The sequence below is a fragment of the Balaenoptera acutorostrata genome, chromosome 9, assembly GCF_949987535.1.
Source record: "Balaenoptera acutorostrata chromosome 9, mBalAcu1.1, whole genome shotgun sequence".
NCBI lineage: Eukaryota > Metazoa > Chordata > Mammalia > Artiodactyla > Balaenopteridae > Balaenoptera > Balaenoptera acutorostrata.
This window is the reverse complement of record NC_080072.1, coordinates 3,348,737-3,409,684: the sequence shown is the minus strand read 5'-3', so window position 1 is coordinate 3,409,684 and position 60,948 is coordinate 3,348,737. Positions and strand designations below refer to the sequence as shown.

General features: G+C 55.1%; 2 protein-coding genes across 8 annotated transcripts in view; one reads left to right on the top strand and one right to left on the bottom strand.

Annotated features, from left to right (window-relative positions):
- Nucleotides 1-880: 880 nt before the first annotated feature.
- On the top strand, nt 881-35,023 carry CTTN (cortactin). 3 transcript variants are annotated; one of them, XM_007171134.2, is made up of 18 exons: nt 881-1,040; nt 4,880-4,976; nt 7,300-7,386; nt 7,524-7,597; nt 9,634-9,763; nt 13,406-13,516; nt 14,540-14,594; nt 15,551-15,661; nt 18,242-18,352; nt 18,899-19,009; nt 19,768-19,878; nt 21,134-21,189; nt 24,956-25,025; nt 27,105-27,244; nt 29,922-30,011; nt 31,896-32,037; nt 32,836-32,907; nt 33,742-35,023. In XM_007171134.2, the coding sequence occupies exons 3-18, from the start codon at nt 7,300-7,302 to the stop codon at nt 33,876-33,878; spliced, it is 1,608 nt and encodes a 535-aa protein (XP_007171196.2). In that variant the 5' UTR covers nt 881-1,040; nt 4,880-4,976; the 3' UTR covers nt 33,879-35,023. The 3 variants fall into 3 exon arrangements, with proteins under 3 accessions (XP_007171196.2, XP_057408487.1, XP_057408486.1); XM_057552503.1 differs by lacking the exon at nt 881-1,040 and adding an exon at nt 1,072-1,218; XM_057552504.1 differs by lacking the exon at nt 19,768-19,878.
- Nucleotides 35,024-52,417: 17,394 nt separating this feature from the next.
- SHANK2 (SH3 and multiple ankyrin repeat domains 2) overlaps nt 52,418-60,948 on the bottom strand; it is a 473,760-nt gene continuing 465,229 nt past the window's right edge. For all 5 annotated transcript variants that reach the window (XM_057553698.1, XM_057553701.1, XM_057553700.1 and 2 more), the window contains one exon: nt 52,418-56,531. In XM_057553698.1, the coding sequence (XP_057409681.1) occupies nt 55,961-56,531 (571 nt within the window). In that variant the 3' untranslated portion in view covers nt 52,418-55,960. The remainder of the gene's footprint in view (nt 56,532-60,948) is intronic.

Here is a 60,948-nt window from a genome sequence, read left to right as displayed (position 1 = left end):
CCCTGCTTCATCACCACACTTCTGCTGCACTGAACTTCCTTCAGTTCCCATGTGGCAAGACCTTTCCTGCCTCAGGGCCTTTGCACAGGCTCTTTCCTTGCCTGAGAAAAATTTTCCCTTCTTACGTTGTTTACTTCTGTTTGGCCTTCAGATCTTAGCACAAATGTTAATTGCTCACAGAAACCTGCGATCTCCTGGATGAGCTCGGGTCCCATCTTCTCCCCAATATAATGTCATGACCTTTGACTTCTTCTATAGCATTTACCTTGTTTCCTAAGTATATACCTATTCGATTAATGCCTGACCCCTCTTCTAGGCTGAAAGGTCCCTCGGGGCAAGGACCACATTTATTCTGCTGACACATTTATTCCTGACACATATCTGGCCTTCTCTGGATGGACAGGTGGATGGATGGGTGGGTGGATGGAGAAGATGGATGGATAGATGATGTACGTATGGGTAATGGATGGTCGGATGGATGCATGAGGAGGGCGCTATTCCTCCCAGGTGACTGGCCGTCAGTTACCTCCTGTGTCCTCAGGGCTCAGAGCACTTGGTGTTGTCCCCTTAACGGGCTCATTTTCCCTTTGTTCCCTCGGGCGGTGCTATGAATTCAGTATGACCACCTTGGACTGTGTGCACCTGAGCACAGTCTGGCCCGCGCACGGTGGGCCTAAATATACTCTGTACAGTCATCTAACTTTTAAGCATGCTTTGCAGGCTGGCACCTGGGCGGAGCTCGCGCCTGCGCCAGCGGGGGGCGCTTCCGGCGCCACGTGGACGAGGGAGGCGGCAGGGACCGCGGGCCGGTCAGCCGGGGTTGGACCACGGCTCCCACCCCGCCGTCTCAGCAAGGCCGGCCGTAAGCCTCTGACCGGGCGGGGGCGGGGCCTCGGGGACCCGGATGCGGCCCCGCCCCCCCGCGGAACCGGAAGTGGAGAGGGGAGCCTAGGAGAGGCCGGAGCGGCGGGAGCTGCGGGAGTTGGGGGCGCGGCGGAGACAGGGCGGAGCCGGGACGGACCGGACCGACTCCAGCGGTGGTGAGCGAGCGCGCCTTCCGCCAGGCGGGGAGGGCCAGTTCCTCAGCTGCGGTCCCGGGGCGCCGCCGGGTCCTGAAACGGGAAGGAAGCGGCGGCCGCGGCGGTCTCGCCGCATTTCCGCTCGCGGTTTCGGGCGCGGGGGGAGCGCGGGCGAGGCTTCTCGGGGCCGGGGGCTGAGGTCGGAGAGAAGGGGATGGGCTGGCTGGGGGCTGAGGGAGGGGCTGGGCCGGAGGGAAGGGCTGAGGTCTGAGAAAAGGGGGCGGGTTGGGGGAAGGGGAAGGGGTCGGGGCCTGAGGGGTAAGGGCACGCGGTTCTGAGCGGCCGGGGGCGATGGAGGGGGAGGGGCCCGGGGCTGCGGGCAGGAAGGCGGAAGAGAGGGACCAGAGGCGGAGGGGTCCGGGGTATGAGGGGAGGGTGCCCGGGTCCCTAGGAGGAAGGGGCCAGAGGGCCGAGGGGGTCTAGGGTAGGGGAGGGGCCCTCCAGGAGGGGGTGCAGGGCCCGCAAGGTCGGGGGAAGGGGCAGAGAGAGGGCTTAGGGGAAGAGGTCGGGCCCCGAGGATTTAGGGGAAGGGGGCAGAGGGCCGAGGGGAACTAGGAGGAGAGGGGCCCTACGGGGAGGGGATCCAGGACCTGGAGAGTTAGGAGACGGTGGCAGAGAGCCGAGAGGGAGGGGCCGGGGCGGAGGGCTGAGGGGCACTAGGGTAGGAGAGGAGCCCTACAGGAAGGGGCTCGGGACCCGGGGGGTCAGGGGCGGAGGGGCGGAGGGGCTGGGGTCTCCCGGCGACCGGGCGGGGCAGTTCCCACCCCGCTCCCGGGCCCGGGCCCGCACCTAGCGGGAGGTGTTGCAATCAGGTCAGTGGAAATGCAGCGACCGGCGCAGCTGCAGAGTTGAGAGGCTGTAGGTTGGGAACAGCCCCTCCTCTGGGTGTGCTGGAAATCAGCTGGAAGGGGCTCTTGGGGAGGATTCCGACGCGAGCTGGATGGCCCCGCCGGAGGGTCTCGGGTGGAGGGGGACAGGGCTTCCTCCCCCTGGGATCTGGCCGCGTCGGGCCCCGGGGCGAGGAATCCTCCTCCCGCTGGACGCAGCTCCGGAGGCGTCCCGGGCGAGCGCTCCCCGCTGGCGCTCCGCGGTGACTTGGCCCCGCGGAGCTTGGTCGGGGCTTAAGCCGCCGGGGCCCGACCGCGTGATTCGGCCCGGCGGCCCCGCAGGCCGGCGCTGGGCCGGGCCGGGCCTGACGGCAGGGTGAGTCACCGCGCCGGTGCCGCAGGCGGGCCCGCGCCTCTCCTGGATGGAAGGTACTCCCGGAGCCCAAGGAGCAAGGAAGGGTCCTAAAGGCCCCTCCGGACACAAGAGTGAAGAGCCGGGGATGCAGGGTTGTCTTTGATGCCCTGCCCCTCCCCCCCGTAACTGGCAGGTTGCCCCCACTACCTGTGACTTTTAGTTGAAACATTTTGCGGGGCGTATCTATAAAACACTTAAATTGGATGAACGGCATTGGTGATGCATATCTTTGGTCCGTGGCACGCAGTAGGGGCTGCGGAGGCACATGGTTGAGGGAGAGAATGGTGGTGAGCCCCGGGGACTGCCTTGTGTTGCAGTGGCCCACGTCCTGGGGTGCCGCGTTGTCCACCAGGGGTCTCGTCTTTCACTGGGCAGGCGGTGCTTTGAGTCACCTTGCAGGAGGCCCAGGTGGGAGGGGGGTCCTCTGAGCAGTTGTGGTGCAGAGAGTGGGCCTTGTGATGTCTGTTTTGGCTGCTCAGATGCCCTTCTGTTCCCTTTGGCTTCCTGCTGCCCTGGAGAGGGCTAGGTTAATGGAAAGCTAATTGTGCATGGGTGGTTTCATCACCTCACAAAGAAACCCTGTCCCCCTCCCCCAGCCCCCCAACACTAAGCCACCGCCAATCTACTTTTGGTCTCTGTAGATTTGCCAGATCTGGCCATTCATATAAATGGGACTGTATAATATATGGTCTTTTGTGTCTGGCTTCTTTCACTTAGCATAATGTTTTCAAGAGTCATGCATGTTGTAGCCTGTGTCAGTACTTCACTCCTTTTATTGCCAAATAATATTCCATTGTATGCATAGACTACCTGCTATGTATCTATTACATAACATGGACATTTGGGTTATTTTCACTCTGGGGCTGTTAGGAGTAATGCTGCTATGAGCATTCCTTTACAGGTTTTCTGTGGAAGTTTTCATTTCTCTGGGTATATACCTAGGAGTGGAATTGCTGGGACATACGGTGCCTCTGTGTTTAACCTTTTGAGGAACTGCCAGACTTTTTCATTTTACTTTCCCACCAGCAACATAAGAGGTTTCTGATTTCTCCACACCCTTAGCAAACTTATTATTGTTTGTTTTTTGGATAGTAGCCATTCTAGAATGTGTGGAGTGTTATCTCATTGGTTTTGATTTGCATTTCCTTGATGGTTAATGATACTGTCTTTTCTTGAGCTTATCATCCATTTCTGTATCTTTGGAGAAATGTCTGTTCAGGTCCTTTCCCCATTTAAAAATACAGTTAATTGTCCTTTTTATTACTGAATTGTAAGAGTTCTTTATATATTCTCGATATATGATTTGAAAATATATGTGTCTCTCATTCTGTGAATTATTTTCACTTTCTTGATAGGTGTCCTTTGAAGCACAAAGTTTAAAACTTTATCCAATTTATTTTTTTCTCTTTTCACTTGTGCTTTTGGTGTCATATCTAAGAATTATTGCCAAATTCAAGGTTTTAAAAATTATGCTTTTTTTTTTTTCCTAAGAGTTTAATAGTTTTAGTTCAGACATTTAGGTCTTTGATCCATTTTTCAGTTAGTTTTTGTGTATGGTGTGAGGTAGGGGTCCAGAGGCATTACCTCTGGATCCAAAAAAACCCAGGCTTTTAATTTTTCAAACAGCTGTTTCCATGATTTTTCAAAAGCTTAACGTATTGAGAGGGTAATAAATTATTGTAGATTTGAGCCTATCACTAGCTGCCCTTGGGTAGACTTTTATAGATGCTGGCTGATAACTGCGGTACCCAGAATGTACTAAGCAACCTACAGAAGTTAGGGTTTCCAAAGGGGAAATTGAGCGTGAGGAGGGCCAGCAGAACATCGCCCCTCTAGTTCCTGAAGCGTGGCAAGCCGTGTGCCGATACAAATGGTTTGTACCTGTGACTGGTTTGTTCCTGGAGAACAAGGGGATTGGATTCATCTGTAATGTCTGGCAGTGCAGTGTCCAGTCAAGAGGTGCTGAGCTGGTGGCTTGGGGAATTGGAGTCTTGGTCCTGTGCAGTAACCGTACCCGTTGATTAGAGATGCACCCTTCTTCTCCTTTGCTCCCCGAGGCGCCCCTCTTCACGTTCCGATAGCCGTCGCCACGCTGGGTTTTATCCCGGCCACATCATGATCCCTTCCTTCAGGGAGTGCTTCTCTTATGTTATTTTTTTCTTAAAAACCCAGGGTAATAGAATTTTATGATTTTTAGTAGAGTCATAAATTAGGATGGACCAGAAATGGAAAGCTATCAGGATTCTAGCAAACAGGAAATGTATGTTAGCAATTGAGGGAATAGCTTCTGTTTGCATTAAGAAGAAACTTCAAACAGTTATAAATCTTTTGGAACTTCTTTATTTTCTGTAGTTTCTCACTGTGGCTGAAAATCCGTTGAGTTTTTTGGTTAGTAAAACGCAACTCTTCCCACCCTCCTTTCAGATTGCTTTGCAAAACCTCGTTACGTTTGGGAGGATTTCAGAGGTGTTCTAAAAGGATCTCCACACATAAAGATTTACCCTGGGTGCCCGTCAGCACATATCCTTCTGAGCTTTCTACTCTTAATCTTTTTACAGACAGGATCATTCACAAATGCCTGGAAATTCCTCGTTGGATTCCCGTGTTTTAAACAGAGTTTCGTGAGCATCTTTCATCTTTACTTGGAAAAGAAAGGTTTGTGCACTGTGAACGTTCTCCCGTGCTCTCCCGCGGGTGGGCAAGGTCGACCCCTTTGACAGGGGGCGCGAGGGGCGCGCTTTTGCTGGGTTTGCAGAGATTGGGATGATAACTCTCTGGGAGGAAATTTCCTTGTTGGAAAAATAAAGTCAATTTCCAGTGTTGCCTGTGGTCTAGGACGTGGAGGGGATTCCGCAGAATTCGAGTGCAGGACCTGGAGCATCTCTGTCCTGTCTGAGCAGCCGCCTGGCGCCTTCCTCCTGTCCCACGGTGGGCGGGGGAGGCCGCGGGCGCCCGGAAGTGCTCACCTGCGCACGGGTGAAGCCGGCTTCCAGAAAGACGGGTGAGAGTGGGCTCTGCTAGCGTTAGCCCCGTGAGTCTGGAAAAGTCTCAGGCCGGGACATCGGCTTTCACCTTTGCCTTCGGGGGGCAGTGAGCCTCGCTGGAGACCCCCGTCTTTTGTGTGACCGTCTCGTCAGTGGTTGGAACTCTGGGCAGCCAGAGTGCTGCAGGTGGGCAGCCCTTTCTCCAGGACAGCATGGTGTCCCGGGGCTCCCGTGGCCTGGGGAGTCAGAGGCTGAGGGCAAGCCGTTTAGCCTCAGGCAGCTGTTTCTCCATCTGTGAACGGGCGCGTCGGTTGTGCTGAGCCTGGTCCGTCGTCGGCTCTCCAGAATTGTGTCAAGCAGTTCACGTCTGGGAAATCCTTTTTTTTTTTTTTTTTTAAAGAAACTATTTCTTGGTTAAGTTCTATGTTTTACTTTAATCTCAAAAGAAACTGGTCTTTTTATTTATTTATTTATTTATTTATTTATCTATCTATCTTTGGCTGCGTTTGGTCTTCGTTGCTGCACGTGGGCTTTCTCTAGTTGTGGCAAGCGAGGGCTACTCTTCGTTGCGGTGCACGGGCTTCTCATTGCGGTGGCTTCTCTTGTTGCGGAGCACGGGGTCTAGGTGCATGGGTTTCAGTAGTTGTGGCACGTGGGCTCAGTAGTTGTGGCTCGCGGGCTCTAGAGCGCAGGCTCAGTAGTTGTGGCGCACGGGCTCAGTTGCTCCGTGGCATGTGGGATCTTCCCGGACAAGGGCTCGAACCCATGTCCCCTGCACTGGCAGACGGATTCTTAACCACTGAGCCACCAGGGAAGTCCACGTCTGGGAAATTGTTGCCATGCTTTGCCGTACCTGGTCAGAGGGTAACAAGGTTTGAAGTGGCCATGAAGGGACATTGCTGGTCCTGTCCCACCTGGTGGCACATGATTCCCTGCCCAGGTGACATGGCGGGAGTTGCATCTGGAAATCTGATAGCTCTGCACCCTGATTCGCCCCTGCCACCGCCTTGGACTTGTGACCCAGCGGAGCTGGTGGGGGGTGGTGGACCTGAACAGGGGAGTCTCAGGCTTGTGAAGGGTTCTCGTCCAGTCTGGATTCATACAGAAGCACAGTGACCCCACAAAGCGAGACTTGCTCGTCCTCAGTTCAGATGCTGGGATGGGGCTTCTGGCTGATTAGATGAAAATAAGCTTTCAATTGCTTCCTGGCCTATGTGAAATTTTATTAGTACTTTTGGGGAGAATGAATCCATTCTTCTCACACATAGTTTTCTTTTGAAACCCTTAATAGCTAGATTTTGCCTTTGCAGTTATGAAAAGAACGATCTGGTTCAGTTGTGAAGCTGCATCATTGTTCTGTCCACTAGACAAAACATACAGAATTTCAGGACTCTACTGAGGAAGCAAGGCGGCCAGTCTTCAGAGCTGCCTGGTAGAGGACAGGTTGGCATTTATGTGCTGTGAATTTCCCCAAGTAGATGGCAAAGCAACGCTTGAAATATTTATTGACTTGTCAGAGTCCGAGTTAAGAAAATCATTATTAGGTTTCCAGTAATTTCCAAATTTCCAATTTGAAGTCAAGATGGGTGCTTTTTAAAAAAATTGTGATAAAATACAACAAAATTTACCATTGGTGACATTCGGTGCATTCCCAATGTTGGACAGTATCGTTGTCATGAGACTTAGTGGGAGAGGAAGATATTCCCAATGAGTGAAGTAAGTGCACATGTGACTTTTTTATTTTCCAGAAAATTTCCTCACTTGAGTTGAAGCCAGGAGCATTTCTTATGTGTTTCTGATGCCGGTTGACAGCAGTATTAGAGCTAAAAAATGTTGGCGTTTCTTTTGTTCCTACGGGTGTCACTCAGGCACGGGGATTATGAGTGACCATTTGAGCTTGTAGCCCCCCAGCCTGCCCTGTGCCCTCTAGGGTTTTGGGGTCCCAGGCAAAGGTGTCTGCGTCAGTCTCTGTAACTGCGGCACTGCTCTTCCAGATGTGGAAAGCCTCGGCCGGCCACACCGTGTCCATCACCCAGGACGACGCGGGAGCCGACGACTGGGAAACCGACCCCGATTTCGTGGTACAAGTCACCAGTCTTGCCTGCCTTTCATGTCTCCCGGAGTGGATTTCCCCAGGGTTTGGGTTTGGGTGGGCGGGTGGTTGATTGTCTTACAATCCAGGCTGTGGGGTGCACTCGTCATTTATTTTTCTTTTCAGAATGATGTAAGTGAAAAAGAGCAGCGATGGGGGGCCAAAACCGTCCAGGGGTCTGGGCACCAGGAACACATCAAGTAAGAGACTTTCTCAGTATTTGTGTGACAATGATGTTCTGAAAGATGAAGAGATAAGGCAGGGATGAGATAAGGTCATGGCTTCATATGGTGGAATCGCTTTTGTTTTGTGACTCGATATTTATTTTATTTTATTTTTTATTTTTTGCAGCATTATTCTTTTTATGTATGTATGTATGTATGTATGTTTTGGCTGCGTTGGGTCTTCGTTGCTGCACGCTGTGACTCGATATTTATACAGTAGGTGAATGTAAGACCTGACGTATATATCTACATGTTTGTGTACGTGTACGTATACGGACGTGCTCAGTAACTTAAAAATTCCCATCGCAAATGACTTTCGTGCTTCTAATTCTAGAGTCTGTTTTTCAATCTTGTGGTTTTCATCGAGGAACACAGTTACCTAAGCTCTTCTGTCTGCTGATGGGAGGTTTCTAAAGCGTGGGATGTCTGAATACTTTAGACTATAAACACCCTTCTTTAATTTTTATTATTTTGTTATACTTTTATTATTTTACCGTCATCAGTTGGATGCCATGAGCTGAATTCTAAGCATTGTGTTCTCGTAAAAGCCTCAAATAGGAGAGCTGCTTGAAGCGTGTCATTGTCTGACTTGGCACTGTCGTAACTGGCCACCTCCGGGGCAGCTTGTTCCCCTCTCGGGAGGTGTAGATGAAGGGACCTTTTAGAATGTGCTCGGGCTGTGCCGGCTTCAGAGTGTGTGCTCCCGTGCCCTGATTGTGAAAGTGTCCTCACGGACTGGTGACCCGCTTTGGTCATTGGCAGAGAGCTGGTCTTGCTTGGCCCTAGGATCTTTGCAGTAAAATGAAGCTGTTCTTGGCTGAGAGAGACTCAGTAGATCATCCCAAAAAGGAGGTGAAGTCTGCAGCTCGGGCGTTTTAGACACCAGTGTTCCTCCCTCCCTGAGTCGCTGAGCCCCCCGCCCCCACCACCACCACAAGCCCCTGAAGAAGGGCCTGGGACCGGCCAGAGGAGATGGAGCCGGGGGCTGACTCGGGTCCCCCGCTGTGGGGTGAGGCTGCCTTCTGACTTGATGTCCTCTGGGCCTCTCACCTCTTCTGTTCCCCGTGGCTTCAGAACGTGCTGGGGAGGGCGGGTTGGAGAAGAACGGAACTCTCTCCCGTCAGGCAGCCTCCAGGTGGTTAGGGTTCAGAGAACACACAGGGTCGGGACGGCTGTTGGTCCTCATGTTCTTGGGAGGCTGGGCTTCCTCCTGCACTCGTCAGTGGGTCGGGAGGTGGCCAGGCCTGGTTGGTTTTGTAGCCGAACTTCTGGGATTGTTGTCCAGATGTTGAGGTGTGGACGTGTTGTCCCTTGGGCAGAGAGGCACCAGATCAGGTGGCCGTCGTGTGGCTGTGGGTCTCCCGACGGAGACAGCTGCAGAGGCTTCCTGGCCTGCCCGGTTTTGGCCACATCTTGTGATCTGTCCCACTGTTCCCAGTGTTTAAAGTAAAAATGGCGCTCACATTGTAAATTCTGCAAACCTCTCACTTCACCTTTGAATGAAAAGCTGGAGTACCCCAAGGAAAGAGCAACCGTCTAAGTGTTTTGCGTCTCTGGGCTTCTGACCTAGGGCTGCCTGGGGTGCGGGGCCGTTGACTCTGCTTTTCCCCCTCTGCCTCTGGGGACGTTTACAGAACTAGCTCTCCCAAGTCAGGTGCCTGATAAACCCTGAGGAGCTTTTCCCCTTGTGGGAGAAAGTCCACATTTCAGCACAGCTCTCTGGGGCGGGGGACGGGGTGGGGGGTGGTGGTTTGGGATGATTCACTGTGTGAGTTCAGATTAGTTTCTCTTTTCTGTGAACTTGCATCTGACTCTGAGAACTGCTGAAGTTGGGGGACCAGCTGGCGGAGCAGTAAAGCAGGCGCGAGGGAGACAGGGGCTGGGGAGCCACCGAGTAGTGAGACCTTGCAGATCTGCCGAGATGACACGTCCTGTCCTCGTCTGTCCTCCTGGAAAGCAAGGACGCACGTCTGTCTGACCGGTATCTTCCTGTTTGATCTCTTCCCCCCAAGCATACACAAGCTGAGAGAGAATGTGTTTCAAGAACACCAGACCCTCAAGGAGAAGGAGCTCGAAACGGGACCCAAAGCCTCGCATGGCTACGGAGGGAAGTTTGGTGTGGAGCAGGACAGAATGGACAAAGTAAGTGCCCGGCCACGTCATGTTGGGGTCCTGGCGTGCCTGACCTCACCGTGGTCGGCAGAGTGGTCACTCAGACCTCCCCCTTAGATGAAAAGTTGGGAGTCCACTTGTTGAGGACCGATTTGCCAGAAGCAATCCTCTCTCCATTGACCTTACCCGCGAAGGGCTCCCGTTTTTGGAAGGTCTTCTAAGATGCTGAGTTGCTGGGGAGTGGGTGGTGTGTCGGGAGCCCCGGAGCGGGAGATCAGGTTCTGCCAGAGGCCGCTCTGTGACCAGGACGGAGGCCTGGAAGCGGCCTGACCGCAGGTGTGGTCGTCACCGCGGCGGTTCAGCCTGCGGCCTGAACGCTACCCATCTGCAGACCGGAGCCGAGTCTGCGGGCCTTGTTTCCCGTCAAGGGTGGAAATTCAGCCACCAGGCATGCTGACGTCCTTCCCACATTTAGTGAACTTCAGAGAGGACCCTGGCCCCCGGCGTCATGCCCCTGCCCACCAGGCTGGGGGCAGGCAAGTCCAAGTAGGTGGAGACTGAAGCTGTTAGCAATGCAGCAGCCTTTGCTGGCACTCAGAGAAGGGATTGGATCAGCTGGCGGGGCTCGTGTCCGCCCTGCAGAGAGGATGGTAGACCGTAGCGCGTTTGCAGTGAAGCAGGTCTGCAGTCTTTAGACGTTCCCAGAGAGGTAGGTTTCCCAGGCTGGTAATGCGAGATGCCTGCCTTTATTCTGTGCAGAGGTATCAGCTGGGTCGGGTTCTGGGCTGTAATTCCACCCCTGTCCCCCTTGTGCCTGGATCGGACTCGGCATCTGAGCTGGGCCTGGAATGACACGGCTGTGTCACGGTGTGCCGTCTGGGCTCTGTCACCACAGAGTGGATACATGGGGACCTGTGGGCACCCCAAGCCAGGTCTGAAATGAGCCTGGAGACTGAGTCTATGAAGGGCAGGCTGCAGGAGAGAGACAGGGACGCCCCCAGGGACCCCGTCACTCCCAGAGACGTCTGGACAGCACACAGGGGAGTGGGGAGCGGAAACCATCTTTGGATCCTAGAAAGTCTGGTGGCTTTTAGGAGCACAAACGGGCAAAATCCCCATGTTTTTCGGGCAATGAAAGCATCATGTAGGTAGAAGCCTTTCCCACCCAACAGAGCCCAGGCTCTCAGGGTTAAGAGGAGTGAAAGCAAAGAGACGTTCAGTATAAACCTGGGTCCCCAGCTCTGGGTCGGAAAAACCTGTTGGGGAAAACGTTGCAGATGTATCCAGGAAGCTCTGAATAAGGACAACGGAACAGTTGCTTTGGCTGCTGCCGGCCTGCCCCGTGCCGGCTGAGCCCCATCACCCCCGGCACCTCCGGCCCTGGCCCCTCTGGTCCAGCAGGCCTCCCGCCGGCCCGCGGCTGCCTCCCCCCGTGCTTTGTCTGTGCTGCCCTCCGTCAGCGCCACTCCTGCATTGTGCTGTCCTTCCCGTCGAGGCCTGGACGAGGCCTGGACGAGCTGTGCTGTCCTCCCGTCGAGGCGCTCAGCGGACGGTGTGTGAGCACCTGCAGCCGTGTGTTACCGGCACCCGGACGGCTCAGGGAACCGAGCTCTCCCTCCAGCCGGGCGGTTCCCCTCAGGTGGATCCAGCGGGGGCACCGCGGTCGGCGGGCGCGTCCTCCCCCTGCGCCTCCCTGCACACCTGGCAGCTCACGTGAGCACCGCTGGACCAGCCTGTCGTCAGAAATCACTAAGGTTCCAAACCGAAACAAATAACCCTGAAGTTATTTGCAACTTGTCCTTTCCAGAAATTGAAAAAAAGCCCTGAGATCTGCGTGTTGAGACTGTGTGATAGAGACTTCCAGAAAAAAACACATCTTGGGCAGGCACCTACTTGTGAGAGGATTGTGGGCTGGGAAGGCGCAGCGGCCATCGGGATCCCATCTGCGCTGTGGTCTGAGCATCTCGCACGCCTCTTTCGGGGCTCAGAGGGGCCGTGGTCCACGGTGCAGGTTTTGTTCCTCGCCAGGCCCATCTCGGGACCAGTGTACATTCCTGCTTTTGGCAACGCTCTGCCCGCTGCTGACTGTTCAGTAATAAATACGGTCTTGTCAATATAAGATCAAGGGAAATTTGAGGGATAAATCTGTTTTGATCAAAAAGTTGGAAAAATTAATAAGCTGTCACTGGCCATATTTTTAGAGCAGTGTCCTTATAACTTCTTTGTGATGAAGAATCAAGTTGGGGAATCCTCTGCGTGCTGCTGCCTCCGTGTTACTCTGCCGACGTTCTCTGGGTGAGACCCTAGAAGCTGCGGGTGGGTGGTCTCTGCCGCAGAGGTTTTCTGAGGCTGCAGTGCCTTGGATCTGCTGTAAGCTACGGGCATCGGAACCAACCCGGAAAGGAGAGAAAGTAACAGCTCCGAACTTTAAAGTAGAACCTACTTTGCTGCCTGGGCTGTGGAAAGAATGCACACTGAGTGGCCTGCAGAGTTGTCAGTTGTGGCGGTGACTCTGCAGTGGTTGGATCCCAAACCCGGCTGCTGAAGTTCTAGATAAACAGGACGGGGGTCCACGGTGCGCTAGCGGGTCCCTCACCGTAGGAGGGGCCCTAGGCGGGGTGGCTCCCTGGCGTAAGAGTTAACCAGGGTTTGGATGTGCCTCCTCGCCCCGCGCTGGGTCCCGCGGCAGGCGCGCGTCCTGTGTCCTCGATGTCCGCCAAGGGGTCCGTGACCACTGTCCATTCTGCTGGGGGAGCCTGGGACCCTGGTGCCGAGCACGGAGGGTCAGGGGCCTGGGAGGCTGGAGCTGGACGGGGTCCGCTCAGAATTTGGGGAGTGTTTTCAGCCTCGCGGCCGCCACGGGGTCTCAGGCAGCTCCCGAGCTAGCTGCGTTGTCGAGACGCAGAGGCAGCCGTAGACGTTCTGTGAGTGCATAGAGGTGGTATGTTCCAAAAAGCTTTATTTACAAAAAGCCTCAGTGTCGGGCGTGGGCCCCGGGCCACTGTTTGCTGACCCCACCGTGGGAAACGCTGTGGAAACCCCGGGGTGGACTGCTTGTTCGGCACGTGACCTTGAGAGGATGTCACCAAACTCCCTTCCTGCCCGTCCGTGGGGCTGGTGCTGTGCTGACGGGCCCACTCCGCTCCGGACAGGCTGGGCGCACAGTGGCTTTTGACTGGATGCGAGGCGTGACTCCAGCGCACCTGTCTGTGTCTCGATTTGTTAGCAGATTGCATGTTGTGTCCTGATTCCTGGGTCCTGTGGTGCGAAAATGTCCCGTTTGAGTAGGGTGATCGTTGCCAGCAGTCTTCCCGGAGCTGGATCTCAGGAGTCATGTTGCCCGCTGCTGGCTCTGTGGTTTCCGGATGGGCCTGGCCTCCTGGTTCTGCATGCCCAGTCATGTCAAAAGCCCCCGTTGTGGCCGGGCTTCTTGGGCAGCTTCTGGGGAGGCCGATACGGAGAGAGTTAGGGCAACACCTGACCGGTGGCCATGGCTTGCGATGCCCCCCGGGAGGCAGCTCCCCCCAGGCTAACTTCCACGTTGAGTGGTTTCAATTAGGGTCACCCACGCTGACCACAGGTGCGGGCCGCCCCCTTAGACCCCGCATGGGGGGCGGGCAATGTGGCGATACCGGCGGGCGTCTGACACTTGATTTTTGCAACCTGTTCCAGTCAGCTGTCGGCCATGAGTATCAGTCGAAGCTTTCCAAGCACTGCTCGCAGGTCGACTCCGTCCGGGGGTTTGGAGGCAAGTTTGGTGTCCAGGTGGACAGAGTTGATCAGGTGAGTGAAGCATCGTGGGCAGCTGGGGCCCGGGGAGGGCAAGGGAACCAGTCCTCGTAGGTCAGAGCCCGCCGCCAGGTGTGTGTGCTGTGGGACTGCAGGGTGGGCGTCCTGACCACAGGGCTCACAGGGCTCACAGGGGCCCCCCTTTCCAGCTGCTTTGAGATGATTGGCTCTTTAAGAGGCGAGAACAGGGACTTCCCTGGCATTCCAGTGGTTAGGACTCCGTATCTCACTGCCAGGGGCCCGGGTTCGATCCCTGGTTGGGATCCCACAGGCCGTGTGGCCAAACAAACAGAACAGTCAAGTGTAAGGGGTTTTTTTACTGATTGCTGTAGAAACCCCCATGTTAGTATCTACTCAGGGGATGACCCCGGGACAGCCTTAGATTTGTCCAAGGATGCCAGCGGGGACTGTTTACACCCACTGTCCCTGCCTGGATGTCACCGTGACAGGGATCCCCCAAGGGTGTTCAGAGCGGACCGGCGGAGTGCCGCCCGCTTACCGCGCTGTGCCGAGCGTCGGGGTGCTGCTCCGCTGTTCTCGAGGCCCTGCCTCAGGGCCGTCAGCCCCTTTGTTTTATGTCGTAGCATGGAGAGCCTGGGCTTGGGGGTTAGGCCTGGCTGAGCGTGGCCACAGTCCCGCGTCTGCCCTTCCCCCGGGCTGCGTGCGTGGTGCCCACCTCGGAGCCGGGCCTTGTTCCTGCTGTTCGTGTGGCTCTTGCGGAGCCCATTTGAGAAGCGGGCTGATGGGAGTCAGCCCAGGTCGCTGTCCTGTGGCTGAGCTCGCCCCGCGGGGGTCGCCCACCGGGGGGAGGCCGCTTCGCTCGCTGCTTGGCCCGGGCAGCCCCCGGGCTTCTGTGAGTGTTTCACGGGGTACGAATTCAAAACAACAGGGCTTTGGGTGTTAATGGCTTAGGAAATCAAAGATCAAAAGATAACATGGTTCATGTTTTTTAAAGTGTCCTATGCATCGTGGATCCAGGTATTTAAAACTGCATTTCCCTTTTCTCTGTGACTGCAGTCTGCTGTGGGCTTTGAGTACCAGGGGAAAACTGAGAAACACGCCTCGCAGAAAGGTGAGATGTGAAAGATGCCGGTGACGGGAAGGCAGCTCCGCCTGCTTTTGAAGGGCAGGAGCGCGTTGTCACTCGAGGCTCTTCCTGGGGGCAGGGGTGTCGCCACGGGCAGTTCGCTGCTCTCGCCTTCAGGTGTCTGGTCTTCTGGGTGTGGTGTGACAGTGGGGTCCCCGCCACGCAGCCCACGAAACGCTGGCATCTCGTGTCCCTGTGCCACCTCCCGTGTGGCAGCAGAAGCTGCTTCCCCTCATCCGAGCAGCGTTGCCCCCGAACAGTTCCCTCTCTAACTTGGTTGGCAAAACTAACTTTCCCCTGAGGATGGAAACAGAGCCGTTAACTTAGCGACGTTTTCAGCGTGTACGTGCGTCTTTAACACGGCGTAGGCTAATCTTTATGAGGTAGTGCTCCCTGGTAAAGCCTTTTTGTAAATGAAAGCCTGTGGGAGCCTCGTTCCCCGACCAGGGATCAAACCTGTGCCGCCTGCAGTGGACGCCTGGAGTCTTAAACACTGGACCGCCAGGGAAGTCCCTTGAGGTGTTTTTTGCAAGCTTGTTTACTTCTGCCTCTTGCGGGTCATCCGATGACCCAGGGAAGTAGCTCGGCCTGGGAGTGCTCTAGGCCCCGCCGGTCCACCCAGCCCACCTGGCTCGATGTGTTGGAGGGGTCGGGTCTTTTCTAGAAAGACCCGTGCAGCTGCGTAGCTGTCTTTATACACTGACCTTTATTTGAACGGTGACTTCCCAAAGTGGGCCTGCAGCTCACCTCTGCCCTCCAGCAGTCGAAAGGGACCAGACTGCAGGGGCACATAGACGCGTCCAGCGTCACCCACATGTGACAGCGGGTAGCTTGTTGTACATTTTAAGATGTGTGCTTGACCTCCTGGTGAGTCTTGCTTCGTTTAACCAAGGTGGCACTTGGCCTGACACATTTTCCTGACCGCTGCCCTGTCTCCCCAGATTACTCGAGCGGTTTCGGTGGCAAGTACGGCGTGCAGTCTGACCGCGTGGACAAGAGCGCGGTGGGCTTCGACTACCAGAGCAAGACGGAGAAGCACGAGTCGCAGAGAGGTGGGCCGCAGCCACGCCCTGCTGACCATCAGGCACCCCGCGCCCCGTCGTTTCTCATGCATTCACCGACACACACCCAGGGAACTTCTCCCTGATGCAAATCGGTTTATGTTACATTTATATAATCTTTCTAACTTAAAGTGTTTGGATGTCCCTGTTACTTTCTGGACGGTGTAGGTGGTTTGTCGTAATTTTTTCTTTAAAGATTTATTTATTTATCCATTTTGTTTATTTTTGGATGCGTCAGGTCTTAGTTGTATCATGTGAGCTCTTCGTTGTGGCGCGCGGGCTTCTCTCCAGTTGTGGCGTGCGGGTTTTCTCGTCTCTAGATGTGGCGCGCAGGCTTCAGGGCTCTGTAGTTTGCGGCACGCAGACTCTCTAGTTGAGGCACGCGAGCTTAGTTGACCTGCGGCATGTGGGATCTTAGCTCCCTGACCAGGGATTGAACCCACGTCCTCTGCGTTGTAAGGCAGATTCTTTACCACTGGACCACCAAGGAAGTCGCGGTTTGTTGTAATTTTGATGACTGCTGAGTCCTGTGTTCCGTGGTCCACTTAACTGTTCCTCTCTGGAATGTGGAATTTAGGTTATTTCCAATTTTTGATGTTAAAAATTGCCTGCAGGGACTTCCCTGGTGAGGTGGTTAAGAATCTGCCTGCCAATGCAGGGGACAGGGGTTCGAGCCCTGTTCCGGGAAGATCCCACATGCCGCGGAGCAACTAAGCCTGTGCGCTACAACTACTGAGCCTGCGCTCTAGAGCCCACGATGCACAACTACTGAGCCCACGTGCCTAGAGCCCGAGCTCCGCAACAAGAGAAGCCACCGCAATGAGAAGCCCACGCACCGCAACGAAGAGTAGCCCCCGCTCGCCACAACTAGAGAAAGCCTGCACACAGCAACAATGACCCAACGCGGCCGAGAGTAAAATAAGTAAATTCATTAAAAGAAAAAAATATTGACTGCAGTGAATATTCTGTTATATACAGAAGTGATTATTTAAAAGAATAAATACCTAGCAATGGAGTTGCTGGGTCAAAAGACGTTGAATTTAAAATTTTGATAGAGCTTTCTAGATTGTCCTTAGAAGCCATCCTGACTTTCCCTTCGCTGTGATGTACCCTGTAAGTGATCAGTTACGGCCCTCTGCCCGCTGAGGTGTGTGTTTATGGAGCTTGACTTAAAGATTCAGCCCCCGCTGCAGAGCTCCTGATCCTGTTGGTGGTTCTGCATCATTTGTTTTGTTTGGCCTGCACATGTAAATTATTTGAATAATGGCCAGCATATAAACTGAGAGCTCACGTAGTTTTTAAAACCCCAGATTTTTTTTTTTTTTTTTTTTTAAGGATTTTCTTATTTATTTATTTTATTTTATTATTTATTTATTTTTGGCTGTGTTGGGTTTTCGGTTCCTGCGAGGGCTTTCTCCAGTTGCGGCAAGCGGGGGCCACTCTTCATCGCGGTGCGGGGACCGCTCTTCATCGCGGTGCGCGGGCCTTTCTCTATCGCGGCCCCTCCCGTCGCGGGGCACAGGCTCCAGACGCGCAGGCTCAGCAATTGTGGCTCACGGGCCCAGCTGCTCCGTGGCATGTGGGATCTTCCCAGACCAGGGCTCGAACCCGTGTCCCCTGCATTAGCAGGCAGATTCTCAACCACTGCGCCACCAGGGAAGCCCCCAGATTTTTTTTAAGAAACAAAAATGAAAGCCATCACTGGAAACCCCCGTGGCTTGGCGTTTCCCCAAGGGGATGGCCGTTGGGCCTGAGGGGCTCCTGTTTGCTGAGGGCATCGCTTCCTTACACCTGGCAGGGCCTGCCTGCCCTGCGGCCGCTGGGCCTGCTGCATGGGGTTCCTTTAAACTCTGCCTTCTCTCTCTGCTAGGCACACACCTGTACTCTTTTGCCCCGTATGCCCGCTGCCAGTCAGCACCTGCTGTTGGATCCTGTTCATTTTTACCAGATTTTCTCCCCAAGATGCCCTTGAAGAAGAATAAATACGCCTTTGGGCAGTCGGGGAGCAGAGGCCAAAGTGCCGGGAGAAGCCCTAGGCGTTCCTGGAAGGGGTTTGATCTCTGCGTGCATTGTACTCCGTTCATGTGCCCGTGATGGAGTCATGCCTTAGTGTAAAGATAGCTGTTTAGTATAATGATAACTCAGCTTTGAGTTGAACTGACATTTCTGGAAGGTAGTCCGTGTTTATCCTGCTCTTTTGGCGGTGCCCCCGGCACGGCTCCGCTAGCTTCGGTTAGGAGGTAGGGTGACCCTCCACTAGCTTGCTCCTGTGGCTCATCCTGAGTTCAGAAGCTTCATGTCAGCTGTTATCTCATGCTGTCTTTTGGGATGAAGGAGAGGTGCTACAATTGTTCGTCCGCTCTATTTGCTGCTCTTCGTAGTTCCATTATCGCGTACAAATAATATTTTCAAATGTTTCCTACATAAGTGATCTTAGAGTGAGCCTCAAAAGATTTTAGGTTTGTTTTTTTAAATTGAGTGACAAGAATACTTCCCTAAAGACTGCTAAAATCCACAGTGTGCTCGCTGATCATGTGACTGGTTTGTGAACAGTGCTGTCCTTGTTTGCAGATTACTCCAGAGGTTTTGGTGGCAAGTACGGTATCGACAAGGACAAGGTGGATAAGAGCGCGGTCGGCTTTGAGTATCGAGGCAGAACCGAGAAGCACGAGTCCCAGAAAGGTGGCTGCAGTGTTACCTTATCGTCCAGCTAGCAGCTGTTAAGTGATCGGTGGGAACCAGGACAGAAATGGAAAAACAGAACGTAACCGGGAACCCTTAGGGTGGATGTCTCTTTCTGTTAAACAGTGAACTTTAAAACAGAAAATCCAAAAACAGAGCTGTTAACTAAGAAATCCCGTCCTTAGACGTCTTTTAGCTTGAACACTGCAGCAGCGTGGCGTGTCACAGGGGCCACGTGTTGCACGTCTGTGTAAGTGGTGAGACCCAATGGTGCGTCAGTGCTGTGACACTGCATGCCTTGGGGGTTCCTGTAGGGGGGTCCCATCCGTGTTTATCTACGGTACCGAGATGGTAGATGAGGTTATTTTCCCGACACACTGCTGGGCGGTCCTCTTAATGAATGTCAGCTGAAGTTTCACCAAAGGTCAGGAAGAGAAAGGATGGTTTAGTGAATTGTGTATGTTGAACTTCGTGGAAAACCTGCTTTCTCCCTGTTACGCAGGCAGCCCATTAATACTCGATTATGGCCTTTTATTGTCCACGCAGACTACGTGAAAGGCTTTGGAGGGAAGTTCGGTGTGCAGACGGACAGACAGGACAAGTGTGCCCTTGGCTGGGATCACCAGGAGAAGCTGCATCTGCACGAATCCCAGAAAGGTACGTTCACGCTGGCTGCTCGTCCGCGAGGTCCTTTGGGAGGTTCATCTCTGTTTACAGGTCCACGTGTGCCTGGCCTCGCGGTCCTTGTGTCGCAGTGCTGTCCTGTCTTCAGTGGGGGAGGGGGTCCTCTGTCCCCACGGCTTTGGAAGGACCCCTCCGCCAGTAGTGATTCCCCCTTCCCCCTTGGGGGGCTGCGGTTGGGCGGGGCAGGGCGCCTGTGCTCGCCTGGGCCCTGAAGCCCCAGCTGCTGCGGCAGTGTTCTGAGGGGCTGCTGCCCGCCGCTCGGGGTGGCCACAGGGGCGGCACGGTGGTCCCAGCCCGAGAGGCGCCCCGTTCCCGGGAGCGTGGCCACCGGGGCCGCGGGCTCGCGGCCAGCACGGTGGGGAGCGGGGCTGCCGCGCTGTTGTGGGGTGGGCCGTGTGTGTAATGTGTCTCTTTCTTCAAGTGAGCAGAGACGCGTGCTCTTGTCTGCAGCGTGGGCGGGGCCCCGGAGAGACTCGCGGAGCACGGAGCAGCTTTTCCGAATCGGCTCAAATACAGTTGCTAACCTGCTTTCAGGCCTGGGCTGCGTGTTCAGACGCTGTTTGTCCTTTAACCTTTTGAGCCCTTTGTGACTGTTGGTGAGACTGGGAGCTGGCTCTGTCGTCCCCGAGCTCGGCGCAGCCCTTGTTTCTTCCAGGCGACGTGTTTGAGTCTAACCAAACTTGTGTTTCTTCTCTTGGTTGTTTTCTCTGCTGTCACCTCTGGATTTTCAGATTATAAGACTGGTTTCGGAGGCAGATTTGGTGTTCAGTCCGAGAGGCAGGACCCCTGTGCTGTGGGCTTTGATTACAAGGAGAGACTGGCCAAGCACGAGTCCCAGCAAGGCACAGTTGCTCCCCGGCTCCCCCCAGCCCCGCCCAGTGCCGCCACTTCTAGCACAGACTTCAGCGCTCAGCCTCCGAGTCACCCGCTGTCACCTGCAGGGGCACCTGGGCACTTCCAGCCCGGTGCCGTGCCGGAGCGGAATTCTCTCGCACCCTTTCTTCCCTGTTCACTTTTTTCTCCCCCGTAACCATTGGGGTGCGTGTCTGGTCAAAGGTGGTGCGAGGTGCAGGTCGCTCTAACCCCGTGACGTGCCTCGCTCCTGGAGGGGGCCGTCTCTGGTCTCCCGGCGGCCTTCTGCAGCAGCGCTTGCTGTTGCCGGGACTCCTGTGAGTGTTGAGTGGGCCGCCTCCCGGCCTCTGAGACCAGGAGAAACGTGTCCAGTTCAGCCCCGTGACTGGCCTTGGACCAGGGGCGTGGGGCAGGCGTGTCCACGTGGTTTCTGTGTCTCATTTGTGGTGGTGTTTTTTTGGTTTTTGCTAGTTTTTTTGATGACACCATCTACGTGTGACTCCTTCACACAGAACCAGACAGTACGTACACAAAGCTGGAACTCGACAGGAGGCTTCTGGGTGCATACGTTGCGAGTCCAGATGGCAGACGTGCTTTTGCTCAGAGCACTTATCTAACGTCTGTCAACATTCAGGCTCAGTCATTAGAACCGGGACACACAGTTGGCAAAGAGTCGTGTCCTCACTTTATGGGGCCGAGTTTAGGCGCTCAGCCCCAGTGTTCAGGGAGAGAATCCCCTCGGGCTGACCCGGCAGACCGCACGGACGTGGCGTTGATACCGCTCGGCAGTGTGACTGTCACGTAGACCTGTGTTGCTGCAACATGAGTCTTTGGCTGGTAGAAGTTCTGGGAAACTTTTTCTCTTTTAAAAAAGCAAGAGAAAAAAAATAAGTAAAAAAGCAAGAGAATCCCTGCCCTTGAGCCTCTTTCTAGCAGTGAGTAGAGCAGGAGTGCAGAGCAGAGACTGTGCTAGGAGGTGGCGTCCCGCCTGCCGCCCGCACCCCTGTCCCCCGGGAGCGCGCGGGGAGCATGCCACGCCTCCTTCCTGCCTCTCACCTGCTTGCTACCGAGCACCATGGCTAGAAGCCCAACTCGCCTTGCAAGCAAAGGCTCATCGTTCCGTGTTCTCGTTCTGTGGCTCTGGGCGCATTTTCTCGGGCTCTTTCTGGACCTGTTTGCATGCGCCTGCTGCCGGCAGCTGGCGGACCTCAGCCCGGGACTGAGTGCCGTGCTGTCACATTGCAGACTACTCCAGAGGCTTCGGTGGGAAATACGGGGTGCAGAAGGACCGGATGGATAAGGTGAGTGCTTCTCGTCCGGGGCTCGGTGTTTTCTGCTGACAGGATCGGGCGTCTGACGCTCTTGGCGGGCCGATGGCTGTTCCCTGGGTGGTCTCTGGTCTCTGGTGGGCGCCTGGCGCGTGTTTGCAGAAGTGCGAACGTTTCAGACCGGCATGTGTCATCGCTGCGGCGGTGCCAGTAGCTGACACGCGTGCTGGGCTTCGTCTCCTATGTCACGGGTGTCCTCTCCTGGACCCCCAGAGGCCATGCTGTGAGGCAGTTGCTGTCCCTGCCACGTTTTAGGGGGCGGGGTCCCCAGCCAGGCAGGCACAGCGCTGGGCCGCCGTCGTGCATGCCTCCCGGACACGTGGCTGTGAACGTACTTATCAGTGAACCCAGCTGGAAACCGAGCCCTTTGGTCACGCTGGCCACGTCGTGGGGCCTGCCGTCTTGGGGAAGGCGGATCCAGAAGGTGCGCGTCGCTGCAGGGGTCCCCACGGCGTCCGCCCCGAGCCAGAGGCAGGGTGACACGGCCACTAGGCTCTCCCTGGGGTGCCCTCGTCCAGCTGGTCCCTCCTGCGTGGTTTCAGAGTCTCAGCGCGTCAGGTGGTTGGGTTTCTGGCCTAAGTTCCAACCGCGTCAGAGGAGCAGACCCAGGAGCGCGTGGAGTGGTCCTCGTTGGGGACCGGGCCTGGCCTGGCTCCCATCGGTTCGGCCGGACCGAGGTTGAGGCCGCCCTGCCCGGGCGGGTGTCTGGGCGCCAGGGCCGGTCCCCGTGGAGTTCCCCTTCCATCAGGCTCCCAGCTGACCCCTCGGGGGACCCCATCATGTGACCGCGTGTGGGCCCTGGGAGCGAGCGGCAGGGCACAGGGCTCTGGCCGTGGGGCCGGGAGTGTCCTGAGGAGCTGAGAGTCTGAGCTCGGCTTTGCGGGTGGTGGGAGCTCGCCCGGGAGGATGGGGCCAGTGTGTGTGTGGGCATGGGGACGGGGACACCGAGGACCTTGCGGGCCTGGGGTAGGCGTTGTCGCAGATACAGAAGGTCTGAGGGAAGCCAGGCAGGGCCCACTGTGGGGGGTGGGGGTGGGTGGCTGGTCATGACCCACTTCAGGGAGCCCTGCGGACCCCCGTGAGGTTTCGTGTTTCGTCAGATAGGTTCTGAGCGGCCCTGCAAGGGTTAGACAGGCAAACGAGGTGAACAGGACGTGCACCGAGCAGCCCCCCGCCTCAGGGTGGAGAGGATCGCGGGGGAAGCCGCAAGGCTGTGGCCCTGGTTAGGAGGCGGCTTCAGCGCTTCGATCGGGGTGCTTCTGTCTCGGGCTGGGGGTGGAGGCGGAGGGAGAGAGAGAACTTGAGCCAGCGTGGGTGCCAAAGCCCCTGCGTTTAAGGGGTGAGGAGGAGGGCCTCCCAGGTGGATGGTGGGGCCGTCTGCTGAGCTCAGGAACTCGGGGGGAGGGGCAGGACTGGGTGGGATGAGCCCCCCGTGGGCACGTCTGGTTGGGCTGCCAGACGGCGCAGGTAGTTCGGATGGAGGGGGTGAGGGGGGGTGCCTGCAGACGGAGGTGGAGTTGGGGAGCCTGCAGAGCGGCGAGGGGGCCATGGGCCACGCCTGTGGGATGGCAGCGGGCAGGCTGGTCACAGGAGACCGGGCAGGGCACCTGGCGAGGTGCGGGGAGCCCACAGGGTCCACTGGTGCTGGTCTGAGGGCGGAGAGTTACGAGGAGGGAGGGGTCATCTGTGCCCTGAGGTGCTGCTGGGGACGTCCTGTCTGGGCGAGTGAGGTGGGGGTGCTTGACACCTGGTCAGGGCCTGTTTTTTTTATTTTGAGGTTGTGGGGAGTTCGGGGGAGGCCAGCTGGCAGGGGTCTGGGCTGTGGGAGGAAGGGAGCCGTGGCGTTGGCAAGCTTGGGCCAAGATCGGGGTGAGCTGGGCACTGGTCAGCTGAGGGGATGGTTCTGTTTTAAGGTGGGAGGAGCCCAGGCCACAGACAGGGAGGTGCAGGGAGCCCCTGGGGCGTGGTGGGGAGCGCGGGGTCCCCCTGCGGCCAGATGGTGGTCTGCGCTGCGCGCTTGGGAAGCCCGGGGCTTAGAAGGGTGAGGCACCTGCCCAGGTCTCAGCCTTGGCGGCAGCATGAGATCATCCCTAGGGACGGGTGGCACAGGGACTCAGGTCTGACGTAGTCCCTGTGGGTGGTGGAAACAGGTGAGAGGTTCCCGGCAGGTGGGTCCCAGGAGAGGCCGAGACCTTGAGTTGGTCAGGCTGGACGGTGGGGAGCGGGGAGCTGGGTCCAGGTGGAGGAGGGTGGCCAGTGGGAGAGGGGAAGGTTGTAGTCGGTGGGCGGGTCTTGGTGATGGGGGTGCAGTGTGGTGGGGACCCCGCAGCTGGAAATGAGAGGCTTGGGGTCGTGGTGTTTGCCGGAAGCCTGTGGGTGAAGGCAGAGAGGCGGCTCTGAGCATCGTGCTGGAGAGTTGGCCGGACGGGATGGGCAGCGGGTGTGCAGGGGCCACGGCCCGGAAGCTGGGAGGGCGCTGACCCCCTCCCCGCTGAGGCCGCAGGGCAGGCAGGAGCCTCGTGGGCGAGCCGGTGGGGGCGGGGCCTTAGAGGTTGTTCTGGAAAGAGATGGGGAGGTGTGGGGAGCAGAGGAGGGGGGTGGTCGGGGAGGGGAGAGGGTTTGGTCAGGGCAGCCGAGCAGCCACCCCGGAGATGGAGGAGGAGGAGGAGGAGGGAGGAGAAGGGGGCCTTGGCGGGAGGGTCAGGGCCGGCCCCCAGGCGTGCCGACTGGAGCCCCGTGGGTCACTGTTGCCGTCGTGGAGCTGCCTGTACCTGACCTTGGTCTGGGGCGGTGCGCACTTCGCAGAGCCGCTGCTTGCAGTCAGCCTCGGGTGTCAACTAGTGACAGGCTCCCGCGCGTCCTTTCTCCCGGTTTCCTGTGTCAGGAAAGCAGTGCCCGTCCTGAGCCCCAGGCGTGTTTCCCTGGGAAGCGTTCGTGCCCAGCGGCCAGTGCTTCCCCGAGCCGTCAGCCCGCGCCCATGTCAGCCTTTACATGGACGGTCGTCGCTGTCCTTTTCGTCTCGCGAGTTGGGTCCCTACAGAACCAAACTAGAGTCGCGCTTACTGGGAGAGGTGGACGATCGGGGGGCCTTTGTACGTCCCAGGGTCCTCTCCCAGCGCAGCAGAGGCTTCTGGGCTCCCCTGCAAATTCTGTCTGTGGCGAGAGCTTGGGAGGAACACGTGCTTGGTTTATGGTTGTGAAATGGAGGCACGTGGTAGGGCTTTTGGTTTTTCTGCTTTTTTGAGCAGTTTGCTCAAATTTGAGAGGAAGGTGCAGAGATTTCCCGTATACTCCCTACCTCCCCTCCCCCACCCACCCAGTGGTCCATTTGTTACAACCTGTGAACCTACGTTGAGCCTACATCATAGGCACCCGACGCTGAGGTCGGCTTTAGGGTTCTCTCCTGGGATCTTACATTCTGCGGGTTTGCACAGGTGTGTAGTGACTCGTATGTACCACTGTCTATTCCTACACAGCAGTTTCACTGCCCTAAACATCCTGGCCCTGCCCATTCACCCCCTATACGTGTGTTTCTTCTCTGACGCTGGCCCGTATGGTCACCAGCCAATGTGTTATTAACACACTTTTCACGCCTCTGTTAATGTGCAGAACAGGTGGATATGAAATTTTTGGGCTCTCTGGTTGGGTCTTTGGGAGGATCTGGGGCAGGCCTTTGTGCAGGGAGAGGAAAGGAAGAAAGAAAAATGCGTTCCTGATCTCCCCTTTCTTGTCTTGGTAGAACGCTTCCACCTTTGAGGACGTTGCCACGGTGGCCTCCACTTACCAGAAGACTGTCCCTGTCGAAGCAGGTAAGTCCTAGCAGACCCCCTGGCAGCACCGTGGTTTTTCCCGGGAGAAATTCCACGCTGTGTGGTGTCCCCAGGACGGTGCTGAGGGGGAAAGGAGAGCCGGCGGGAGCAGATGAAGCATTAACGGAGACCGTAGTTGATCTGTGTGTTTTGGGGACGGCAGTTGATTACCCGTTTGATGCTGTTTGTCCTGCAGAGGTTCAGAGGCATCTTTCAGACACGGGCGTTGCAGCTCTCTGGCGGCGGGGGTCTATTTTGGAGGGTGCTTCCCAAAGCAGAGCTGGGTTAACTGCACGTCCTCAAGGGCCCTGCTCACTGCCGGGGCCCAGGCCCTGGGAGGTTCCTGCGGCACCTGCCGCTCCCCCGGCCGTGGTGTGTCTGCGCAGCCTGTCGCCGCCGCGCCTGCATGAGTTAGGGCAGCCCTGTCCTTCCTCACTTGCGGGTGAGCGCCAGGCTGCTCGCGACCCGCCCTTCCGGTGCCTGCTGCGTGCCTAGGCCTCCCGTGGTCCTGGTGTCTGCTGGGGAACCGTTAAACATGGGCCAGCCTAGGAGAGTATCGTTTAGTTGGGGGAATTATTACACGTGATAGAAGTGGTCAGTTAAACGCAGCAAGTGGAGATCGCCATGTATTTCCTGTGGACGCCCTGTGGTCGGCAGTCCATACACTCTGGTCTCAGGACACTGGCAGAAATTGCTGAGGCCCCAAAGAACTTTTGTTTACGTGGGTTATGTTTTCTGATCTTTACTGTGTTAGAATTAAAACAGAGGCAAGAAGAATTTACCATTTTATTAATTCACTTAAACATTTAAAAGTAGTGAAACTATCACATATTAACATAACACTTTTTATGAAAAAAATAACTACGTTTTCAAAACCAGAAAGTGCAGAAGAGTAGCATTTCTTTTAAATTATAGTTAGTTGATTTACAATATTAGTTTCAGATGTACAACCTAGTGATTCAAAAGTTTTAGAGATTATTCTCCATTTACAGTTATTATACGATATTGGCTAGGTTCCAGGGTAGCGTTGTGTTACGTTTCTGTGGAATCGCCTCGGTGTCGGCCAGCTGAGCTCTCTTAGCTGCTTCTCATTCCTTCAGTCTCTCGTGACACGTTAGGGTGGTGAAGAAAATCTGGACTCCCCAGATAAGCAGTGGGAAAAGGGAAGAGTATTGTACTGGCCGTTTCCGGTCGTGTTCTCTGTACCCCAGTCCAGCGGGCAGCCGTCCGGTGGTCTTCTTAAAGGTTGGTCTCTCTTGCGCAGCAAGACTTTGTGACATCACGTCAGGGTCATTGGAGAGCGTTGATGACCGAGTCGCGCTGATCTTCCACGCACTGATGCCTTTCATTATACAGCGCCCCCCGGGTCACGTCCGTTAACAGTACCAACCTCGTCACGGAGTCTCTGAGCAAAACTGGGAAATTGTCATACTCGTGGTAGTGGACACGGATTTTCCAAAATTCTGATTTTGCTTGAAAGCTTGAGTTTTCCCACTGACAACAAATACTGTAGTTGTTTTTTAACAGGACAGGCTCAGCTCGTTCCTTTCGGAGAAAGGGTCTGGCACGTACCCAAACGGCGTAACCGTAGTTTGTCCATTGTCATTTCAGGGAAAATGATGTTCCAGGAAAAATCAGTTCGGCCTGCATCTCAGATAGTTGCACGTGTTTTCCCCGGAGGCCCCGCGGCACGTCCACAGGGGCAGTCGCGGTGGGCTCCGCCCTCGCATTTTGTCACACGAAACGTTAAAAGGGTTGAGATCTACTCACAATCAGTACTTTTTACTGTTTTATCAAGGGCATCCTTAGGGGGGTTTTTTTTCCTTGTGAGGGTCTGGTGGTAAAGAATACAGTGGTGTGGGGAACGTAAGAGCATTCCAGATGCGGGGCTGTGCCGTCTTCCCGCTGTGGGTGCAGCACACACAACAGTGAAGGCCGTTCCTGGTGGGGGGCTGGCAGCCGAGGGGGGCGCCTCGCCCTCAGCTGGGGTGCCTGCTTCCCGAGGGACAGGCCGCCCTGGCGCGGGCCTGGTCCGGGGGAGATGGTGGCGCCCTGAGTAAATCTCTCCTTCCTCTGTAGTGAGCAGCAAGACCAGCAACATCAGAGCTAACTTTGAGAACCTGGCGAAGGAGAAGGAGCCCGAGGACGGGTGGAAGGCGGAGGCAGAGCGGGCGCAGAGGACGGCGAAGGGGCAGGAGGCGGCGCGGAGGCAGCTGGACGTGAGTGCAGGCGGCGCCCGGGCTCCCCTCCCGCGCGCGGGGGCCATGTGTCCGGCTCATTCCTGTGTCTGCTGCAGAAAGCTATCAGTAGGAAGCGTTTTGAACTCGCGCCGAAGGCTGTGCTCTCAGGAACTTGGCTTTCAGCCGCACAGACGACCCCGTCTCTTGTCACCAGATACGAGACAGTCGACCCTCCCCGGCTCCAGCCGTGCTGCCCCAGCGCTGGGCGACTGCAGGCCTGTCCTCCCCCGTCAGGCTGGCGGCCCCCATGCCCTTGGCCAAGCCCCCGTCCGCACGTCTCCCCCGCAGCCTGTTCCCAGCCGTCACCCTCGGGAACCCGCTGTCTGCTTGGGTGGCAGGTTGAGGGCGCAGAAGGGATCCCTGTGAAGAAGGCCGTCTGCTGGCTCTTGGAGCTCTTGCTCCTGGAGCTCGGGTCTGCAGGTTCTTCTGGGATTCTTCACAAACTGTCTTTCCGCTGGAGAGGGTGGCAGTGGGAGCTGTGAGGAGGGAGCAGGAGGGTGGGGACTTGCTCCTTCCTAAACTCGCGTAGATGGGCTGATGGCTGACGGCTCGGGTCCCGCCGCGTCACCTGCCAACCGGGCGGCCTGACGCAAGCCAGTGCACCGTCCCGCGGCCCACGTTCTTGCCCGTGAAACGGGTGTGGAGTCGCCACGACTCGGGTGGCCAAGAAGTAGAATTGGAAATAACGCGTGTGTTGTTCTATAGACTGTAAAGCTCTATTTAAACCTAAGGGCGTTTCCTCCCCACATCAGTGGTTAGGGCTCTGAAGACCCCTTCAAGGGAGAGTGAGTGGTTGAGGCAGTTAGCATGCAACGGGCAGGAAACGCTGGGCGCTGGAGCCGGGAATTAAATAAGCCCTGATAACGCGTTTTTATCACACGTGGTGAAGTCGGGATGATAGCAAACGTGTCTGATTATCACGTACCGTTCCTTAATTGCCAGAAACTTTAAAGCTGTCTCTCCTTTCAGTTTTTAGTTACGCGCTTGTAAGTTTTTCTTTGTTGCAGACACACACACGCACACCAGGAGGCATTTTTTCCGATAACTTGGTCTCGTTTTCACGTAATGCCTTCCTCGTTTTATGGCTCGGAATTTGACCCCTGCAGTCGCAAAGCTGCAGAAGGGTTGGAGGGCTTGAGAAGGAGGCTCTCGGTCGCTGTTGTCCAGCCCCTTGGCCTTTGAGGTTCTCTCGCCGTCCCTTCCGCCGTGTTGTCCCTCGCTGGGTCCAGCCCCTGCCAGCCTCTCCCCACCCGCCTGTCCCCTGAGTGACTCCCATCGGTCGGCATGGTGCCGCCCGCACCAGAGCCCTCTGGGTTGTGAGGCGCTCTCCCGGGGCAGGACACGGCCCGCACGCGTCCGAGTGCTCTGGCAGGCGGGGCGGCCACGGATGCTCGCCCCGCACATCTCGGGAGCGAGTGTGCCCCCGAGAAGGAATGTCTGTTCCCCGCCAGATCGGGGTGTGGCAGGGTGGAGGGGGGCTGTCACGGATCCTCGTGCTGCTGCGTGGCGGGCAGCAGGCCCGGCTCTCCAGAAGCCCACGCTCAGCCCGGCCTAGGCACGGCCCCTTCAGGGAGTCATGCTGCCCCAGGGATTTAACTCGTGGGCAAGCTGCCAGCGCCGTGAGGACTCGTGACCGTCCTGCTGGGGCGGGTCAGGCAAAGCCACACTGGGGTCCAGAGCTGCGTGGTCTCCGGAGGGGTTGGTTTCCACAGGGCAGTCCCGCCGACGCCCGTCAGGCTGAGCCCCGTCGGGTGGGCTGGCAGAGCAGCTGGGGAGCGGGTGGGGGCGGCGCAGCTCCTGCTTCTGCTGCGACTTCCCTCCCCGGGCCGTCAGGTTCCTTGGTCGGTGGCGTGGAGGAAGTCCACCTGACAGGTGTCAGCACTGGTTTCCTGGGGTCGCGTCAGGTCCCGCCCCGCGCCGTGGCTTAGGGCAGCGCAAGGTTACCACCTCACAGGCTGGAGGCCGGGGGGCCTGGGAGGGGTTACAGGGCTGGTTGCTTCTGGAGGCTGCAGAGAGGAATCGTGTCCTTGCCTTTTTCAGCTTCTAGAACCTGCCCCCGCCCCCGCCTTGGCTTGTGGCCCCTTCCAAGCTCTGCTTTCACTGTCTGCCTCCCACTTGTAAGGACCTGTGATGACACCAGGCCCACCCGGGTAATCCAGGGTCACCTCCTGCCTCGGATCCTTACCTTGGTCACGTCTGCAGCCTCTTGCCCTGTAAGGTCACACGTTCACAGGAGCCTGGGGGTTGGGACGTCCGGATCTGTCCACCGCTGTCCATCCTTTGACCTCCCCAAGATTCACGTCCATCCTACGTGCAAATTCCCTTCACTCCGTTGGAAGGTCCCCGGAGGTCTCAGTCCGTTACAGCCTCAGCTCAGAGCCCAGGTGGCGGCCTCCGGATCAGGTGTGCGGGGGCACTGCCGCCTCTGGCTGGATCCGTCAGCCCTGGGGGCAGGACTGCGTCTTGAGACTTGAGAAGACTTGACCGCGTGACCTCGGCTGCAGGGCAGACGCGCCCTTGACGTCTCTGCGCTGCGTCTCTGCTCCGCGTTGCTGCTGCTCCTTCCTCCGGCAGCGGCAGCGAGCGCGCCTCGTGCTTGGGCGGGACTGCGGGGAGGCCTGGTGACGCGCTGACTGCCGCTGTCTCTGCATTCCAGGAGCAAGCCCGGGCCCAGAAGCCCACGCCCCCCGCATCGCCCACGCCCCCGCCGGCCCAGGAGAGGCCGCCTTCGAGCCCCGTCTGCGAGGTTGGTGCTTTTATCTGCTTTGCCCGTGAGTCTCTGACGCCGCGCGGAGACGCCCTTCCCAGCTCAGCGCCCCGTGGACGGGGTCCCTCCCTGCGCTGCCCGGCGCCCGGAGGGCAGCCCTCCTGAGCGCGGGGCCTCTCGCCTCCTCGGCTTCCCCGCCGGCCTTCTCACCCGCCCGCCGGCCCCGCTGCGCTCTCCTGAGCCAGCCTCCAAGGGTCAGCCGGTGCGGGTCTTTCCCTCACCCACTCCCTGCTGCCCTCGACTCGGACCACACTCCCTTCCAGGACCCTCGTCCCCACCCAGCCGCCGCCTCTCGGCTCTCTTCCCTTGGCCTCTCTCGAGCACCGGGTCCCTGGAGACTCTGTCCTCGGCCCTTTCTCCTCAGTCTTCAGTCCCAGGACCTGCTCCTTTGACCCCTGGGTCACCGAGCCGCCTGCCCCCCTCCCCATGGCCCCATGGCGGGGTCTCCACAGGCCCTGTGGGCCCCCCTCCCAGAGCAGCTCGGCCCCTGCCGTCCACACCCACACCCACACCCGGCCCAGCCCGAGTCCCCTCTGTCCCGCTGTCCCGTTCACTCACCTGTCTTCCCTCACCTGGACGTCACCACTTAGAGCTCACTGAGTCACAAGGGGCTGAAACTGACTCAACTCGGCTGAGGCCCAAAGGGGCTGAGGGTGCGGGAGCAGCGTGGGCGGGCCTGGGCCTCAGGGTGGTCCGTAGGCTTGCCCCTCTGCCTGGCGGGTGTGGCGGGTGCGGTCTTAGGATCTGGAATCCCGTGGAAAGGGGGCCCCTGTGCATCCGCCCATCGGGGCCCACTGCTGGGCCCGTCACTAGCAGTTGGTCCTTGGAGGCTGGAATGACACGTTGTCCTGGGCGGGGCAGGGAACCCTGCCCGAACCACGTGACGGGGGAGGGGTGGGCATGGGCGGAGGGGCTGCTGCGGGAAGATAGGAGGTTAGGGTGTTGCTGGCGGCCCTGTGCAGTGTCCCCGCAGTGACCTCGGGGTGATGGCCCGACCACTGAGTGGCTCCGCGCGACCCCACAGCACGTGTGGCCCCTCACCCTCCGGTCTGGTCCCCTCGCCTCCAGGGGCACTTGCCAGTAGGAGGCCGTCACTCCCTTGTTTAGCCCTGGTGGAGCCCCGCCCTGTGGCCTCTGGAGTAGCGCTCCCGGCCTGCCGCACCCCTCTGTCACCCTCTGTGGGAAGCTGAGGCCTGACCACCGGCTCTCCCCGGGGCTCTCTGTGTGCGGCTTTCTTTCCTGACCCGCGAGGGTGCCCTCAGGTGGACCCCGGTTGGAAACGCTGGTTGAAGCCACTGTTGGTGGTGGATGGTTGGGAACTGGGGTCGCGGCTCAGGTGGCTGTCAGCAGAGCGCTCTTGATGTCCTCTTGCGTGTGACTTGCCGGTCACTCCCCTGCCTCACCTCCACGGAGGGTTCCGTGAGGATGGAACCCGCCACCCGCGGGCTCAGCTGCCCTAGCCGGTGGGATGGGGTGATGGCGCGGAGCTGCTGGCAGAGGCCCGGGAGGGCTGGGCGCCCTCGGGGGCTTTGGGAGGCCTCGGAGGTCTGGGACCCAGAGAGGAAACGGGCCAGACCTGCCCCAGGAAAGTGGGGCGCTCGCAGCCGGCAGGTCTTTGGTGACGGCAGGACTCGGTGTCGGGAGTGTGAGGACGGGCTTGTGAGGGGGAGCCTGGCCCTCTCGGCGCTGCGGGACACGTTAGGACCCAGGCGTCCGCGGGGTGTGAGCAGGTGACGCCGCCCCATCCCCGTGTCTGTCTCGTCTCAGCCGGGGCTGAGAGTGGTCCGCGTGTCTCTCTTGGCCGTGTGGCCGTGGTCGTGACCCGGCGCGGGCCACGGGAACTGTCTCCTTGACTCTCCCCAGGCCGCGGCTCCGTTGCAGGCCGAGCCTAGCTACACCGGTGAGCCCGAGCCGGTGTACAGCACGGAGGCCACCGAGTACCAGGAGGCCTATGCCCCGGAGGCCGTCTACGAAAGCACGGAGGCCCCGGGCCACTACCAAGCAGGTACGCGGGTCTCCCGCATTGCGCCCCCCTCTGCTTCTGGCCCCCTGCTGACTGACCTGCCCCACCTCTGTCAGGCTAGCGGGGCTCCTCTCCTCCTACTGTGGGCCCCAGACCCCGGGGGGCTTGGCCTGGCCTCCCGGGGGGTTCCAGGAGATCCCTGCTTGTGCTGAGGGCGCTGAGAGGGGTGGGCGTGGAGGAAGGGGCTTTTGCTGCTGTTGTATCAGGGTAGAAGCTCGTGAGGTCTTCCAGGAAGCCAGAGTACGTTGAGGTCTCTGAAGAGGGAGATTTCTGCGCACTCTGAAAATGTTATAGATGGATGAACACTCAAATTGGTCTTTGATTTCTAGAGATGAGGTTTCCTTTAATGTGTTTGGACAGATTTAACACAAGCCCGTTCTCCCGCTTGGAGTGACATGAAAATCAGTATCAGAATCTACACCAGGGCAGGGCTCTCACCTTCCCTGAGCACAGCGTGAGGTGTGATCAGCTGTCTCCTGCTTGCCATTCATGACCTTTCCTAAAAAAAGTGCTAAATCTTTAAAGTGTAAAACATGACACCCTGAAAACGGTCAGTGCCTCTATCGAGAGAATGACGCGGGGCGTCGCTCCTTGGGGCCGGGTCCTCCCCTTGGCGGAAGGTGCCCGACGGCCCACGGTGCGTCCTCCCGATTCACGCTCGGCACCCCTGCCACATTCTCTCCTGACTGGCTCCTCCACCCGGACCTTAGGAAGGGGCATCTGACGGGAGTGAGAGTGCAGCTCTGCTTCCTTCTCAGACCCTGTTCTGGTTTATTCTAGAGGAGGGTCCCTACGATGAATATGAGAACGACCTTGGAATCACAGCCATTGCCCTCTACGACTACCAAGCTGGTGAGAAGCGCCCCGAGGGCCGGAAATGGTGGTGGCGGGGCTTCCAGTGGTTCCTCTCTTCAAAATCTGACTCTCAGAGCGTTATTTACAATTTTTGAAAAGAATTTATTTTGAAACAGTTTCAAGGTTATAGAACAGTTTTTGCAGATACAGTGCAAGGAATTCCTGTATCTCCCTCAGCCACACTTCATCTGCTCTGGGTTAGGGTTTTGTTTGAAGGGCTCCGCCCTGTCTCTGTATCCGCCCCTGTGCGTGCAAAGCCCCCTTCATAGAGTAGGGGAGACAGCGAACCCTCCACCCCCAAGGAGCCTCCGCCCCCAGGACCCTGCGCCCCCAGGACCCTGCACCCCCAGGACCCTGCACCCCCAGGACCCTGCACCCCCCGCAGAACCCTGCACCCCCAGGACCCTGCACCCCCAGGTCCCTGCACCCACGTCGAGCCTCCCCCCGCAGAACCCTGCACCCCCAGGACCCTGCGCCCCAGGACCCTGCACCCCCCGCAGAACCCTGCACCCCCAGGACCCTGCACCCCCAGGACCCTGCGCCCCCAGGACCCTGCACCCCCAGGACCCTGCACCCCCCGCAGAACCCTGCACCCCGCAGAACCCTGCACCCCCAGGACCCTGCACCCCCAGAACCCTGCACCCCCAGGACCCAGCACCCCCTGCAGAACCCTGCACCCCCAGGACCCTGCACCCCCCGCAGAACCCTGCACTCCCGTGGAGCCTCAGTGGGAGGCCGCCAGCTCGAGGGCTGCTGGAGGGTTTTCCTCTGGCGGCTGAGCAGGGAACGCTGAGCGTGACCGCTGCTCTCTCTCTGTGCCCTCCTCCCTAGCGGGCGATGATGAGATCTCCTTCGACCCCGACGACATCATCACCAACATCGAGATGATTGACGATGGCTGGTGGCGCGGGCTGTGCAAGGGCAGGTATGGGCTCTTCCCCGCCAACTACGTCGAGCTGCGGCAGTAGGTAGCTGGCCAGGCCCTTGCCGTAGCTGGCCACGCGCTCGCTGTCTGTGGCCACGCCTGCCTTCTGGTGTTTTCTTCAGGGTGCCGAGGGGAGTATGCATACTGCTTTTATATTTAATACTTTTGCCGATGCTTTTGAAAATGTTTACGCTACAGAACTTGCTAATATATTGTAATCATGCTCCTTGGAGGACTCGGTGATTGTTTTTATGCATTTAAGGGTTTTTTTTTTTTTTTTTTGCCAAATCAACTGTTGCCTGGAGCCACTTCGGGGACCTTTGGTCCTGAGTGCGGGTTGTCCCTGCCCGCCTCTCGCCCTCCGCTCCAACGAGGTGGGGGCAGGAGTCCCCGCCCAGGGTTTTGGAGGAAGAGGGAGGGCCTGATAGGAAGTTAGAATTGCGGGCAATCGCTAGAAAGTACGGGAGCTGTCCGCTCGGTCGGAAAAGCCTCTCGCGCTGTGAAATCCCACAGTATTTGCTGGGTTTCAGCAAAGACCCCGCCTTTCTCCGCGTCTCCCTCCTCGTCTTGTCCTCGTTCTCTCGCCTCCCCCGACGCCCGGCCTCCAGGAGGGCTGCTGGGCCCCTGCCCCCGCCCCCCCCCGCTGCAGTGTCACCAGTCCCTTAGAGACTGTCCTCCCGCTGTCCCCAGCCCCGGGCAGCTGGCCTGTGTCCGCCCTGTGGGGAAACAGCCACTGCTGGTGGAAGGCAGGTCCCTTCCCCGTGGTGAACTGCAGAAACGCTTCCCGTCAAGGAAGCCGTGCTCTTTTTGCCAAAATATCATGTTAAGTGACAGCAAAATTTGATGGATTGACTTGGCTGAGAATGTGAGGTGAGCAAGAGGGAGCGCTGAGGCCCAAGATGCTCCCGTGGCCGCCGCGGGGAGCCCGTCCCCCGGGAGGGACCGGGAGGCCCCTCAGCTCAGCTCCCGCACGTGGTCGGGGCAGTGTCCTCCCAGGGGACCATGTGGAAGTGTCTGGTGTTGGGACGCCAGTGACCATGAGGTACACGTTTTCTTTCCTGAAGTGCATTTGCTTTACCACGATTAGGTCGGGTTTTATATGCAATTCTTGTATCTAAATTTCTGTAGCACACCTCATAGGTATGATTTTTTTAAATTAAATATTCAAAATAAACTTTTTTTGATCCACTTGCTGCTGATTCGGTTTGCATTTGGTCGCTTCATTCTACAGTGGGGGACGGCTTTGCTGTCACCACCCAGCGAGGTGAAGCCTTGTATTTATCAGCTCTGGGCCAACTAGCTTCCCTTTTGAAGAGGCACGCTCCTTAAAAGGTATTTTTTAGGAGATGAAATGTTTTAACTCTCGAATTATCAATTATTTGTGCAAGGATTCCAAGCAAGACGGAAAATGCTGTGTTTAAAACTCATTTCTGAATTACAGTTTTCAAAATAGACCGCGAAGTGGTTACAGTGTAGCCAAAGGTATCGTTTTCCTCGGGGCGCAGCCGTCCGTTTCCAGGAGACGGTGGCGCCGAGTGGAGGATGGGCAGGCTCGGGTGGCGGGGGGAGAGGGGTCGCAGCCGCCAGGTCGGCCGAGAAGCACCGGAGGTCGTGGGCGGCAGCAGAGGAGCGTCAGGACTGACACACCCAGGTCGCCCCGCTGAGCGGTGGTCCGCTCGCAGTTGTCAGGTGCCTGCTTTGGAGCCTCCGACGGTGAGGGGTGGGGCGTGCTGCGTGCTAACCCGGCTCCCCGGTTTCCAAGGCGGTAGGCAGAGCTCCCCTTGCAGGCGGCTCGTGTGGCGGAACGAGAGCTTCGAAGCTTCTGGAAGATGTGCTCTCCCCAGCCCCCTCTTGAGGACCTCAGCCTGGCGGGCTGCCTAGACCCTCAGGCAGGTGTGGTGGTGGCCTTTTGTTTTCAAGCTAAAACTGGAGGACTGTTAGCGCTCTCTGAAAATTCAGGAATTTGGAAGTTGGCCCTGGCTGCCCCCCATCGTGTTCCTGACTCCCTGGGTCTGGTGGGAGCTGACCTGGGTCACCTGGGCTCTCCTGGGAGCTGGGGGCCTGAGTTCCTGGGCTCATTTCCTTCCCACCAGACCCCCCTGTGGAACCTTCTCGTGGTGCTGAGTTGTCCCATTGAGCCCCTTCAAGCCTGGAGGTAGCACCATTGCCCCCTGGACACTCGTGCTGCCCCTTGGCCAGCTCTGCTTACGGGACCCAAGCCTGAGAGGCCCCTTCCCCCACGGCAATGTGTAGGGCCCGATGGGAGGCTCCAGTGCTGGGAGTCGGGCCGCCCTGCTTGCAGCTGCCTGCGGGGGACGCTGCTCCTGAAGAAACGGGGCAGGGAGGTTTCCCCACGACGGGGTGAGGGCAGAATGTGACAAAGGCAGGTGCAGGGAGGCCCCGCGGGCCCAGCGTCTGCCCAGCCTGTCTCTGCCTGTGACTACGTCTGGCCGTGTCTGCATGACGTGTCTGTGTGTGTCCTGCTGACCGCAGAGCCTGGCGGGCAGGTGGCCTCTCGGGAAAGGATGCCCTGTTCTGATGCTCCGCGCCCTGGACATGCCGCGTGGAGCGCGCACCTGCTTGACTTTACGCTCCGATTTCTTCATCTGAAAAAGGGATTAAAAACGACGTCCTCTTTTCTCCCAGGCAGGGGCTTCAGGACTCATTCTCCATGCTTGAATTTGGAGTGTTTTGCCAGGATACACCTTAAGGATCTGATGGGTAGAGTGTATGCATCTTACCAATAAGACATAACAATACGTTTTAGGAATTTGTTTTTCCTGAAACATTAGGAGGCCCTAATCTTACCCTCTCAGACCCAGGTTTCAAATTCTGTTTTGGTTTTTTTTTTTCCCAATATCCCTTTGGATATTTCTTCTGACCTGTCTGTTCTACCCTGGGAAGACAAACTCTGCATCTGTGATTGTTAAAATGACAAATGGAAGGGAATGTAGGCAAATAGAAATAGGTTGGCTGAGAAGCATCTTTTTTCCTACCCACTATCAGAGTTACAATATTGCTTTTTCCGTGATGTTCAAAACCATCTGGGACAGTTCAGTTGTCGTTTGTGAGCTGTAGAGATTTCCCGCTAACATCCGCCATCTCTAGATTAATGTCAGTATTTTCTCTGTTGATTAAACCTCCTATTAGAAACGGAAACACTGGGCTTCCCTGGTGGCGCAGTGGTTAAGAATCTGCCTGCCCATGCAGGGGACACGGGTTTGAGCTCTGGTCTGGGAAGATCCCACATGCCGCGGAGCAGCTAAGCCCATGCGCCACAACTACTGAGCCCACGTGCCACAACTACTGAAGCCTGCAGGCCTAGAGCCCGTGCTCCAAGAGAAGCCACCTCAATGAGAAGCCCGCGCACTGCCACAAAGAGTAGCCCCGCTCACCGCGACTAAAGAAAGCAACAACAAAGACCCAACGCAGCGAAAAATAAATAAATAAAATAAATAACTTTAAAAAAAAGACCCAACAGCAACAAAGCAGCAACAAAGACCCAACGCAGCGAAAAATAAATAAATAAAATAAATAACTTTAAAAAAAACCCAAAGAAATGGAAACACCGCCTCCCGAGTGGGCTGTGTGAGGAGCTGCGTGTGAACGTCTCTGTAGGCCTGATAACCCTCGGGTGGACAGAATAGCGACCTCCCAAAGGTGTCCACGTGCCAGTCCCGGGAGCCTGTGACTGTGTCACCCTACATGGCAAAGGGCAAGTAAGGTCTCTCATCAGCTGGCCTTGGTTTGGGGTTACCCAATGGGTGCCATGTAATCCCAAGGGTGCTTAAGAGTGGAAGAGGGAGACAGAGGGGGTCAGAGCGATGGCCTGTGAAAGGACTCGGCCCGCCGGTGCTGGCTTGGGAGGTGGGGGAGGGGCCACGAGCCAAGGACTGGGGGCGCCTCTAGAAGCCAGAAAAGGCAAGGGAACAGGTTCATCCCGGGAGCCTCCTGCAGCCACGAGCCCCGCCCTCACCTTGATCTTAGCCCAGAGAGACCCCCGCTGGATGCTGACCTATGGAACTGTAGGGTCATAGACTTCTGGGCCAGTAGGTTTGGGGTCATTCGTGACAGCTGCCACGGGGAGCTAATCTCCCGTCCTTAGGCTGTTTTTGAAGAGCAGGGTCCCTGTTTTCCCTCTTCTCCCCCACGAGGCCGATATCAGGCTCCCAGAAGGTGCTGGATCAATGAGCTGCAGCTGATGTAGGGATTGAGCGAGTGACCCAAGCTGCCGTGGTGTGAGTGTTGAGAAGTGGCTTCAAATCAGAGTCGTTCCCCTCGGCCAGTGTTCCTCGTAGGTGAGGCCCTGATCCCATGCCCATTCACAGCCAGTCCCCATTCCCTTGTTTCTCCTTTCTATAGTCTGGAATATGGGTGTGATGGCTGGCATTCTGCCAGCTGTTTTGGACTATGAGGCACTTTGAAGGTCCCCTCTGAGGCTGGCAGAGCAGAAACAGAGCTTGGGTTCGTGATGACGTCATGGAGCTGCCACACTGGTCTTGCCTGCTTCAGTACTTTTTTTTTTTTTTTTTAATGAGGCAGAGAAATAAACTGTAAAATAAAGAATGATGCCCACCATCCAGTTCTACAAGGATCAAATCATTAGTCACTGCAGCTGTTGACGGACAGTGCACCCTGAGAGGAACTCAGGATGAAGAAAAGGACAAGGCTCTCTGTACTTTGGAAAGACAGGCCCCTTAGATAGATAGATATCTCAGAAGAATTTTAATGAACCCAGATTCTTGCATCTTCCCATACACAGAAAACACACACACACACACAAGTTATTAACTGAGATGGATACCTGTTGCTCGTGACTAGCAGTGACCTTTTGTTTTTTTATTTTTATTTAAAAAATGGTTTTTTGGCTGCACCACGTGGCTTGAGAGATCTTAGTTCCCTGACCAGGGATCGAACCTGGGCCCCTGGCAGTGAAAGTGCTGGGTCCTAACCACTGGGCCGCCAGGGACGTCCCAACAGTGACCTTTTATTGAGATGTATGCTTGGCTGCACATGTTCCGTAGCTGGCCATATACAGACTGGCCCTTCCCGCTTCCTCTCAGAGCAGATCGTCAGAGCTATCTGAGAGGTGGTCTCCAGTTCAGGTTCAGTTCAGTAAGAACCTGAGTAAAACTCAACTCACAGCTCAGGTGTGTGTGGTTTTTTTTTTAACTTGATAAAACTTATTCCATCTAAACCATTGTTATTTTCAGTATCCGTTGTAACCGCAAACACAATTCCCAATTGATTCACTGGGTTAATGAGTAGGAAATTTCCCTGTAAATAGGTTTGCTGTAGCTTACACAAGAGAGCATGTTTCTTCGTATTTTTGCCAAATATGAGTATTGTAAAAATTTTAAATCTCTGACAATCTAGTAAATGAAAACATTTTTTTTGTTGTTGCTTGTGTTTAATTTTACTTCCAGTGAATGGCTCCCTTTTTTCTTCCTTTTCTCCTTTGTTTGCTTCGTTTCTTAAAAATACACAAATGATTCTCTACAAGCTCATGGGAAATTCAAACAAGGACTTTCAATTCTGGAAATATTTGGGACTAGACATTATGAAAACCCTCTTGCCATAAAACACCAAGAGTGTTGGATAAATTTTAACAAGCATCTTGTTAATGCAGAGTCCAGCCTGTAAGAAGGTAAAGAACATCTTTAGGGGTGAAACAGCAGAGGAAGCAGGCACACAGAACAGAAAGCTAGCCCTGACATCCCGATTACCACGAGGTCATCGATGCGTCAGTACCTGCACCTAGAGCCTGGGGGGTTGCTAGGCGCATGGGGCAGGAGATGAGGCTTTAGGTCCAGCAAGGTGTGCTGCTGGAACAGAGGACGTGAGTAGGGCTTGGGTCCCTAAGGGGACATTGCCTTAAGGAAAGGGTGGCTGTGTTTGTGAAAACCTGCCCACTGGCAAAGAGAGATCCTGACATCACTCGTTTGTCTAGTCCTCATTTCTGGGTGGGGGAAGAGGTTGTGTGGTATTTGGTGGAGATTTTGCCTAAAGGAGATGAATGATTGTGGGAAGGAGCTGGAAAGGGCAAGCTTGGGCAGGATCCTGTAAGGGGCGTGGATAGAATAGAGAAGGGGAGGAGGTTTAGCAAGACAGTTCCTCAAACTGTCCACTAGATGGTGCCAATAACTCCGTACAGCTTGGTTGCCCTCTCTGAGCAAAGCAGTGATGTATTTCCTACTATAGTTGTACCGCAGTATCCCGGGGAGGGGGGAGGGTGCTTCCGGACCCCCACGGACACCAAAATCTGTGGATGCTCCAGGCCCTTATGTAAAATGGCCTAGTATTTGCAAATAATCCATACACATTCTCCCATATACTTTAAATCTCTGTAGATTACGTATAATACCTAATACAATGTCGGTACTATGTAGATAGTTGCTGGGTGCATGGAAAATTCAAGCTTTGCATTTTGGAACTTTCTGGATTTTTTTTCCCCCCACATACTTTCAATCTGTGGTTGGTTGAATCTGAGGAGACAGAACCCATGAATATGGAGGGCTGACTGACTATATATTCTTGCCTTTTTGCATAAGAATTGGTGACATAGAGATAAAAGACAGCCTCAATAAATCCATAGACAGAAAGCAGACTAGTGGTTGCCAGGGGCTGGGGGACGACGAGGAGCGGGGAGTGACTGCTAACGGGCATGGGGTTTCCTTTTGGGGTGATGAAGATTTTTTTAAAAATTTTTAATTTAATTTAATTTAATTTATCTTTGGCTGCACTGGGTCTTCGTTGCTGCATGCAGGCTTTCTCTTGTTGCGGCGAGCGGGGGCTACTCTTTGTTGCGGTGCACGGGCTTCTCATTGCAGTGGCTTCTCTTGTTGTGGAGCACGGGCTCTAGGTGTGCGGGCTCACTAGTTGTGGCACGCGGGCTCTAGAGCGCAGGCTCAGTAGTTGTGGCGCACGGGCTTAGTTGCTCCGTGGCATATTGGATCTTCCCAGACCAGGGCTCGAACCCGTGTCCCCTGCATTGGCAGGCGGATTCTTAACCACTGCGCCACCAGGGAAGTCCCGATGAAGATGTTCTGACAGTAGATAGAGGTGGTGGTTACACTACACTGTGAGTGTAGTAAATGCCATTGAGTTGTACACTAAAATGATGAATGGTGTTAAAAAAGAGAGAGAGAGGGAGAGAGAGTCTCAGTCCTGAAGTTTGTCGGTGTGGGGACAGACAAGACAATCCTGATACGTGTGAAAAACACAGGAGCCCTGGGCATCCAGAGGATAGCAGGCAGATGGAGTCAGGGAAAGATTCTGGGATGAGGTCGGGCTTGGGCTGCATCTTAGAGATGCAGGGTGTTCTGGGCAGAAGGGTCAGCAGGGCAGAGACTGTGTGAACAGGGCTTCAGTATTGCTGAAACCTCAGGCCCTCATGGAGAACGGTGAACACTGAAGGCAGAGACCCAGGCAGGGCCGGATCAAAAAGGGCTTTGTGTTTGCTGGGAGGATCCTTCAGGGACCGGACATCACACGATACTTAACTTCTCAGCACCAAAGTCCTTACAGATGAATGCCACAAAGAAAAGTAAATTTTTTGGAATTTTTTTTGTTTTTTTTTTTAAACTTTTATTTTATATTGGAGTATAATTGATTTACAATGTTGTGTTAGTTTCAGGTGTACAGTAGAGTGAATCAGTTATACATATACATATATCCACTCTTTTTCAGATTCTCTTCCCATATAGGTTATTACAGAATATTGAGTAGGGTTCCTAAATTTTTGGAATTTAACCCTCTGTATTTTGGGGTTACCTTTTTCCATGTGTAATCTCAGAAAAAAAGCCCTCATATTTAAATTACTGAAAACGGACTTCCCTGGTGTTGCAGTGGTTAGGAATCTGCCTGCCATCGCAGGGGACACGGGTTTGAGCCCTGGTCCGGGAAGATCTCACATACATGCCGCGGAGCAGCTAAGCCTGTGTGCCACAACTACTGAGCCTGCGCTCTAGAGCCTGCGAGCCACAACTTCTGAGCCTGTGAGTCACAACTACTGAAGCCTGCATGCCTAGAGCCCGTGCTCCACAACAAGAGAAGCCACTGCAATGAGAAGCCCATGCACCACACTGAAGAGTAGCCTCCACTCGCCGCAACTAGAGAAAGCCTGCGTGCAGCAACGAAGACCCAGTGCAGCCAAAAATAAATAAACAAACAAATAAATTTATAAAAAAATCTTGCTGGGACTTTTGATAGAAAATATGTTAAACCTAGCAACCTAAATGTCCATCAACAGAGGAATGGATGAAGAAGATGTGATACACACACACACACACACACACACACACACACACACACGAATATTACTCAGCCATAAAAAGGAATGAAATTGTGTCATTTGCAGAGACGTGGATGGACCTAGAGACTGTCATACAGAGTGAAGTAAGTCAGAAAAATAAATATCGTATATTAACATATATGTGGAATCTAGAAAAATGATATAGATGATGTTATTTTTATGGCTGAGTAGTGTTCCGCTGTATATCTGTACCACATTTTTTTTAATCCATTCTGTAGATGCTTTTTATTACATTGAGGAAGTTGATTCCTCCTGTTGCCTCTTCTTACATCCTTTTACCCTGCTGCTTTATGATAGTATTGACTGAAATATTTTCTCTAGTCCTGCCTTCATCCATCAGTTGTGCAGTGATGTTTTCAGAGCCAGTCTCCGAGATGGCTTCCAGTGGTCCTCGCCCCCTAGTGCCACGTCCTTGTGCAGCCCCCTCCCACATAGAATCAGGCTGACCTGCATAACGATAGGGTACTGTGAAAATGGCAGAGTGTCTCTTCCAAACATAGGGCCTTGGAAACACTGAAGTTTCTGCCTTGCTCTCTTAGATCATTTGCTCTGAGAGAAGCCAACAAACAGCACCCTGTCATAAGGAAGTTCAGACAGCCCTTTGGAGAGGGCAAGGTGGTAAGGAACTGAGGCCTCCCGCTGTGTGAGTGTCACCTTGGAAACGAATCCTCCATCCCCAGCCAGTCCTGATCAAGACCAGGGCTGAAACCTCACGAGAGACCCTGAACTAGAACCACCCAGCTGACCTGTTCCCCATTCCTTACCTTGAGAAACAGTGTGAGATTATCAGTGGGTTTTTAAAATATATATATATTTTAAAATTTTTAGTGAAATATAGTTGATTTACATGCATTAGTTTCAGGTGTACAGCAAAGTGATTCAGTTATATATATACATGTATATTAAATATACACATATGTTTTATATATATACATATATATGTATTCATTTTTTAGATTCTTTTCCATTGTAGTTTAGGTCCTTGTTGGTTATCTGTTTTACATAGAGTAGTGTGTATATGTTGATCCCAAACTCCTAATTCATTCCCTGCCCCCCAAGATAATCAGTGTTTACTGCAGCTTTCACGGAATTTTGGTGTATCTTATAAGGCATGTATGTTACTTATGTTTGAATTTCTCATTTGAATCCAGCAAAAAATGGGCCTGTCCTCCCTCTTGGAGAATGTTGCTATGCTGACAGGCATGCGCTGATACCATCCGGGAGGGGCCAGCGTTTTCAGATATGAATCAAAATGTATAAGGTGCCCTTTCACCCCACAGTTCTCCCTCTAAGGCGTTATCACGGGTGTGCTCACACGTGCGCACTAAGGAGATGACCTAAGTTTCCCTGCACAGGGGCCGTCCGACGCAGTGTGGCACTTCTGTGTAGGGGAACGGTCAGCAACCAAAGAATGGACAGCGCAGTCCTGTGGAGGCAGGGCTGGGGAGCCGCTCCCTCCGAGCGCTCGCCTGGCACACTCACACGTGCACATGGCTGTTCCCAGCAGCACTGACTTTTAAATTTTTTAAATAAACTTTAAGTTTTGGAATAATTTTAGATTTACAGAAAGGTGGTAAATAAAAATGGAGAATGCCTGTGTACTCTTTAACAGTTTCCTTCAAAATTAACCTCTTCCTTAGCCACGGTCCATTTATTAAAGCTAAGAAATTCTCATTCGTGCCACACTATTGTCGAAATGACAGACTTTATTTGGAGTTCATAAATTCCTCCCTAGGGACTTCCCCGGTGGTCCGGTGGTTAGAGACTTCGCCTTCCAATGCAGGGGGTGTGGGTTCGATCCCTGGTTGGGGAGCTAAGATCCCACATGCCTCGTGGCCAAAAAACCAAAACATATAACAGAAGCAATATTGTAACAAACTTAATAAAGACTTAAAAAAAGAATTCCTCCATAAACATCCTTTTTCTGTTCTACGGTCCACTCTGGGATCCCGCATTACGTTTAGAAAAGCATTTTTTTCCCTTCAAAAACAGATTTTATTGAGCTATAATTTGCCTACCATATAATTCACTTATTTAGAGTGTACAATTCCATAGCCTTTAGTGCATTCACAGTGTTATGGAAATGTCACAATTATATAATTCCAGAACATTTTCCTCACCTCCCAAAAAACCCTGTATTATTATCAGTGACACCCCATTCCTCCCCTGCCCCAGGAGCCAGTAATCTACTTTTTGTCTCTATGATCTGCCTGTTCTGGACATTTCATGTAAATGGAATCATACAATATGTGATCATTTGTGACTGGCTTCTTTCACTGAGCATAATGTTGAAAAGCATTGTTTTTGTTTTGTTTTGTTTTAATTTATTCATTTATTTATTCATTTTTGGCTGCGTTGGGTCTTCGTTGCTGCGCGCGGGCTTTCTCTAGTTGTAGCGAGCGGGGGCTACTCTTCATTGCGGTGCGCGGGCTTCTCATTGCGGTGGCTTCTCTTTGTTGCGGAGCGTGGGCTCTAGGCACGCGGGCTTCAGTAGCTGTGGCTCGAAGGCTCTAGAGCGCAGGCTCAGTAGTTGTGGCGCACGGGCTTAGTTGCTCCGCGGTATGTGGGATCTTCCCAGACCAGGGTTCGAACCCATGTCCCCTGCATTGGCAGGCAGATTCTTAACCACTGCACCACCAGGGAAGCCCGAAAAGCGTTGTTTTTATAGAAAAAAAAAAAAAGGAAATACTCTGTAAGATGGATCAACAAATGAATGGGTAAATAAATTTTGATATATGCATATAATAAAATACTACTCAACTGTGACCACAAATGATTTAGAGATGCATCTGTCATCTTAGATGAATCTCAAAAGTCGTATTGGAACAGCTGCAGAGTTCATGAATGCCAATAATCAGGATACTACCGCTGATGATGGCAGCGGACACAACTGCGTGGTGAATGAGTGCCGGGCACTGTTCTCTTTCTTTATAAGGATTGCGGGTTTATCATGCATGAAGTAGAGACCAATTACATAAGGCTTTAAAATGTGCACAATAATACTACATATTGTTTATGGACACATACACAAGCAATAAACATATAAACACATCCATAGAAATGATAAACGCCAAGCTCAGGGCAGTGGTTACCTCTGGGTGGGAGGAAAGGAGGTAGACTCTGGAGGGAGGGTGCAAGGGGCTTGGACACCAAACACCACAGCTACCTGTGGTGTTTGGTGTCTTCATTTGGGTGGGGACCTGGGTGCTCCTTTTTCCCCATCCTTTTGGCGTGCCCAATATATTTCATAATAATTTTAAAAAGAGCAAGACTAGTACCCAGCAGTGTGTAGAGTGAAATATATTTGGGTTTTTTAAATGATTCATATGCATATGCTTCCAGATGTATGCACCCGGCCAGGAAAGAATCACAAGGAATCTTTAATAGGCTTCGGGGTGGGGCCCCGGGTCTGGGGAGCCCAGTGGGGCAGGGAGACATGCCTTTTCCTGATTTGAGTTTTGTACCACATGTATTTTTACCTCCTGGTTAAATAAATAGTTCAGCCTGTGTGTGTTTATTCCCTTTTGCATTGCCAAAGAATTTCCCATGCAGGACTTCATCTGCCCCCACAAAGGTCCTGGGGCCACAGTGATTGTCAGCCCATATTTCAGATGGAAACACTGAGGAGCCCAGAGGTTGCTCGGTTCATTGGTGGTTGGTGCAGGTGGGAAACGGGTGACTGGTTCCCAGATGAGGAGGTCCCACCCTGGATAGTAAACCATGGGTGGGTGGTGGGGTCACCCAGGGCAAAACCACCGGCCCCTCTGCTCAGGAGGATGGAGGCGGCCTCTGGGCATTCGGAGTGGCCGGATGGGCTGCCCTCAGAGGTGTCCCCATGCAGGCTCGGCAAACTGCAGGGCCACGGCCCCTGGGAGAGTCAGGGGGCATGCACTCAGTGCCACACAGCCAAATAGGACACTGTGGCACTTCAGCTGTACCCCGACGCTGCACAGCTGGAGGGTTGCCGGGTAAGTTTATTCTTCCGGGAAGAATACCTCACCACCATTACCACGAAGAGCTGGGGACACTGCAACCCTGTAACAAGGCTTGGGGGAAGGGAAAGCAATATAGTGCAAGCGCATCGTGATTGGAGAAAGGTAAGGGGATGGGTGTTGAAGAGAGGGAAGGCGATATGTTCGCCTAGGTGCTAAAAGTCTGGCGGCAGGACTGCAGTAATTCTTTCTCCATATACACCCACTGTGGTTGTGAGGCCCTGAAACTCAAAACGACAAATCTATTACGACAATGACCCTCAACGGTGTGCTCCTCCCAGTGGAAAAGCGGGGGTCGCACGGCTGTCTGAGCCCCACGACAGAGGAGTCTCCCTGGCCTGGCAGCTGAGAGTGGGCGTGGGGACAGGCGGGGGCGGGGAACATGGGCGTCGCCGAGGAAAGGGAGCCAGGGTGGAGCTCTCGGTCTCCTCCGCAGCTGCTCTCCCCGCTTCGCCCAGGGCTGGCTCCTGGAGAACACTTGTAGCTCCCAAGCCCCACGGCGCCTAGGCAGGCCAAGACGCCCATGTCTCCAGAGCCGAGGTTCTAGGTGGGCGGGGCCGCCTCGTCCATGGCCCGCCTCCTGGCCTTCGGATTGGTCAGAAGCTGCCCGGCCTACTTCAGGTGGGCTAATCATGGATTCACACTTCTTTGCCAGTCATGATTGGTCTCCATGGGGCACGTGCCCCTCTGTCCTTTATTGGCAGTCGTGATTGGTCCACGGGGGCACGTGCGCCGCGGTCCTTTTTTTGCCAGTCGTGATTGGTTCACAGGGGGCACGTGGCCCGCGGGCCCAGCGTTCTCTGCGCTCTGCTCAAGCGTCCGCCTAAGGGAAGTGCGGAGGACCTCGACGCTAGGCTGCGGGTCCGCCGGGGCCTTGGGGCACCGGTGCAGGCCCTGGGGATGGCGGCTGGGGTGGCACAGGCGTCCCGGGCTGGAGGCGGTTCCGACATCGGCCGTGCCCAGGGCGGGCGGAGTGGAGGCGGCCGACGAGATGGCGCGCCGAGGCCCCTCGATGCCCGGCCGGCCGGTCCCTGTGACCCCTCTGCACTCCGTTTTCCGGCCCATTTCCACCTGGAGCCTGGCAGCGGCTCCCGGGGCTATCTGGGGCCCCGAAGGAGGGCGCAGGCCCCGCCAACCGCGGGCGCCTTTGTGGTCCACGGAGCAGCTCTGCGCCAGCGGACGGCAGAACGGGCGCCTTCTTCCAGAAGCTGGGAATTGAGGTTAGTTAGCCACACACCCGGTTCTGGGAGAATCACTGCGCTCCCAACCCCGGCCCTGGGGAATTCCGTCCCCCCAGCCACCCCCCGAGTTCCCCCATGGTGCTGGTGCTTTCCACCTGCCTGGTGCGGCCCATCCCGTGTGGCAGGCCCGTGGCGGGCGAGGGAGAGGGCAGGAGGCGATTGAGCCCGGGCATCGGCCCAGCGCCGTCTGCTTAGCCGCTGGTGAGGGATTTGGGAAGCGCCTCTCTCCCCACCTGGTGACCCACCGCCTCCCTGGGGAGGAGCTGCCACCCCCTCCGCCTGGGAACGGCTCTGATTTCTGCCCCAGCAGCCGCTACTGGGGCAGGACCTGGGAGGCATATCGCTCTAGATAGAGAAGGTGCCTGGTTTCACGGGGTGGCGGGGCCGCAGACGGTTAGGACGCGGGCTGCAGAAACATGGATGGGCCGGGGGAGGATTCCCAGTAACTTTCCCGGCCAGGGGTCAAGAAGGGTCAGTACAGGGGCAGGCAGTGCTCGGGAGGAGTCCCTGGAGGCATTAGGGAAGTCTCTGTCTTTCCCAGGTCTCTGAGGACCAGATGGAAGCTTCAGGAGCCGGAGTGGCTGCAGGATGGCTGCGGTGGGCCCGAGGCTTGAGCGGCAACTAGGGGCCCCTGGAAGAAGGCCTGTGCAGACATTGCCTTTGCCAGGGAGACAGCGGGGCATGAGGTAGGCAGAGCTACTGTCTTCGTGGGGCTTATCTTCCAGAAGTGTGTGTGTGTGTTTGTTGGGGGCAGATAATCAATAAGCAAATTAATAAGCCAATCTGAGGTAGTAATGAGCACCATGAAAAGAGAAAATGGGGAGAGGTGAGCGCGTGATTGGGGCGATTCTACTTGAAATCTGGTGGTCCACACCACGCAGAGAGGGGGAAGAACATTCCAGGTTTGGGCACGGAGGAGGCCCAAAGGTGGGGATGCAGCTGGAGCAAAAGGTGAGCAAGGAGGAAAGGCTTGGAGAGGTGGGCGGGCCGAGGTCACTGGGACGCTGGGGGCGCGTGGCTGGATGGCAGGGCTGGGAGCCGCGTGACGGTTTCTGTTTCTGTGTTGCCACTGTGAATACACGGCGGCCTGTACTTTGTGTTATACCCGGTCTTCTCCTTTTATGGTCTCCTTCCCTGCCACCATAAAGAGCCCCCACACTCTCCACTTCGTTCTCCTGGCCGCTGCCAGAAAAAGCTGGTCACTGGTGCCTGTGTGGGAGAGGGAGAGCTGGGCTTTCCTGGCGAGCCGGTGGGGTGCTAAAGGTTTCAGGCCATGTGGTTTTCTCCAGGGCCTTGATGTCTTCATCAGGGCCTTTGTGGTCACATTTATAAACTCTTGCTTGAAAAAGGAGCCTTTATTTTTAGCTTGCCCAGATGGCAGGCTCCAAGGCCAAGGGAGGAAGCCGCCGCTCCCTGCCTTTGGCTTTATATGAAGCTTCAAAGCTGTGTGGGCCTGTTAGACTCATTTTCAAACCCATTCTGCAGCTCGGTGACTCCTTTTCAATTGGCCTTTGTCTCTGCCACTGAGGGGGGTAGTGAAGGGAGAGGAAGGGGCTGCCCCAGTTCTCACTGCAGAAGGAGGCTGCAGGGTATGGGAGAAAACACACTGGCATCGGGGTCAGGCGCTGTGTCAGCCAGGAAGCTGCAGCTGCAAGCAATAGAGACGGGCTTGGACTGACTTAGGCCACAGAGGAACGCGCTGGGAGAAATTGGGGTAGCTCAGGGCCAGGGCAGGAAGAGTTAATGAGTTTAATGGGCCGGGGCCGCTCCCTCGGTAGGACTCAACAGTCTCCAGCTGCTGTGCCCCGCGGGAGGTGGCATCTGCCCTCTCTGAGCCTCTGTTTCCTCGTCGGTAAAGGAGATAATCAGCTTTGAGTGGGAATTCTGATGGGAATAAAAGCAGATGCCACGTGTCACGTGGCTCAACCGGGGGTCATTTTACAAATATCATGTCTTTGCACTGTGAAAACCTGGGATCCTGAGGTCCAGGCTTCCCTGATTCTAGCCAAGGGTAGTAAGGTAACCGGGTTGCCTCTGAATTAATCTCCCTTTTTCACAACCCTGAGAGGTTTCATCTGGGAGGATCCTCCAGCTTGCCCAGCCTCCTGGACCCCTGGCTCTTCGCAGATGCATTTGGAGGGGGGGCAGAGTGATGTGTCCTTGTCACCAGTGGTAGATCCTGACACAAGCAGCACTCCTCGGGGTTCTTCCCTACAAGTGGGCGGAGCTGTGGAAGCTCTACAGCACGTCCTGGTCCTGCGCTCGCTGTGGACCTTGGCAAGACTTTGTCTCCTTATCTGTAAAATGGGGCTGTTTGTTCCTTCCTCACGGCTCTGTTAGACACTAGGGGTGCAGTGCTCTGAATGGTGCCTGGCGTGGAGAGATTTACTGTTGTTTCCAGCCTGTACCCCCTCTCAGGAGGTAATGGATTAGACCATTACCACATAGACCACAGCACAGGAGTAATGGATTTCTGCCTTGTGCTGTGGTCTCTTCCCTGGAGCTTTAAGGGCTGTGTTCCCTTCCTGCCCTCTGTGTTCTGGGGTTTGAAGAACACATCTAATTCCGTTTAAGTTCCTTGGCAAGGAAGACTCTGAGTGGGCAGTGGCAGGATGGCTTGAGGTGTTGGAGCCTCAGAACGGGCGTGCTGGCCGCCAGATGCAGGCAAGTGATCAGATGTCTCCGACCTCAGTCCTGCTCACCTGGCTGTTTCCCGGGGCCCCATCTCACGCGGGGCCCAGGGCTGGCCTGCCCGTCTGTCTTGCCCAGCGGCCGTGGTCGGTGGCTCACCCCTTTGGCTCTTGGGCTGGTACATACCTCCAGCAGAGGCTGCAGCAGCGTGTGCAGTAGCGCCCCCTGGGAAACCCGGCCGTGTCTCCCCAGCCACCCCGTTCCGATTCTCCCATGGTGGCTACGTTTGTTGACTGAAATGAAAAAGCCTGGGTATCTGGTTGCCTTTGGCCCGGTGAACAGCAGCACCACTGACAGTCTTGTGAGGTGGAGAGGCACAGGCACCTGGCGGGAGAACCCAGAGGCGTGCCGCGGACACAGCATGTGGCGTCTGCCCTGCCTCCGGGAGGGTCCGGCCCGCTTGCCGAGGGGCCCCGGAAGATGGGCGGCACCGCCCCGCGGACCTCACTGTTGCTGTGGTTAATCTAGCCCCAGGCAGGGCAGCGGTTCTTCCTACACTTCACACCCAGCCTGCACGGTGACGAAGGCTGTGCGGGGCAGCGTAACGTGCAGACGATGGCCTTGAGACCTAGACTGATGTACTTCTCACATCGTCTTTCTTTTAAAAAACAGACTGTGTGTTGCCACGCCTATAGCTTACGAAAAATGGAAGTAATTCTTTTGTGATGAGTGACCTCAATCACCAAAAACAAACACTTTGTTTATTTTTCACAAAACGTGGAGTTGATGGATCGGTACTGCTGACTTGGATAAGCATTACCAACAAGTACCACTGGGGGGCGACACAGCACGTGGGGAAGTAGGTCTGAAAGCCCAGGACTCTTGGTAAAAATGTCGTTTTCTTATCCCTGGAAGTTCTCAACCATGTTTTGTATTTCAACTAAATGAGAATACTGAAAGTGATGTAGTGGAGAGCACTTTTAATGGAAAATTAATTGATAACACAATCTTATTTCAATTTTTTTTTTATTTTTTTAACTTAAATGACTGTGTATATCCCACAGTCTTATGATGAGGAAGGCTCCAGAATCATGTCTAGGTCTTCTCAACATTTCATTTCTCGAATTGTTTTTTACTTTTCGTTGTGCATTGATATGGGCTTCTCAGTTCAGAAACCAAGGCACTATAACTATTTTATCAGCTACATTGATACAGTGAAGGTATATTTACCCTTTCATTAAATATACAGCATTTGAGTACAATATGGTTTTATGCAGATCAGGTTCAAAACACCCAAGGCACACACTTTGCTTTTTTTTCCTTTTTTTTTTTTTTTGTTTCTGTATTTATTTGAAGGCTCATATTAAAGTTTCAGAATTGCTATAAACAAAGAGTTCCAGAGTAGAAGCAATGGACGGTGAATGTTGTAATTTTAAACATAACTCGGTAAAGACTGTGAAACGTAGAAACAGGTTACAGGAACAATAAAGAAACGAAACCACTGATACGGTGTGGATCATAAATCGAAGGGATCAGGTCTGCTGAAGTCTGAGAAACAAGCCTGGAAACTACCCACTTCCCCACAAAGCACGGGCAGGCCCGTATGCATGCAGCCGCTGTGGTCACCGAGCCACTGTGGAATTGTCACCTACTTGCGTGTGTACGTGGATAGCTACAAATACAGAAGACATTCCAGTTCACTGGTTATTAAAATGCATCACATAAAGTACAGATAAAAGAAAAAGTCTTCCAGTGTCTATTTTTTTCTTAACAAGACAAACAGATACATTCATCAGGAAGAAGTGGTCTGGAAGAAACCACTGGACAGTGAAGATGGGGGTGGTGGCTAGGGTCTGGGAAGAACCATTGGATGGTGGAGCAGGGGGGGTTCAGGGCGGGTAAACTACAAAAGGTACGAGGCCGAGAAGTTTTCAGGAACATAGAAACAGAGTGGCTGCCGTTCAAGAGGAGAATGTGCCAGAACAGAAGGAACTGTTCAGGAACTAAAGACAGTGACTTTTCACTGCTTGCTGTGAGGCGGAAGAGAAGGTTCAGTATTGAAGTTGAAAATATGCTTCCCTCCAGCAGAAGGGATAAGCCCGTGTCTTCCGGGCTCAGTTCTTGGCCAGAAGATGCGTTCTCTTGCCTCGTTCACCGAAACGTTGTGGCTCTGTGTCAGCCGGCGGGGCTGCCTGGCTGGTTCTGCAGACCCCACGGCAAGAAGACCACGGGTGCGCGGAAGCCTGTGCCCTTGGGGGGAAGGCTTGCATCCGGCTCGCCCTCCAGGCCCCTCTGCTTCTGTCCCAAACAAACAGGAGCGCCAGTGTTCGCAGACGTCCGCCCGCCGTGACGCTTTCCCAGTTCTGAAAGGATACTCGTTTCCACCCAGACACTGAGAAGACTTTAAGGAAGCGGAGCCAAGGCAGATTAGCTCACCGAAAGGAGAATCTTCACTCTTTGAGGAAAGCTACCGTCTGGTCAGCTTCACAGAGGTCAAGTGGCTGGAATGTAAGCTTGGCCACTTGTTGTTTGATTCAGGAAGTTTTCACTGTTTGCAATCAGAACCACAACCTTAGTGCAATAGTATATTTATTATTTTTTGTTTTACAGTAATTTTGGTTGCCATACAAGAGATTTAAGGATTGGGAGAAAGTGCAAATTACAGGAGCTTGTTTTTTCTTTTTGTTTTTAATAAGGTCTAAAAAGAATAAAAGCACAAAAGTAACAGAAACAGATAATGCGAACACGTTACACAAACTATAGTGTGAAAAGTATGTTTCTAAAAAAAAAAACAAAAAAGTTTGTTAATGGGAAAAAATCAATATTTGTGGCCCACACGCAAAAAGTCATTGCCAGATCACCCTAGGTAATGCTTGCTTGTTCAGTAACTCAGAAAAAAAAAAAAATCACTGTTTTATTAACTAAAGTACCACAAATAATTCACTTTGTGATATGTAAAGTTCAGCAAATCAACAGTCACATTGAGTCATTTTTATATTATATGGATTTACTTAAAATGTGCACAGACACCCTGGAGAAGGTATCTTGGCAGGTATACATAATTTACATTTTGAGCAATTTTGGTTTTGTGTACACAATATTACAGAAACTAGGCATGTAAATGCAATTTATTTAAATTACAGTATATAACAAAAGTGGATCTTTTTAAAACCTGGAATAGTATTAACATGATCTTTATATGAGCAGTTTAACATCTGTTTCACCATTAAAGGGGGGCATAGGGTAGGGCCTGGTCCTGACATGTCCCAAGGGGGAGAACAGTGGGCGGTGGTTTAAATGAGGAACTATTGCTTTCTGTAGCAAACCTGGCGAATAGAGCTAGAGACTGATTCGTCTTGGCAATGTGTTTATTTTGTCGGTCAGGGCAGGTTCTGATGGGTCCTGTTACTTTTCTACAGTGAGACAGTGTGAAACAACCGATGTCACCAGCTCTTTTGTCTCTCAGTCTGCTTGCTTCCGGTCAGTTGCACGTGACTTGAAGTCTCTCTAAGAAAGGGAGTAGCAGCCAGCTCTCACCTTCTGGTTACCAAAGTTCAGTAACCCCAGCGCCCCCAAGTTGCCGTTGGTTACCGTCTACCCGCGGCCTCCTTTACTCTCGTCCTGTCTAGCATTTTGCCTGGCACCGAGCAGAGAGGTAATACCAACAGTCGGCAAAGGAGAAAAGAGCCACGGTGAGGTGGTGTACTTACTGGATTTTGCCGTATCACCAGATGGAAGACAGACAATGGCCAAACCAGCGTTTTACATTTTCTGAACTACCGGGCAGCCTCAGCAGGCCACCTGTAGTATCTTGGCTTGAAATTTCTCTAGGGTAACATTTGTTCATCTCATGATGGAAAAATTGAAAGTACACGGAAGTGAAGCGCCTTAATATTCAATTGATTTCAAGTTGGAATGGATCTTTCAGATACAAAGATGGACCTGCAGAAGGTTTTGGAAAAGGAGGTCCAAAACTCAGTTTCCAATTCAGGGGCATGTGGCTGGAAAGACGGGGTGTGTGGTGAGTGTGTGTGTTTTGGGAGAAACTGCTGCATTGTGAATTACAACCACTTTTGCAGAAATAATTGTCCTTCGATGACGAAGTTCTAGCAAAGATAGAAAATATAACACAGCTCTGCTGGTTCAGATGCATCCAAATAAGGTTGATTTAAAAAGGTCATACTTTTATAATTATTCCACAGAAATAGTATTATTAAATCACAAAAGTTTTTTTTTTCTTTAACTTTCTAGCACTGAAGTGGCACAAAGGCTGCCTAGTAGACCAGCCACTTTTTTTTCTTAAAATATTGTGCTTATAAACTATCTGTACAACTATTTAAACTTGCAGTAAAGAAAGAGATGATTTTAAATCGCTAAATTTTACGTATTCATTCTAGAGCTGTTCCAGACCTAATCAGACACTTGATTGTGAGCATAAAGAAAAAAAGGAAAAAAAACAAACCATGTTTTTATAATTAGAGATGGGCTAGGCTAGTTCTGAAATCATAATAAAAGCCAAAAACCTGATATTCGAGTTTCTTCCATATGTGGGAGAGCATGCTGACCCCTGACTGAGTGTCCTGTGGCTCGTGTGCCCGTGGCGACCTCTCTTGGACATCAGAGGTACTGTTACAGGGGAGGGGCTCCAGGGGAAAGAATGCGGCGGGGCCCAAGAAAGCCTTGCCGGAGGCCAGACTGGCGGCCCACGAGACCTCTCTGCTCTGCCCTTCCTTCCTTCATCTGCATTGCACCCTCATCCTGGGTTCTGTCTCTGCGCCACACCCGCTGGGTTTTCAAAAAAACCTGCTGTACTATTAAGACAAGCTGGTGGGATTCCTGGACGCTCAGAGGAAAAGGGGAGAAGCTCTTAAGTCCCGTCTTCCTTGGCCTCGGGGGGGACAAAGGGGCTGTCTCAGCTGTGATGCTTCCCCTTGGCCGGGCTCAGAACTGGGGGTGGCCGCGGCACACGCCCACCGCGAGCCCTGTGTCATCCTGCATGTCAAAGTGGTTGCTTGCCTGCTCTGATCTTTGCAGAATTCAACACGCTTTCGATTTTAAAAAAGGCCGAAAGGCAGAGAAGCCCCTTCCCACGCTCCTGGGGAGCTGCTCCTGGCAGACAGCTGCTCCCCTCCTGCGGACACTCTGGGCCCAGCAGCTGCACGCCGGCTGCTTCCCACGGCCAGGTCTCCCTCCTCCTCGGAATCGTGACTTTGTGCTTTGACTAACTCCATGTGACATCTGTTTGGCCACTTTGGAATTATGCTAACAGATTTGCAGAAAGAAAGAAAGAAAGCTAAGCAAAGCTGGGCACGATCCCATTCGGACAACCCACCACTGCCAAGAACCTCATGGCCAGAGAACCACGGGTGCACGTCGGAGGAGACGGGGTAAAGGATCCACGGGAGGAAAGTTTCTCTACCTTCCAAAGGGGCACCGGCTACACACATCCGCGGGCGTCTCGCTGCGAGCCAAGTCCAGGAAGGAAAGGAGCACGTGGGCGTGAGTGCCCTCTAGGGGGCCGCAGGCTGAGGAAGGCCTTGCGCCCGGGCCCGGGCGGAGCTGCCGGACGGCAGAGGAGGCCGCGGGAGGTATGTGTCTAGAGTGCAGTGGGGTCTGCCTGCAGGAGCAAGGGGCCCGCGCGGCGGTGGGCATCTTCTGGGCCTCGTGAGGTCAGGTCGCCTGCGTGCAGGAGGCAAGCTGCGCACCTTTCCACCTTAGAAGCTCTCCCTCCCCTGGTCCCCTCTTTGACAGAAACAGCCCAAGGAGCCCACACAGAGAGCCGGGGGGTTGAAGGCCCCTGCTCAGCCACACCAGGGACACACGGCATTTCTCTGGGTAGCAGGAGACCAGCCCGCGGAACGGGGTTGGCGCTCGCCATCCAGACACTTCAGTGCAAGCCCATCTCTATTTATAACAAGGAGTCTGTAAAGGAAAAGCGCAGCCACCCTTATCTGTCCAGCAGCTGTTTCAGAGCCCTTTCTATGTTCATCCTGTGCCCGACCCGAGTCACGCCCAGGTCTATGAGGTCGTCTTTCTGGAGGTTCGGGAGGTGGCTGCCGTCGATCTCGTTGTCCATGAAGGCCTCTTTATGCTCGCCCAAGTTGAGGCTTTCCAGCCAGTCCGCCACGTCTGGTTTGGTCCACAGGTGGACAGGTTTAGTTGTAAAAGGCTTATTGGAGATTGGCTGTTGCAGTATGGAGGGGGATGGCGACCTGCTGCGTCCCGCTGGGTTCAAGCCAAACAGGTCCCCGGGAGGGGGCTGGCTTGGGAGGCCGAAGACATCCGAGAGGGTGGGAGAGGGAACCGCGGCGGCAGCGGACGGGGGCGCAGGCAGGATCTCTTTGTTCAGCTCTGTGGGCGAGACCACGGGGCTGGGGGCACGTCTTGGTCCTGAGGTCCTGCTCTCATAGTCTGGGGGCCGGCTCTGCAGGGTGATGGGCTGGGAGGTCCCAGGGCGAACCGTGAAGGTGACCGTCGTGCTCCGTGTACCTGAGACGGTGCTCATGACCTCCGGGCCTCTGAAACGGCAGCAACAGAGAAAACCATCACAAGTCCGCTCACCACGTCCCGAGGAGGGGGCGGGAGACACCCAAACCACACCAGAGCATCTGACGGCAGGTGCGCCGGCAGTGAGCAAACGCTTTGCCAGGCCGGGGGCGGGGGGGGGGGGGGGGGGGGACACGAGCGGGAGGCACCAGAGCACACGGGGCGGCCACTCACCGGAGCCTGGCAGGTTGGGGGGCCAGGAGACCTGGAGACGGCCCGAACCAAGTCCTGCTCCCTGGCCGGGGCGTGTCTGTGCCACACCAGTACCGCCTGAGGAAGTGGCATCTTTTGCCTCCATTTCAGCAAGCAGAGGGAGGGGCACCCTTGAGGAGAGACCCTCCCTCTTAACCGCCTGCCAGAGCTGAGGCTTTCTGGCTTAAAGGACAAGCGCAGGGAAGGGCACCGCGCGGGCTGGCCCTGTTTCAGTGCGTGGGAAGCCCCGCGGCTCCCTGGGGGCGCTCACGGCCGCCGCCGCCGCGCCAGCGTGAAAGGGTCAGGGTCAGGGTCAGGACGAGGAGCTTTATTCACGGGCGGGAGTGAGCCGGAGCCGGGGCCCAGTCTGTCTGCGCTCTGGACTGTCCTTTTGCTGCTGTCTGTCTGTTTTCTCTGCCACGGATATACATTTGGGTGAAACTACCAGTTGGTTACCGAGGTGCCTCTCAGCCTGGTGACACTTCCCCACTCGATGCTACGTCGAGTATGGCATCTCCGCGTGAGGAAGCAGCAGCAGGTCTGAGGGGGGACCTGTGCCGACTCAGGCTTCGATCCTGTCCTGAGGAGGAGCATTTCCAGGGGCGGGGGGTGCACGCGGCTGGGGCCCGCATCCCCCACCGGGCGTTCAGATACGGTTTCCTGGAGGGCCAGGGGCTCCAGGGCCGGATCTGTTACACAGAGGAGACCCCTGTTGAGAACTTCCAGGGGCCTTGGTTACTGGTTGTACTGGTGTACTGGGCACCAGCAGGTAAAGGCAGCCCCAGGCGAGACTCTGAGGATGACCCCCCCGCTACTGCCAGGCTGGTTACTCAGAATCAAGAAACAGGAGCCGTCCTGGTCCAGGGCGTCACCCGCAGGGAGCGGGAGCCACCCCTCCGGCCCCCAGACCTCGGTCCTGGAGAGAGAGAGGTGGGCCGTGCGTACAGCGGGGATTTAGGATTTAACCTGGAAATTCTGGTGCTCAAGTAGGACTGAAAGCTGCTCCCCAGTTCCCACTCCGGAGGGCCCGTCTCCCCTCCGTGCCTGCCCCACGCCTGTGGGCACACCTGTCTGGGGAAGGCTCATTTGAACCACTTTGAGACAACAGCTAAGCTGAGGTGGCAAAGCAGCTCCACCCAGAGGGGGTTTGAGTTGTTAATTGGACCTTCAGGCGGGAGAGGGGTTTTTGTGAAGCGGGTCAGTATCTCACAGGAGCACGTGGCACTTCCTCTAAGGCGACTTTGCGTGGCGCCGGGCCTGTGACCCTGACTGGGTCGACTGGGGCAGTACAGTTGGGAAGTGACCTTGTTCGTCGGGCTTTGTGAAGCAGAGGCAAGTTAATCCCCCGAAGTGACAGCAACTGCTTTAAACCCAGCAGCCTGTAACAGTGGGCCTCTCTGAGCCAGAGGTGGGTGTCAGCACCACCCTCCTGTGGGAACACCCCAGCGATTCCCAGGTAGTTGGGATGTTTTTTAAAAGGAAGGCTCTGCAGGCAGCTGTGTGTGTCGTCAGAAGCAAACAGATGGGTGGGCAGTGAGAACGAGGGACAGGAGAACACACCAGAGAGAAGAGCTTTCTGCACACGGCACTTACTTCTGTTCAGCACGACCCTCTTCTGTTACCACCCATCATGGGAGCAAATGGAAATGACAAAATGGAATGGATTGAGACAACACTGCAAAATTAATTACAGTTAAAAAAAAATTTTTTTTCGATGGATGAAATTAAAGTGACAGCACAGATGCTGGCCGAGAGTCTACCCGTGGTGCTCCTCTTCCAGCCACCGAGGGGAGCGGGCAGTGCACAGAGCTGCCCGGAAGAGAACGTCAGGGGGCATCGCTTTCGTGTTTAGCATGGGAAGCTCACAACTGTGCCTTCCTTGGCTGGGGATGATGTGAATATAAAGAGAAGCATCCAGGAAAATGTTAAGAAGGAAGATGACGTCAGCCTCTGCTTGAAGTCCCCTGAGAGCCAGCTCAGTGCTGATAGCCAGACTTGGGTTCCCGGGCTGCCTTTGTCTCCTGCAGCTTAGGAAGGACAGATCAGCGTTCCTGGTTGGGGGAGGCCGTGCTTTGCGTCAAGTCTACACCAAGAGAGGAGAGCCCGGCAGCTAATAAAGGGGGTTGTCAGATCTGGCCCCATGCTTGGGGCCACCCACGGCCCTGCGGACTGTCGCCGTGGAAAAGAACCAGCGTGTTTGAGGAGCCGAGCGGAGGCCTGCCCGGGGCCGGTCCACCCTGCCCTCCTTCTCAGCGGCTTGATTGACTCTCAGTTAATCAGGCGGATATCATTCACTGGATCTCCTGGTTGCAGAGATCATTATGTTGCTAAGCAACCACTGGGTTCCCGGGTGGAACACACAAGAAACTGTTGCCCCGATTTAGAACACAGACACATACACACTCGCACACACACGCCCTCTCTTGGGCTGTTACTCTCTATCCTGCCTCTTAAATAAAATCCCTATGGGAATGTGAGGATTAAAACAGAAATGGAGGGTTAACTGACACCCCGAGAGGCGCCGTTAGTTTATCGGTCAGCTGAGTTCAGTGGGGTCGGGGAAGTGAGGACTCAAGCGGCCTTCCCATGGTGTTCACAAATGCAGTTCGGCTGTCGAGCAGTGACGGGCTGTGGGCCAGAGGCCGCTCAGCGAGCCGGCGCTGGGGTTCCGGACCCGTCCCGCACAAGCCTCTCTCCAGCACGCCCGCCGGACCTCTGCCTTCTAGTGACTGTAGGGTTTTCGTGAGGAACCCCTGTCTTGTGTGTAAAATGGCACTTGTTTCCAAACTGCTCTCTTCTTAGTTTCTATCTTTATAGCACCTCCAAAGGTCGGTCGTTCAAAAGACAGGGAAAGTGGCCCGAGGTGTTAACAGACCTGCACAAGGCCTGAGCCTGGCCCTGGCTCCCGGCTCTGAGCACCGCGAGGCCCTGTGTGTCTGCAGTCCCGGGCCTGGCCCGCAGAACGGCGGCTGGATGTGGGAAGCTGGTTTCCCAGATCAGGAAGTGACGTGACTCGGCCAAGCAGACGGGGTTGGAACTGGGCGGGGGCAGGGGGCTGCCTCGGCTTCAGCAGCCCTCTCGACACATCTGAGCAGGTGGGAAGGCACCCAGTTTCCAGCGGGAGGTACCCATCCCCTGATACACTTTGGCTGACTGGTCCTGGCGTCCAGACTGGGAACTGAGAGCGTGAGAATCAGACTTGAAGGATAAAATGCTGCAGCCGGACCAGAAGAGCCCCTTCACGAACCCGTGTACGAAGAAGCAGGCGACAGCGAGCTTCACGACCACCCTCCCTACTGTCCACCGCCTTATCCATGATTCCAGTCCCTGACACTGCCTGAACGTTTCAGTTGCTGCCGTGAAATGGTAAAGCCTCCGTGACGGCGCTGAGGTGATGAAAGTGCCATTGAGCAGCTTCTGTTACCGACTCAGCTTTGAAGTCTGTGCTCTGGGGCCGGCTGGGCAGAGGTCATTTTTTAACAACCCAGACAGATTTATTTTAAAACCAAGAGGCTCTCAGGATAATATTGCGGAGAGCCAGCGCGGAGCTGGTGCCACTGGCCAGGCCGGGGCAGCCGGAAGCCGGGGGGCATCGCCTGAGAACCGGCCGGCGCTCCCCTGCAAGCGGCCCGGACCCCCTGGGGGACCTGGAGCGCCGCGGTTGCCTCCCGGAAGCGAAGGCCAGTCTGGGTGAACCAGAGGGGCTCCCGGGGGGTTGAGCCGCTGCCGGCGCCCTGGACGGAAGCCAGTGGGTCCCCCGCAGGCATCCGCTCACTGCTCTGACCCTCCTCCCAACAGCCAGAGAATGAAAGCCAAACCCACACTGACCTTCCCCTCCCCTGCCGTGCTGACAAAGAACAGATTTATCTTGCTTCAAAAACGATGCCGGGGTTTCCTAGGTCAAGCCCCTTTGTTTTAGGTCAAAGTGCACGTGTCAGACTCCATCATCTACCCGCTGTCTCCGGAGCAGAGGCCCCAGGACCCCACATGGGCCTGCTCATGAGCTTCCATGTGTCACTGTGACCCACCTGACTGCATAGCTGCTGGGTCACCTTCATGAAACGAAAGTCAGTTCAGGCCGAGCCTTTGCTCAAGCCCTCGATGGCTGCCACCACTCAGACGCAACCCAGCCCTTCCCGTCGGCACGCGGGACCCCTCGGGGACCCTTCCCCCGCCAGCCCTCCTTCTGGTCTGGCC

Coding starts and splice junctions, on each gene's coding strand:
- CTTN (XM_007171134.2), top strand. CDS start 7,300: ATGTGGAAAGCCTCGGCCGGCCACACCGTGTCCATCACCCAGGACGAC. Junction 7,387..7,523: donor AAACCGACCCCGATTTCGTG/GTACAAGTCACC, acceptor TTTTCTTTTCAG/AATGATGTAAGTGAAAAAGA. Junction 21,190..24,955: donor AGAAGGACCGGATGGATAAG/GTGAGTGCTTCT, acceptor TTGTCTTGGTAG/AACGCTTCCACCTTTGAGGA.